General features: G+C 48.4%; 4 protein-coding genes, 2 long non-coding RNA genes and 1 pseudogene across 10 annotated transcripts; 4 read left to right on the top strand and 3 right to left on the bottom strand.

Annotated features, from left to right (window-relative positions):
• Positions 1-20,234: 20,234 nt before the first annotated feature.
• On the bottom strand, positions 20,235-22,427 carry LOC120641540 (BTB/POZ domain-containing protein At1g63850-like). The gene is made up of 2 exons (XM_039917711.1): positions 21,559-22,427; positions 20,235-21,467 (listed from the first exon to the last, which is right to left on the bottom strand). The coding sequence occupies exons 1-2, from the start codon at positions 22,390-22,392 to the stop codon at positions 20,469-20,471; spliced, it is 1,833 nt and encodes a 610-aa protein (XP_039773645.1). The 5' UTR covers positions 22,393-22,427; the 3' UTR covers positions 20,235-20,468.
• An 8,853-nt stretch (positions 22,428-31,280) lies between these two features.
• Positions 31,281-34,221, top strand: LOC120641539 (annotated as a pseudogene).
• Positions 34,222-43,788: 9,567 nt separating this feature from the next.
• Positions 43,789-44,972, top strand: LOC120641538 (brassinosteroid-responsive RING protein 1-like). Its single transcript, XM_039917710.1, has one exon. It carries the CDS (start codon positions 43,960-43,962, stop codon positions 44,602-44,604), a length of 645 nt encoding a protein of 214 aa, XP_039773644.1. The 5' UTR covers positions 43,789-43,959; the 3' UTR covers positions 44,605-44,972.
• A 3,385-nt stretch (positions 44,973-48,357) lies between these two features.
• Positions 48,358-50,945, top strand: LOC120641536. Of its 4 annotated transcripts, none has more exons than XR_005662297.1 (3): positions 48,358-48,718; positions 48,925-49,506; positions 49,938-50,945. It is a non-coding gene; the product is annotated as an uncharacterized LOC120641536 (long non-coding RNA). The 4 variants fall into 4 exon arrangements; XR_005662295.1 differs by having other exon boundaries at positions 48,358-48,722; XR_005662296.1 differs by having other exon boundaries at positions 48,358-49,062; positions 49,344-49,506.
• Positions 49,131-49,977, bottom strand: LOC120641537. The gene is made up of 2 exons (XR_005662298.1): positions 49,845-49,977; positions 49,131-49,559 (listed from the first exon to the last, which is right to left on the bottom strand). It is a non-coding gene; the product is annotated as an uncharacterized LOC120641537 (long non-coding RNA).
• Positions 50,946-55,432: 4,487 nt separating the features above from the next.
• On the top strand, positions 55,433-57,776 carry LOC120641535. Its single transcript, XM_039917709.1, has 2 exons — positions 55,433-57,180; positions 57,518-57,776. The coding sequence occupies exons 1-2, from the start codon at positions 55,744-55,746 to the stop codon at positions 57,641-57,643; spliced, it is 1,563 nt and encodes a 520-aa protein (XP_039773643.1). The 5' UTR covers positions 55,433-55,743; the 3' UTR covers positions 57,644-57,776.
• A 5,021-nt stretch (positions 57,777-62,797) lies between these two features.
• LOC120641534 (mechanosensitive ion channel protein 1, mitochondrial-like) lies at positions 62,798-69,392 on the bottom strand. 2 transcript variants are annotated; one of them, XM_039917708.1, is made up of 8 exons: positions 69,110-69,392; positions 67,267-68,126; positions 66,541-66,812; positions 65,972-66,072; positions 65,068-65,175; positions 64,112-64,330; positions 63,496-63,626; positions 62,798-63,192 (listed from the first exon to the last, which is right to left on the bottom strand). In XM_039917708.1, exons 2-7 carry the CDS (start codon positions 68,046-68,048, stop codon positions 63,522-63,524), a joined length of 1,587 nt encoding a protein of 528 aa, XP_039773642.1. In that variant the 5' UTR covers positions 68,049-68,126; positions 69,110-69,392; the 3' UTR covers positions 62,798-63,192; positions 63,496-63,521. The 2 variants fall into 2 exon arrangements, with proteins under 2 accessions (XP_039773642.1, XP_039773641.1); XM_039917707.1 differs by having other exon boundaries at positions 62,905-63,141; positions 69,110-69,337.
• Positions 69,393-70,439: the final 1,047 nt, after the last annotated feature.

Raw genomic sequence — 70,439 nt, 5'->3', positions numbered from 1 at the left:
TAGCAGCCGTTTGGAACCAAGACAGGGCCATATCACCTGCATTCTGTTGAGTACTGTAGTTACCTAGCTATCTAGCCAGCTTCGTGTCCAGAGATACGGACGGACACCAACCGAGCCGTTTCGGCCCAGACGCGCCCGGGTTCAGGAAAGCCATTGGGCGCGGACACACACACACACACAGCCGGGCTTCCCGAAGTGTTGACGCGCGCTTGCCGCCGCCGCCGAGCTAACAACTCCACGGAACCTCCGATCCCCTTCACACAGGAAAGATAAGCTTCTTTTCTCCTCGCTCGCAATCTGCCCATCGGAGCCGCTGGCGCGGCAGGTGGAGCCTCTGCTATTTGCGGAAACCACACACAAGCCACACGGATCCTGAAGCAGCGTGTACTAGTGTAACAATCCAAAAATTAGGGATTAAATGAAAATCAAACCTTACACGTGGACCCCACCTGTCATGCTCTCACCTCCCTTCTCCCTGTGCTGCACGTTCGCAGTAATGGCGCCGACGCCTCCCGAAGCCTCTCCATCGCTGTGTCGTTGCCGTCGTGGAAGCCGATCCCGGTTTCCCGGCCGTCGAGCGTCGCCAAGGGACCACGCCCCTCTCCCCGAGCTCGCCACCTGCCTCGCTCCCTCCTGCGCCTCGCGTTCCTCTCCTTCTCCTCCCTGAGTTCGCCATGGACGGCGTTTGAGCAAGCTCATCGTCTCCACCCGAATCCGCGAGCTCCGCTCCACGGATTTCAAATCCACCGCAACCAAAGCTCGACAACCTTCCTAGCTTCCTCCTCGACCCCTCCTTCGCGAGCCTCATCGACCAAATCGCCGGGAACCGAAGCTTTTCCGGCCGCCAGTCATTAAAGCCGCCCGAGCTCCACTCCGCCGTCGAACTCCTACCTCCGGTCCCCATTCTCTTCGCCCAGCAGCTCAAATCGACCTTAGGTGAGCCACTGGTGCTCATGCTCTCCACGTTCCTTCGCGTTCGCGAGGTTTCCACGCTCGTTCCGCGCCATGTCGCCGCCGGCCGCCGTGCTTGCCGCCGCCGCCCGCTGCGCGCCACGCTTGCGCCACCCCCCTGCCACCCTTGCACGCGCACCAGAGCCGCCTGGGTGCACTGATGCTCGAGCCGCCCCGCCCCACCGTCGCCTGGGCCCGCCGCCGCCGGCCCGAGCCGCGCCGCCGCCTCCTCTGCTTAGCGCCGCCGCTAGGGTTCGCCGGCGCCGACCGCCACGCCGCTTGGCTGCACGTGCGTGGGTCCCACGGCGCTGCTGCTGGTGCGCCGCCGCGCGGGTCGCCGCCGGCCGCCGCCGCCGAGGGCCCCTGGCCTGCGCCTAGCGCGCCGCCGCACGCCGCACCGTGCGTGGCCGAGCAGGGGAAGAACCCCCTCCCACTGACCAGTGGGGCCCGCTGGTCAGTGGGGTAGGGGGGATTTTATTTATTTTGTGTTTATTTCGGCTGTGAATTGTAAATTCCATATAAATTCAAGGAAAAATGCAAAAAATATGAAATAAATTTTGTTGGATTTGTTAGAGTAAGATCTATGGAGGAAAAATATCCACAGTGGCAAAATGACCTTTTTACCCCTGCAATAATTTAGATTGTGTTTAGTATTTCTTAATTAATTTCTATAGATCTGTTAATCTAAAAATTATGAAATTTTTGCAGTAGCTTATTTTAAACATGAGTGATCCACCATAAAATTTTCATACTCATAGGACCTAGTTTAGTATATGAATATGATATGTAACCAAACTTAAATATGTGTATAGGTATAATAATATTTATTTTACATGTAGATTTTTATACAAATTATAAGAGGCAAATAATAATGTCTTTGCTAGTCATATTTTATTTTATAGTAAATCATGCTCTAATTGATAATTTGGCCTCTAATTGTTCCTAGCACTTAGGGTTAAAGTTGTTTATCACCATACTTGCATCCTTTTATGTAAATTGTTAATTTGTTTAATGTTTATCATCTAATGGCAAAGTCATGTTGGCATTTACTCATTGTCTCATATGCATGACATTTACTCATTGTTTCATATGCATACATATAGAATCCGCGACCGAGGAAGTCGTATACGAGGTGATCGCGGAGCCGCAGGAGCAGACGGAGCCAGCCCAGCAGGAGTTTCGTGACGACCCGGCCCAAGGCCCAGTTGACACCAGCACTGAGCAGCAGCCCGCAGGCAAGCCTCGGAGCATAACCTATTATTTTAACTTATGAAATGTTATATATGTATTTACTTGCTTATGCATTAAGTTTCTAGGCTTGGATGAAACCCTAGTTGCATGATTCCTAGGTTCCATTGGTCGGAATACTAGTATGTATATGTCATTATCCTTGCCATGCTAAAATTAGGATTCGGTAGAAGTCGAGTAATGTCCTGTTACTCGCGAGCTATAGGATGTCTTTATGGTTTGATTATGGAATGTTGGAATATGGAGGAAAGGAAAAGAATTGGAGACCGGACGGGAACTGTCTAGCCCCGTCTGTGTCGGTTAAGGACCGTACCGTTGTCGGCCCTGCTGATCAGGTTTGATTTGTACTAACCTCATACCGGGAGTAGGAGGTAGTCGAAACCGGTAAGCCGAGTACTGCCTTGTTTCGAAAGTACAGAACTTCATCACCACCCGTTAGGGCGAGTCGGGTAGTCGCGGAGAATTGGGATGCATATGTTTACTTTTGGTGGTCTCTTGTTGAGCCCGGCTGACTATATGTAGGTGGGGCAGATCTGTAGTTCGAGGCGGGGAGGGAATGGTTGGTTTGTATTGTCCGACGGGGCAAATACGTGCCGTGTTGGTTAGGTCCACCTTGCAAGGTTAAATCGGATTGATTCGCCGTCAGTCGCTCGCGGACATGAGCACCTTGATCTCCGAGTCACATCGTAGTAAGGATATGGAAGAGAATGAGACGATCAGTATAGTTGTACCTAATCAATTGTTTTTCCACACTGATTGGCATAGAAATGCAAACCGTAGAAAATAGGTAACCATTCCTAATCTTGAGCTAAAATATTGAAAGTAAGGACTCACTCTTAATTGTTTTTCCGCAAAACAACCCACAGCCAGCGAGCCATGCATGTCTAGATAGTGGGCTATGTATACCCATGGTCGGGTAAGTCTTGCGGAGTATCAGTATACTCAGGGTTGTGGCTCAAACTATTTCAGGTCAAGATGGGATCAACTTCTGCCCTTGTTGTGCTAAGTTTATACAGCTTGGCGCGGATGGTTGGGAGGTGGCGGGACCAGATGCTTAGTCATTTATAGTTTCTAAATCACACACCCGTGGGCTGAGTGTGTGATTCGATACGGCGCTTCATGTATTATAGACGTCAGGTTTCTATATCGGACTTTGTTTTAAAATAAAGTTGCTCTTGTACATTATTTATGTAATTAAACCAGGTCTGTAGAACTTAATGTACTCTACTCGGTATTGTAATCGTATTTATATGTAGTCGTTATGTTTGTACTGCCTGCGCTCACCTTCGCGTGGGACTACTGGTGTTTGTTTCGATCAGAATGTCGGTTTCGAAAGGACTGTCAAATTAAACCGTTAAGCCAAATGTGCCTGATGTGTTCAAATGATGGCCATTTTGCTTAATTTGAGTTTTAATTTGGCGGTTCTGTCACAGCTGGTATCAGAGCCGAAATACACCAGGGGTGGTACGGATGTGACTATTTTCTAGACTTTCAAAATTAAAAACGAATTTCTGGGGTATAAGGAAAATCGTTTCAGTCGCGCTTTACGATTAAATCCGTATTAAGCCCTACATAGTACTTGGTTATTTATAAATTGGTGGCAATATTTATATTCACTGACTTCCAGCACAATTCTTTCTGTTAAACCTTAATTTCTTGCTCAACCCTTACTTAATATTGTAACGACGCACCTACGCTGAGGTAAGCAAGGTGAGCATTCTTGGTAGTCCTTAGAATAGCCCACGTGTTTCATACGTGCGCGGGTCCCGTATGATAAGCATACGAGGAGGTGATAAGGCTCCATTCAAATGAGCCTGTCGCTATCTGCCGCCTGATATGGAGCGCGGACTTCCCACCGTGTGATTGTGAGCACGGCCATCTCGTAAGGCAATGTTACGAGATGTAAATCTGTCATGCGATTGGTTATGACCGTGTACCTTGGGACACGTTTACCCTTGGGTGGCCCGTAAGGCGATTTGTACGGGAAGTGAATACGTTGCCTCGGTAACGTATGCAGCGCTGTCCATGCAGCGTTAAACGCATGGGCGCCATCTCTATAGTGGATGGTGATGTATGTGTGAATATGTGGGCAACTGTATATGTGTTACCCATGTGGCGTAGGACACATGGGGGCCGTTCGTGTGTGCTGGCACGAAGGGTTCAGTCGTGGATATATGCAGATATCTGTATATCATGTGTTTTCTGCAGGTACACTAACAAACGAATGCGTAAGTTAAGGCGTGTAGAAATCGATTATATAATTTAGAGCGTATGTTGCAACCGAAAGACCACGTATAATGCCCTATTATTGTCGGCAAATTTTGTTGGAAGGGTGACGTAGGACGATCATGCATAATACCATTCATTGCATTGTAAAAATGGGTTAGCGAGTTACTCGTGTTGTGAATTTTTGTTGGAAGTTTGAAATTAAAAGAATTTTGTTTTTCCAGAGTGCTGCAAATGTTAACCGGTTTATAAGTTATGAGTTCGTATTTTCTTTTGGGAATGTTCCTTACCGCTATCGGCGTTTTTCGCAGATGGCGGCCTTGTCGGACTTCCATTTTGACGAGGACGGGTGGGTGCGTTCCACTTGTCTTCACCGTGAGGGCCTTCCCGTGCTGCTATGGGAGGCGCTCCAGGAGTTTGGCCACACTGAGCCTCCCCAGTACTACGGTCGTGTGTCTTCCGAGGGGGGCATCTCTGGTTGGGAGGTCCGCCTGCGAGTTCCGGCACGCCTCGGTCTCTTTCCGTTAGACCCTTGGGAGGTGCACACTGAGGGTGCTGAGATTTTGAGCGTCTGGGATCGTGCAGCTGCGATGGCCATTACCCAGTTTTGTGAGCAGGAGCCCATCTTTGCGAGTTACTCTGCTTCGACGGTTGATTTTCCTGTCAGAGTGACTTCTGAGTACTCGAGGCAGCGGTTTTCTCTTCTGTTGGACCCTACTCTTCCAGGCCACATCCCAGCTTTGGCCAGGATTGCCCGCTACGCCGCCGGTATGTTGGGTGTGTGCGACCAGTTTAGGAGTGAGAACACACTCTATCGGCAGGGACTTCGGACAGCTCACGCCACAGCACAGAAGCAGACTCAGCAGATCTTAGGACAGAGCCAGCAGCTCGCAGAGCAGAGTCAGCAGGTAGTGGGGTTGGCACAGCAGTTCTGGGAGCAGGAGCAGAGGATAGTTGAGCAGGCTCAGCAGATTGCGGAGCAGTCACAGCAGCTAGAGGAGCAGTCACAGCAGCTAGCGGAGCAGACACAGCAGCTAGCGGAGCAGGCTCAGCAGATTGAGGAGTTGACTGAGTAGGTGGACGACCAGGAGGCTCTAGCTGACCACTTACAGGACGCGCTTCAGGTTGCACTAGGGAACGTGCACCAATTGCAGCTTCAGCAGCAGCAGGCCGCAGCCCCACCTGAGCCACCACCTCAAGTGTCAGGTTTTGAGTCAGGAGTTGGGCCTCAGGAGATGTCTGATGCAGCGAGTTCCGTCGGTCAGAACGACGTTCCACCTCAGGCAGGGTCCACAGCCATCTTAGTGAACGAGCAGAACGTGGGACGCCTGCAGGAGGAGTTACGCGCGCGTGGGATCGAGGTTGAGCGCGTCTTCGAGTACCAGCCGCCGCGTTGAGTAGTTAGACTTTGGATGCAGGAAGGGCTGACATAGTATTGTAGTTTGGTAAATGTCTTAGAGACAACTAGATCTTGTAGTATGACTAGAATAACTCTGATGTAAGATAGGAATGTGGTTTGTATATGTCTGAACTGAGCTTGTAGGTGTGTAACCCCATTGTAAAATATCATCTTAGTGTTCGACTTATGGTAATTATGCGGTGTGAAATCTGAAAATTTTCATAGCATCGAAGTTTAGTACGTAAAAATTTGTGAAGACGATCCATGCGGTGAATGCGAGTTATACGAAAGTTGTAGAGTATTTTGATAGCTACTCGCTTGCAAAAGTTATGAATTTTTGGACGTATAGTTTGGGAGATACTGCCAAATCTATACCGCGAAGATTTGTGATATTGAGATTTAGTTAGGGCCTATTTTGTATTCACTAGATGATGCAAAAATGATTGTGTCTCCCTCATGCATGATCCAGTTATTCTTGTTGCAATTATGGGGCATAAAAGTGGTGATACAATTATTGAGTTATATAATCAGTGTTCTAAATTCAGCATTTTTCATGAATTGAATATTAGTTGCTATCATGATTATTTAATTTAATCAGATATTGGGACTAATTGATTCATGATTAATTGCAGAATGCCGAACTCCGATAATGATTCCTCTGCGCCCAATGGTGCTAATGCGCTGCCACCGCCTCTCAATTTGGTTGAGGCAATCGCGGCCATGTTGACTCGATGAACAGACGGAACTGCTCCGTCAGCTCGTTCATCAGGGTGCTGCACTGCGGCATGGAAATCATAATCATTACCAGCCGCCTGTCCCTGGGTATCAGGAGTTCTTGGGTACTCAACCCCCGCTTTTCCATAAGGCGGATGAGCCACTGGAAGCTGACAGTTGGCTCCGGACCATTGAGTCCAAGTTCACTCTATATCAGTATGATGACAATGACAAGGCATCATTTGCACCTCAGCAACTTAGAGGTCCTGCACGTACGTGGTGGGATAATCACGTAGCTATGTTCCTTGCTGACACTCGGTTTTCTTGGAATGAGTTCAAGGAATCTTTTAGGGCACATCATATCCCTGAAGGGGTTATTCGAAGGAAGCTCAATGAGTTCTTGGCTCTGAAACAGGGCAATAATACTGTGATGCAATACGCTCAAGCTTTCAACACCTTGTCTCAGTATGCTGGATATCATGTGGAAACAGATGAAAAGAAACAAGCATGCTTCAGGCAGGGGCTTAGCAGCAAGCTCCAGGAGCGCTTGATTATGTTCAAATTCAACACTTTTAGTGAGCTGGTCAATGGGGCTATCACTCAAGAGGACGCCCGTATAGCTCACCAAGCAGAGAAAAAGAGGAAGGCACCAATGGGTGGATCTTCTAGTCAGGCTAATCAGAGGTTTCGTCTGATTCAGACCGGACCCCCTCGTGCACCTTATCAGCATCGGCCGGTGTACCGACCAGTACAGTATCAGACCACATATCGGTCTCCGCAACAGCGGTCAAGTTTTAGGCCAACACAGTACCAGTCGGGATATAGACCACCTCAATACCCACAGCCTCAAGGGGTAGCCAGATCTCCGGTGCCTCAGCAGAATGTGCAGAAGACGTGGGTGCAGCCGCAGGGTGTACGCCCTAATTTCCCTCCCTGTTACAACTGTGGTCAAGTTGGTCATTTTGCACGTGAATGCCCTATGCCACCTAAACAAGTTCAGGGTTCTAATCAGCACAATCAGAAGCCAAAAGTGGCTCATTTCAAGCCAGGATGCGTGCATTATACCACGCTAGAGGATGTTCCTGAGGGAGCTCAAGTGATGGCGGGTACGTTTTCAGTTCATAATCACCCTGTTACCATATTATTTGATTCGGGTGCATCACACACATTTATTAGTAAAGAGTGTGCTATGAGACTTGGGTTGGAAATAGAAAGCATGGCGATACCATACAATATTCATTCACCCGGGGGGCAATTAACAACGAATCAAACTGCTAAACAAGTACCTTTGAAGCTCCAAGAAAAAGTTTTTGCCACTCATTTGATCTTGTTGCCAGCTCAGAGAGTGGATATTATACTTGGCATGAATTGGATGAAAATACACGGAGTTCTCTTGGACACTCTTTCGCAAACTGTGCACATCAATTCTCCCACCCATGGTTCTATGGCCTTGCATCTCATGGACCATATATCTTTAACACCTACGGTGAATCAGGTTGAGGCCAAAAGTCTGACTGAAATACCAGTGGTGTGTGAATACCCGGATGTTTTTCCGGATGACTTACCAGGCATGCCACCTGACCGTAAGATAGAGTTTGCCATTGAATTGCAACCGGGAACGGCACCAATTGCCAGAAGACCTTATCGTATGCTATCCAATGAGTTAGCAGAACTAAAGAAGCAATTGCAGGAGTTGCTTGATAAGGGTTATATCCGTCCTAGCACTTCACCTTGGGGCTGTCCAGCACTCTTTGTTAAGAAGAAAGATCATAGCCTCAGGTTGTGTGTGGACTATCGGCCTTTGAATGCTGTCACTATCAAAAACAAATATCCACTCCCCCGAATTGATATTTTGTTTGATCAGTTAGTCGGGGCCAAGGTATTCTCCAAAATTGATCTTCGATCGGGCTATCATCAAATAAAAATTAGGCTCGAAGATATCCCAAAGACAGCTTTCTCCACACGATATGGGCTGTATGAATATCTCGTTATGTCATTTGGATTGACGAATGCCCCGGCTTATTTCATGTATCTCATGAACTCGGTGTTTATGCCCGAGTTAGATAAGTTTGTTATGGTTTTCATTGACGACATTCTTATATATTCCAAGAATGAAGAAGAACATGCTGAGCATCTTCGCATTGTTCTCCAGCGTCTTCAGGAACACAAGTTGTATGCCAAATTCACCAAGTGTGAGTTTTGGCTAAAGGAGGTTCCATTCCTGGGTCATGTCATATCAGAAGATGGAATTTCTGTTGACCCTAGTAAAATCCAAGATGTTTTGAATTGGGAAGCACCTACATCTGTTCCGGAAATTCGGAGTTTTCTTGGGCTAGCAGGATATTACCGGCGGTTTGTTCCGGATTTTTCAAAAATTGCTAAGCCCTTGACTGAGTTGCTCAAGAAAGGGGTGAAATTTAATTGGAATGATAAATGTGATCAGGCTTTTCTGACCCTGAGGAAACTTTTGACATCTGCCCCAGTTTTAGCCCAACCTGATATTACTCGACCCTTTGATGTATATTGTGATGCATCAGGTACGGGTTTAGGTTGTGTCCTCATGCAAGACCGTCGAGTGATTGCTTATGCTTCCAGAGCACTTCGGCAACATGAGGAAAATTATGCCACTCATGATTTAGAACTAGCAGCAGTAGTTCATGCTTTGAAGATCTGGCGTCATTATCTTCTGGGCAATCCTATTCATATATATACGGACCATAAAAGTCTCAAGTATATTTTCACCCAGAATGAACTAAATCTACGCCAAAGGCGATGGTTGGAATTGATTAAGGATTATGATTTGGAGATTCACTATCACCCGGGTAAGGCCAATGTGGTTGCAGATGCTTTAAGCCGCAAGGCTCAGTGCAACTGCCTGTCTATTGTGCCTTTCAATGAAACCCTTTGTTATGAACTGGAAAAATTAAACTTGGGGATCATCACACATGGCAGTCTTGATAATTTGGTCCTTTCACCTACTCTTCGAGATCGGATTATTTCTGCTCAAAAACATAATGTCGGGATGGAAAAGATTCGCCAAAGACTTGCGGAAAATGACCCGAGGGTGAAGTGTTTTCATTTAGATGAGGCTGGAATTCTTTGGTTCAAGGATCGTTTAGTGGTACCTAAAGATTTAGAGCTCCGAAAACAAATCTTTGATAAAGCTCATCTCTCTAGGTATTCTATCCACCCGGGCAGCAATAAAATGTATCAAGATTTGAAGCAACGATTCTGGTGGACAAGAATGAAGTGGGAGATTGCTAAATATGTGTCTGAATGTGACACTTGTAGAAGGGTCAAAGCGAGCCATTTGAAAGCAACAGGTCCTCTTCAGCCTTTGAGTATTCCATCTTGGAAGTGGGAGGACATCAGTATGGATTTCATTGTCGGCTTAACCAAAACTTCAAAAGGATACGACTCCATCTGGATTATTGTTGACCGTCTCACCAAGTCTGCACATTTTCATCCTGTGAAAACTATTTATACGGCCAAGCAATATGCTCAACTATATATGGACCGTATTGTGAGCCTTCATGGGATTCCAAAAACTATTATTTCAGATCGTGGTACACAATTTATTGCTCGGTTCTGGGAGCATTTCCACGCCGCCCTTGGTACACAACTGATCCGCAATCAGCTTATCATCCCCAGACCGATGGTCAAACCGAGAGAGTTAATCAAATTTTGGAAGATATGCTGCGGGCTTGTGTACTCTCGTATAGTAAAAAGTGGGATGAGTGTCTACCTTTAGCTGAATTCTCCTATAACAACAGCTATCAAGAAAGTATCAAAATGGCTCCTTTTGAGGCATTATATGGACGAAGGTGTAGAACTCCATTGAATTGGTCAGAAGCCGGTGAAAGAAATGTATTCGGCCCTGATATGGTCAGTGAGGCGGAAGAACAAGTCCGGGTTATACAGGAGAACTTGAAAATAGCACAATCCCGGCAGAAAAGCTATGCGGACAAGAAACGTCAAGCGATCTCGTTCCAAGTGGGAGATCATGTCTATTTACGGGTATCTCCAATGAGAGGAGTCCAACGGTTCGGTGTGAAGGGAAAACTCGCCCCTCGCTATGTTGGGCCTTTTCCTATCATTGAGCGATGCGGGCCGGTAGCATATCGCCTGGAACTTCCTGCCCAGTTATCCCTAGTTCATAATATATTCCATGTCTCTCAGCTCAGGAAATGCCTCCCTGTTCCAGACAAAATAATGGACATAGAGAAGTTACAAGTGGAGCCCGATCTTGTCTATCCAGAGCATCCAGTGAAAATTATTGATCACAAGACTCGGGTCACTCGAAATCAAACCAGCAATTTCTATAAGGTACAATGGAGTAATCACTCAGAGCGAGAAGCTACTTGGGAAACGGAGGAATTTGTTCATTCCAAATGTCCTGAGTTGCTCCAATTATACCGAGGTATATAATTTTCCAACTTCCTTTCAATTCGGCACTTTTCTCCTAAATCTCGGGACGAGATTTCTTTTAGGGGGAAGGATTGTAACAATCCAAAAATTAGGGATTAAATGAAAATCAAACCTTACATGTGGACCCCACCTGTCATGCTCTCACCTCCCTTCTCCCTGTGCTGCACGTTCGCAGTAATGGCGCCGACGCCTCCCGAAGCCTCCCCATCGCTGTGTCGTTGCCGTCGTGGAAGCCGATCCCAGTTTCCCGGCCGTCGAGCGTTGCCAAGTCGACCACGCCCCTCTCCCCGAGCTCACCACCAGCCTCGCTCCCTCCTGCGCCTCGCGTTCCTCTCCTTCTCCTCCCTGAGTTCGCCATGGACGGCGTTTGAGCAAGCTCATCGTCTCCACCCGAATCCGCGAGCTCCGCTCCACGGATTTCAAATCCACCGCAACCAAAGCTCGACAACCTTCCTAGCTTCCTCCTCGACCCCTCCTTCACGAGCCTCATCGACCAAATCGCCGGGAACCGAAGCTTTTCCGGCCACCAGCCATTAAAGCCGCCCGAGCTCCACTCCGCCGTCGAACTCCTACCTCCGGTCCCCGTTCTCTCCGCCCAGCAGCTCAAATCGACCTTAGGTGAGCCACTGGTGCTCATGCTCTCCACATTCCTTCGTGTTCGTGAGGTTTCCATGCTCGTTCTGCGCTATGTCGCCGCCGGCCGCCGTGCTTGCCGCCGCCGCCCGCTGCGCGCCACGCTTGCGCCACCCCCCTGCCACCCTTGCACGCGCACCAGAGCCGCCTGGGTGCACTGATGCTCGAGCCGCCCCGCCCCACCGTCGCCTGGGCCCGCCGCCGCCGGCCCGAGCCGCGCCGCCGCCTCCTCTGCTTAGCGCCGCCGCTAGGGTTCGCCGGCGCCGACCGCCACGCCGCTTGGCTGCACGTGCGTGGGTCCCACGGCGCTGCTGCTGGTGCGCCGCCGCGCGGGACGCCGCCGGCCGCCGCCGCCGAGGGCCCCTGGCCTGCGCCTAGCGCGCCACCGCACGCCGCACCGTGCGTGGCCGAGCAGGGGAAGAACCCCCTCCCACTGACCAGTGGGGCCCGCTGGTCAGTGGGGTAAGGGGGGATTTTATTTATTTTGTGTTTATTTCGGCTGTGAATTGTAAATTCCATATAAATTCAAGGAAAAATGTGAAAAATATGAAATAAATTTTGTTGGATTTGCTAGAGTAGGATCTATGGAGGAAAAATATCCACAGTGGCAAAATGATCTTTTTACCCCTGCAATAATTTAGATTGTGTTTAGTCTTGCTTAATTAATTTCTATAGATCTGTTAATCTAAAAATTATGAAATTTTTGCAGTAGCTTACTTTAAACATGAGTGATCCACCATAAAATTTTCATACTCATAGGACCTAGTTTAGTATATGAATATGATATGTAACCAAATTTAAATATGTGTATAGGTATAATAATATTTATTTTACATGTAGATTTTTATACAAATTATAAGAGGCAAATAATAATGTCTTTGCTAGTCATATTTTATTTTATAGTAAATCATGCTCTAATTGATAATTTGGCCTCTAATTGTTCCTAGCACTTAGGGTTAAAGTTGTTTATCACCATACTTGCATCCTTTTATGTAAATTGTAAATTTGTTTAATGTTTATCATCTAATGGCAAAGTCATATTGGCATTTACTCATTGTCTCATATGCATGACATTTACTCATTGTTTCATATGCATACATATAGAATCCGCGACCGAGGAAGTCGTATACGAGGTGATCGCGGAGCCGCAGGAGCAGACGGAGCCAGCCCAGCAGGAGTTTCGTGACGACCCGGCCCAAGGCCCAGTTGACACCAGCACTGAGCAGCAGCCCGCAGGCAAGCCCCGGAGCATAACCTATTATTTTAACTTATGAAATGTTATATATGTATTTACTTGCTTATGTATTAAGTTTCTAGGCTTGGATGAAACCCTAGTTGCATGATTCCTAGGTTCCATTGGTCGGAATACTAGTATGTATATGTCGTTATCCTTGCCATGCTAAAATTAGGATTCGGTAGAAGTCGAGTAATGTCCTGTTACTCGCGAGCTATAGGATGTCTTTATGGTTTGATTATGGAATGTTAGAATATGGAGGAAAGGAAAAGAATTGGAGACCGGACGGGAACTGTCTAGCCCCGTCTGTGTCGGTTAAGGACCGTACCGTTGTCGGCCCTGCTGATCAGGTTTGATTTGTACTAACCGCATACCGGGAGTAGGAGGTAGTCGAAACCGGTAAGCCGAGTACTGCCTTGTTTCGAAAGTACAGAACTTCATCACCACCCCTTAGGGCGAGTCGGGTAGTCGCGGAGAATTGGGATGCATATGTTTACTTTTGGTGGTCTCTTGTTGAGCCCGGCTGACTATATGTAGGTGGGGCAGTTCTGTAGTTCGAGGCGGGGAGGGGAATGGTTGGTTTGTATTGTCCGACGGGGCAAATACGTGCCGTGTTGGTTAGGTCCACCTTGCAAGGTTAAATCGGATTGATTCGCCGTCAGTCGCTCGCGGACATGAGCACCTTGATCTCCGAGTCACATCGTAGTAAGGATATGGAAGAGAATGAGACGATCAGTATAGTTGTACCTAATCAATTGTTTTTCCACACTGATTGGCATAGAAATGCAAACCGTAGAAAATAGGTAATCATTCCTAATCTTGAGCTAAAATATTGAAAGTAAGGACTCACTCTTAATTGTTTTTCCGCAAAACAACCCACAGCCAGCGAGCCATGCATGTCTAGATAGTGGGCTACGTATACCCATGGTCGGGTAAGTCTTGCGGAGTATTAGTATACTCAGGGTTGTAGCTCAAACTATTTCAGGTCAGGATGGGATCAACTTCTGCCCTTGTTGTGCTAAGTTTATACAGCTTGGCGCGGATGGTTGGGAGGTGGCCGGACCAGATGCTTAGTCATTGCTAGTTTCTAAATCACACACCCGTGGGCTGAGTGTGTGATTCGATACGGCGCTTCATGTATTATAGACGTCAGGTTTCTATATTGGACTTTGTTTTAAAATAAAGTTGCTCTTGTACATTATTTATGTAATTAAACCAGGTCTGTAGAACTTAATGTACTCTACTCGGTATTGTAATCGTATTTATATGTACTCGTTATGTTTGTACTGCCTGCGCTCACCTTCGCGTGGGACTACTGGTGTTTGTTTCGATCGGAATGTCGGTTTCGAAAGGACTGTCAAATTAAACCGTTAAGCCAAATGTGCCTGATGTGTTCAAATGATAGCCATTTAGCTTAATTTGAGTTTTAATTTGGCGGTTCTGTCACAACTAGCCTAGTTTAATTGCTCCTTGATATTTTCCTTTTTACGAGAGCATCACACAGGTATGATATCTTCCGGGTTTAGCTAACAGCGTTCACTGGTGTGCCAACGATCAGCTAATGTGAAAACAGGCGACGCGACCGGGGAAATTTATTGATAGCACGGGACTGGCACAACGTCGACCGGAGCCGACGACGACGCGGGCGAAGGAAGGAGTGAGGACTCGTCGTTCACGGTACCGGCACCTTTCTCCTGCGTTCTCACGTAGTATACACGTACGCCGCGGTGATGATGGCACGAGCCGGCGACTACTTAACTCCAGGCCTCTAGCTAGACTGTCGCCGTCGTCGGGTTCAGACGCATGTACGTATAGTGTACACCGTCGAGCCCCGGCCGTTAGTCCTGACGGCTTTGTCAAACGCCACTAGTCTCTAGCTAGGCTCGAGGAGGCCGGGCGAGCGCACGTCCTCGCCGTGTACCTGTCCCATGCATGTCGCGTGCCGGGAACCGGGAGACGGCGATCTCGTCGGTCCGTCCGCAAATCTCCCCCTCGCTCGCCGTGGCAATTACTCGGCCCGCCCCCGCCGGCCTAGCGATCGAATCCAGAAAGAGATCGCTTGTGGAAGGCGTGTGGGGTGGTGTCGCCGTTGCGAGGGCGAGACACGTCCGGGAGAAAAAAAAGGAGTGCCACGGCGAGCTCCACGTTACGGTCTCAGCCGGGTTGCACGGCCGGGCGCCCACGTTTCCGCCCCCGTCCCCGTACCGTGCGCCGCTGGATCAACGAGCTAGCTCGACACCGTTGACAGTACGGGAGAACGAACGGGACGCCGCGCCAACTCCCGACCGACGCCACCCAGAGGAGCCGCGCGCCGCGAACACCGACGCGCGTTCGTGGCGAGGGGGCCGCGGGCGGGGCGCGACGTCGCCGCCGCCGAGGGCGAACGCGCGTGGTGCCCGTGGGAGCAGGCGCGGCTGGCTGCTGGCACAGCGTTGCGTGCGCTGTAGCCTGTAGCGTGGGGTGACACCGTGGCGAGGCGGCGGCCGGGCATGGACGCCTTGGGCGGCGTCGTGGCGCCGGTCACCCACGTCGCGCGGGCAGTAATGCGGCGGTGTGGCAGCGGCAGCCTTTTGTTCCGCGCCCCCGCGGCGGCGACGTCACCGCGACGGGACGAATAGGACTGACACCACCTGGCCTCGGCTCTGCTGGCCCAGCCGACGTAGAGTATCGTTGACCGCATGACTCGTGGTGCGTCAGCGTGGGCGCTCGGGTGAGTAAACCAACCTTCCGCTCGCAGGTAAAAAGCCGCGCGGGGTCATCTTCTACCTGCACGCCGTAACGTTCTGAATTTCTGATCCATTCGGCATGTTGCGTCGAAACAACATTTTCCCCCACTTTGCTTGTCGGCTACTGCAAAATATTGTTTCGGGGCCTTTCTGCCAAGTCGGAGATTCTGGTTAGGTCGTGCACATGGGCTAATAATCAAAGGAGACGACATGCCGAGGCTGAGGGCGACAGGATCAGAGTAAGGTGAGTGTAACCCGCAAGGGAGGGTTCAGCCAGGGGAGGTGAAATGCAACTAAACAAAGCTACAAAAATACCAATATTAAGATAAGCTGCAGCCTGCACGCATCAAACTGCATACATGCACGTAGACACGATGCGAGCTGCCGAGCTGGTAAATCGTCTTGGCAGGTAAGGATCTTGTCAAGGGAATGGTACTGTAGTTTCTTCAGGCAAACGGTGCGCGCTGTGGCTGCTTGACCGCCAATAAGCAACCGGAAAAGATTGGGCAAGGAAGTTTCAGGATGCACGTAACCATGAGCCAACAAACAACCATGATAAGCTATGGACAGCTTAATTTCTATGCACTCGAGCTTTGTATGTACACTGATCATGAATTATACACGCATCAGTCAAAGACGGAATTTTAGCATCGACTAAGGGAGGAAATAGACCAAAAGAAATGGGAGAGTGAAAACACAGGAGCTTTGGGGCGGCACTAAGAGGTCAAGAAGTACCCTCTCTGTTTTTATTTACATGTCGTATTAGGTGTTAGGATCTTGGGCTTGATCACCAGCAAAGAAACGAGGGCGAAGGTTTGAAATGGTGGAGAACACAACAGAACTGAATGCACAATTGTAATTGCACTATAATTCTCGAAATGTTCAACCCTCGTACAATATTTAGGTATGGGGCTATTTATACCCCCTCCCTTATTACAACATTCTAGGAATGCCCCTCCGGTTTTCCCGGAGGTCAAGAGATTACAATAGAGGTGTTTGGTAATTTTACTAGGTAAGACAGTTTGACTTGTATACTCTTACTCGAGTCACATGCTTCATGCCGTTTGACAACCTTCGGCAGGAACGTTCGGTGTATCGTGTGGAGCTCCGTCTCGTTGCTTTCCGCTTTATCTGAAGGTTCGCAACATCACCTTTGGGAATGCGGCCTCGATCAGTCACCTGAACCTTCGGTGGCTTGAGTTCTTGAGTGTCCCTGTTTTTTTGTAAAAGACAGAAAAGAACGGCTCTGCTTGTTAGTGGGTACCGCAACTTTCGGAACACCTTCCGGTCTTGCCACCTTCACGAGGGGCGATCCCCAACATTAGATTTATCTTAAGCCGAATTTATCAAACTTTAACTAAACTTATAGAAAAAAATAATAGCATTTCAATACCTAATTTATTTCATTAAATCAACCATGAAATATAAGTTGATAATGCATACGTTGAATAGTATAGTTATTGCTATATTTTTCTATAGACTTGACCAAAATTAGTCAAATTTGACCTAAGATAAAACTATTACTACATGTAAATAAAAATAGAGGGAGTATATGCGGAGGATATAAAATATAGAGAGACCAATAGTAAACACAGACACTACATACGAGACAACCAACCTTTTTCTTTAGGCTATCTGCACTTGTCATACTCTAAATCCATCACCTAAAAGGAATATTCCGTTCTGGTCAGCGAGATTCTCTACTCTACGTTCATTTTCTCCGCACTCGTCATACTCTATATCTCATACATTATACCAAGTACCAGTAGCAGGGCCCACTTGTCAGATATTTTTCTCTTTTTCCACTCACTCACCTGGCGCCCTCGCTCCCCATTCTCTATCACCTCCCCTGCTCGTCCTCTCCGACGCTTGCCCCCAAGCGGCTCTTCGGCGGGCGTGCGGGTGCGCACGGCCGTCGACAGCGAGCTCTGCGGCGCATGGCTGTGGCGGCGGGGGACGAGGCGCGGCGAGGCAAGCCGCGGGGCCACGGCACCGGGAAGCCCCTCCCCTGCAGCAGCGGTCACGGCGCAGCAGCACGCGTGTGTGCAGCGGCTCGCCTGCGTTGTGCTCGAGGCCTCCCTCCCAAGCTTCGGCGAGCGCACGTCACTGCGGCGCTCGAGCTCGGCCAGCGGTCCCTCCCTCTGCGGCGGCGACTCCTCACGGCGGCCCGTTCCTCCTGGCGCGAAGCTGTTGGGCGGCGCGGGCCCGGCGCCACGGTGGCGGCATAGCGTGAGGCCGTTACGAGCGCTTGATTTGGCGAGTCACTCGTCGTCCGCAACGATTCCGGACGCGATAGCATCCCCGCTATAGCAGTTTCGTACGCTAAAGTGTACTAAAAGCGGGATAGCGTTTGTTTTAACGTTGCGGCTGCGGACAGCCTTATATAACAAGATAGGCAGCCTTTGATGCTCCTCCACCTATGAAACACGCATATTTCACAAAACTCACGTACTAGTATCGGATACGCCCCGATATGTATCCGCGACGTATCGGAGAAATACCCGTATTTTAAATAATAAAAGAAATCCGGATACTCATTGGATACTTCCCGACACCCGTGGGATACCTCCAAGCCGCATCCAGGAACAAGCAGGGAGAGGGGACTTCCATGGCTGCTGTGCTGGACCTGAGCAAGACGAGAAGAGGCTGCAGGACCTGAGGGGGGCGCGATGGCCGCATGCCTCGGTGGAGGCCCCTGCGCGGCTGCACCTGCCTCCGCAGAGCTGCCGCGCCACGTCCTCGCGGAGCCGTCGCACTGCTTCCCACGCGCTCGCCCCGACAAAGGCCGCCGCACCCACACCTCCTTGCCTTGCACGCGCGTCGGGTAGGGGTGTAGGGCCGCGATAGAGGGACGGGCTGGCAGCGGCGGCGGGCTGCTGCTGCCTTCCTGGTGGTGGACGGTGGGGTTAATGGGGAAGGGATAAGGTTAGGGTTGGAGTGTGTTTATATGGGCTTGGGCTATATTTGTTCGTGGGCCTTTTTTGACATATGGGTAACATTTTGTATTAGGTCTTGTTTCATGCTTTTTTATGTAAAATTGAATAATTATCTTATTATTTATTTTTATTTTTTATATATATTGACGTGTCGCCGTATTCTTATTTTTTTTGAAAAATAATATATCGGAGTATCGCCGTATCGCGTACCGGTATCTGTCCTCCACTAGCCCAAACGATTGAAAAGCCCAGCCTGGAACGGACACCTCAATTAAAGCCCATATAACTTGTCTGATAAATCTATGGCGAATTTCAGACAAACTTGTCTGCACAGAAGTTTCATGTCAGCCAATTAAAACTGCACAAATACTTTATTGCATAGCTTCTGTCACATATTAGAAACAAACACAAACCGCACAGGGAGTGGAATAATACTGATTTTTGAAATAAAAATACATAACTAGTATCCATTTAAATTTAGTTTTTCCGATAAATAACAATTAGCTAAGCTGTAATGGATACATTTCGAATCATAGATAAATCAACGTAGTAAACCTTAACTCAAACATGGTAAACAAAATAATTGAAACTTCATCAAATCCTACTTTGTTAGCCTGTTAGGTGAAGAAAAAATGTCCTATCGACAAATTCCAAACAGAGGAAAGAGAATCGACAAATTCCAAACAGAGGGGCATCTCCAACGATGTTTGCAGGCAGAAACATATGAAGCCAGCATCCCGAAATTCAGATTAGCACATCAGGTGAGTATGTCCAGTAAAGTACTTCACAAAGCAAACCTACCTGCAGCTTTAGGCTGCTGAAGACCTGAAGCCATTTAACTCCTGCAGAAAAAAACCGGCAGAGCTGTACCTGTATAGCTGGTGGTACGACATCAAGTGATTAAGCCGGTCCAGGGAATGCATCTCAACCAAAAGCTACAGAGTACGGAGTAGAGTAGTTGGCAACAACTTCAGGTACGTATTAGGAGCTTAGGCTTAACTTCCTGATGTCCTTTTTCCTCCTTAAAACTAACTGGGATAATGGTTGTAGGATTGTATTTGTCCGTTCAATTCTAGTGGGGAAAGGTGACCCAAATCCTAAGAATACTCAAGTACTCAACAATGGACATACAACGCACAGAACCAAGACACTTACTTGATTGCTAACCACTTCGACAGGAAAAGTTTATAAAACAGGTGCAACCAATGCTGTGGCTGAAAGGTATTAGAGTAAGCTCAAGGGCACCTACAGGGCCATAAACAATTAACAAGATCATCTGCTTCTTTCATGCCCACGCAGAAAGGCGTAGCGGCTCAACCATCGGTCCACCACCAATTTGATAAGTACAACAAAATCAAGCTAATTGGGACAGAATATACTGTAACAATGTGGCGAAGCAAACATCCATCAAATCCTGTTTGGTAAAGCAACATTCTCACATGCATGCCAGCTTGGTTAGTGATCAGATAAGGAGAGGGAAAAGGAATGCGTCAAACATGGCCTCTTGACTTATAAATTGCACAAACATTGTAAGGTGAAGGCCAAATTATGCAAACAAGTTAGTCTGAAAGAAACTGGCCACATGTAAACAATTAGATGAGCCAGGGAGCAGACCACATCCTTCCGGAGATGAAAATTTAAAACAAAAAGGCTTAATAGGCCTGGAAAACTATCTTTGACTGTTGTTCTTTTCCGGGACAATAATTTCTACTGTGTTTGAACCCTTCAGTTGTTGGTTATGATAGATAGGAAATGATTACTCTACTTCACTTCAATTCAAAATAGATACATCATAGTGGTACATTGGATCTGGTATACATTGCACTTGCAAGAGATCAAACATAACATGTGTAATTGGCTAATTGCCTAAAATTAAACATAGCAAAGAACCCAGTGAAACAGTTAGATCACACAAAATCAACCATTGTATCACAACATCCACCACCTTTCATGTCAAATTTGAATCAATGTCATCAAGAATTCTCACAGATTGCAGTGATCCTCAAACGGGGTGTCTGCTCTGGTTCAGAATTCCTTTTCCAGAAAGCACGCCGCCACCACACCTCGAACCCTCTCTGAATGTTTGGGCAATCCTCCCCAGAGTTGAGGAAGCGATTGAACCATGCCAGAAGAATCTCCTGCTGAGTCGCAAGAGGCAGTGTCAGGATGGTGTTTGCCAGCCCATCCTCTATCAAATGCCGGTCCAGCCCCTTGCATGCTCGCCGCATCCATCCAAAGTCCTCATAGAAGGGCTCTAACCAGGTGCTCAAGAGCTGGCCACGGGCCTCCTTGGACACCAGGATTTGCCCCTTGCCAACCCCGACAAAGAGTCTTGCCGTCACTCGGCTCACTTCATAGCGGTGTATTGCTGGCACTTTACGATGCATCTCTGCTAGCTCAGTCTGCATTGCCCATGTCCTCAAGAACTCCTCGGCAATCTGGCGCTCAACAAGGATGTCAAGCATCCAATGCAGGTTATCAGCCTGCCTGGCAATCTGCAACACCTCCGATTGATCACCCCCTGCAGTCCTAACAAACTGCTCGCGCAGCAAGGACAAGCACCCATTGCACGCCGAATAGAGTGAATCCTTGCGGAGGTCACCACCAATTGCTCCACCACGGGATGTGCTGTTCTCCCTGAGCATTTTGGACACCAGCCCCTTCATCTCCCTCCTCGCCTTTTCATCCTTCCCTTCCAGGACAACCTGCAGGAGCCTCATCAACACCTCCTCGCCGCCGCCAGCATGGCCACCGCCACTGCAACTCCCTCCTACCTCTGCCTCTTCAACCACTGCCGAAGGGGCCAATTCCAGGGACACTCTTTTGAGCACCTCTCCAGCCCCCGAGTTCTCGAGATGCAGTTGCGTCAACAATGCCGCCACCTTCTCATCATCGTCCTCAGCCCACGGCGCGGCCTCCAAATACTCCAAGCAAGATAGCACCCCGGCATCGAACACAATGGCTGCGGACACCTGCAAAAGAGAAGGCACAAATAAATCAGTGAGCGAAAACGGCACGGGAATCGAATTGAGAGACAGGAGAACCCAGAGAAGGTGGCGGTACCTTTAGAATGCCAAGGACCTTGTTGGCATCCTCCCGCATGAGCCTCCGGCGCAGATCCTTGCAGTACATGAGGCGCAGCGTCTCGGCGTAGACCTCGACGTCGTCGCAGTCGGAGATCTCGACGATGTGCGGCAGCGTCCGCTGCTGCTTGGACCAGCGGTCGGAGAGCTTGGCGGCGAAGAACCTGCTGTGCGCGACGAGTATGTGGCGGTGGACGCAGAGCGTGACGGAGAGGCCGTCCTTGGAGGTGAGGGTGAGGCGGACGTCGGAGGAGTCGGCGTCGTTGAACTGGTTCCCGGGGCTGCAGCTGCCGATGAGGTCGGCGATGCGGTCCTGGAGCAGCATCTGGCGGTCCATGGAGCGCGCGGGCTGGAGCTGGTGCGGCTGGGGCGGGGCCGGGATGGAGTGGACGCCGGCGGCGGTGCGGGGGTGGTAGTCCTGCTCGTTGGCCATCATGTCGAAGAGCGTGGGGCTGGAGCGCGTCTTGTCGAGCGGCAGCGGCGGCGGGGACATGGGGTTGAGCAGCCCGGCGTTGAGCGCGGAGTTGAACTTGGTGTAGCTGGAGGGGTTGGACGGCGCGTACGAGGGCGGCGGGGGCGGAGTGGCGTAGGCGGAGGCCGAGGCGGAGGAGGAGGACCCGGCGGGTGGGGGATCCATGGGGTCGGCGGCGGCTGCGGCTGCGGCGCGGGCGGGGGAGGAGGGGTGGGAGTGGGCGTGGGCGTGGCCGCCGAGACCGTGGGGCGTGCAGCACCAGGAGGTGGAGAGGTGGTCGAGGGGGACGAGGTGGGAGGGGGAGAGCTTGGGGAGCGGCCTGGATCTGGACGAGGAGGCCATATGGGCCGGGGGGCGTGTGGGGATTCTCGCCGCGCGGGGGGCACCAGGGCACGGGAAGCGGTTGTCGTCTTTTGAGGCCGGGCCGGGAGTAGTGGCGGGGACCACCTGCGGCGGGCTGTCGTCGGAACCGGCGGGCGGACGGTGGAGGCGCGCGATCAATGCAATGCCCGTGGTGGGTACAGTGCGGGCGCCGTCCTCGCCGGCATTGTTGTTGTTGAAATGGTGCACGAGAGGAAGATACCCCATACCCGCGGTATTTAATTTGAGCTGAGAGTGATGTGGGGCTACTGCAATTGGATCCGTTCTTCTTTTGCTTCGTTGGAAAGGGGAAAAAAATATGGTTACTGCTATGTTTACTCTAACCACTTGAATTTACTACATCTAACTTCCAAATTCCTGCGCTACCCACATTTCGGTGTTCGGAACACATGTTTTTACCAAACCTTCCGTATTTTTCCAATCCTCTATTTTATACCGAGTAAGGTCCCCTTCATATTCTGCGTTTTCTTACCATTCCACTATTTTGCATTTCTTTATTCCAAACGGATCCTAAGAGTAACTCATTATTTTGCATATTTGAGAGTGATTGTACTGTCTCTTTGCTAAAAGCTAGCTAAAGGTAGTTTTGTCTGACTTTGCTTAGTTCAGTTCTGAGATAATCGACGCAAATAGATAAGGACAGAGGTAATACTCTATATGCTTTTCATCCCCATTTTTTCTTTTTCCAATTTGCATACCACCTCCACATGTGTTTGAGTTAGATTTAGTTGAAATTTTAACTTAAGCTATGTACTCCCAAAATAAGTATCCATTTAAAAAATTTAAGACACATTACTAGTAATAAGAAATGACTTTATGTTATTAATTAGTATACAAATTGTGATTGAAAATCATTCTATCTACTTGGTTCTCTTGAAAATTAGCATATGCTAAGCATTTGATTGATTGCATACCATTGTCTATATAATATTTTCGTAATATTTGACATTACCAGTGCACTTTACTAAAAGTTAAAGTGAACACTTTTGTAGGATAAAATTTAAATGTTAAATGAACATTTATTTTGAAATTTGACATGAATGAATATGGTCATTATTGCTTCCAACATATATGTGTGTAACCAGGCCCGCCAGGCTGCTGGGCTGACTGATTTCGAAGAGATCACCGGACGGATACGGCCCATAAGTTGGATGGACACGCTGCCTGCTGCATAAAAATAACGTTGTCGACCTGCTCGGGCTCGGCCTATGCAGTGGCGGGACTGGCGGCGCCTGCTCGGCCTCTTCTCTCCTCGCTTTTTCTCTAGTCGCTCCCACCTCGCGCACTCGCCGGATTACTCAGCGGTCGAGCTTGAAACCGGTCGGTTTTCGGCTAATCACGGGATGAAAATTCCAGCCCGATCCAGAGATCTCTGTATCGGCTAGTCCCCGTCGGAGTCAAACTTTTCCCTCCTCGACAACAACTCGGCATAGGCCGGGATCTATAAATTTACTCCGAGGGGTCCTGGTTTTCGCTGAAGCGATTCATGCATCGAATTGATTTGCTGGGTGTCTCTAGGAATCGAGAGAACCAAGGGTAAACAACTAAACAAGTAAACGAAGGCACAAGATCAGGCGAAGGATGGCGAGCTCCTCGGGGTTCTGTTCAGATGAGGAGTTCCAGAAGGCTATGACTGATTTACACGAGCTCATCTCGCGGAACCCTATCCTCGACGAGTTCAAGTCTCTCGGCGGCGACAAGGAGCCAACGAAAAAGCAAAAGGAGAAGAAGAAGCTGTACAGGATGCACCCGGAAGAGGTAGACATGCTCCTAAGCTTCGATTGCGAGAGCCAGCTCCAGCGATTCCCCAAGAATGCGATCAACAAGCTAGCCGAAGAAGACCCGGAGAACCATAGCGACAAAAAAAACTTCGGTCGAGATTTCACAAGTGTTTGGGAGGCATTACCTGGACGGCATACGCGCTGCCCAGGAGCGGATGAGGTACGAGCTCCTGACCAAAGGTTACGTTACGTTCGAAGCCACCGACGATGAGGAGGAAGAGGCTGTGGCGCCGGCAGCACCTCAGGGAATCGAGGCAGAGGAGGCCGGAGCAGGCGCCGCCCTGGCGTCACCAAGCGTGCCGGAGGAGGGGCAGGGTTCACCTTACCGTTTGCACGGTAGATTTTACCGTTTTTACTGTAGTGGTAACTGTTTTTTGACTTTTGTATTTTTAAATTTTGAATCGGAAAACACCGGTTGCCGCTACCGGTAAGTGTTGCCGCCAAGTAGCGGTAACGGTAAAAATCACCGGTAACCGGTGATTTACCGCCGGTAAGATGAACACTGAGGAGGGGTCGAGAAGCTGAACTAGGCTTCTAAATCTACGAACCTATCCAAGTGATGGACGTTTTTTTAATTGTCAAACTTGGATGTGGAGGACTGGATTGCGTATTTGCGTTAGTAAAATATGAGGAAGTTGGGCATTGTACTGCTGATGCAAAACATGTTTGGCATTTATCTTGAAAGTAATAAAAATCTTGGTATCTTTGCAAATCCTGTTCCTATGCTCAAACAACTAACCGGTTTTTGAGGGAGTTTTTTTTATAAAAAAACATCATCTGGTTTCTCAGAGGTTTCAACACACAAGGATGATAGGCCTGTGTATGGTATGCCTGTATCAGTGTGTCCTGCTCCGCTTGAGCCTGTCCATGCAGTGTAGCTGGCAGGGATCGCCACCCTATCATAATCCTCTGCTTGAACCTATCCGTGCTAATGTACATTTGCAGTCGTAATCCAGTATTTTGTGAGTCGTAGCTGCATTTTCAAACTCAGTCTCCATCGCCATGTCCTCAAGAACTGCTCGGCAATCTGGCGCTCGACAAGGATATCAAGCTGGCTCAGGGGCGAAGTTAAAGTTGAATCGAGGGGTGCACTGTCCATATATAGCTTTGCAGGGGAGTTTCAGAGTCTATGCAGGACGTGCGACCGCACAGGGCCCCCAAATTTGAAGCCCCAAAATATGAAGTATGCTTTATATATAGTAATATAGGAGACTTCAATTTTGTTAATTTGCATGCCAATTCATAGCAAAATGAGCCTAAATTGCACCCAGAAGTCACATCGTATTCTCGATTGTCGATCCTCTGACTCCCCCAGAGCCTTTCGCTTGGGGGTCGCGGTGGCGCTCGACTCGATCACTGACACCGAAGACAAGACCGACGCCACTTCCTCTCCTATATTGCACTGGCACTCGTGCCTCAACCTCGCGGAGGCAGAGCGGACTCGCGCCTGGCGGTTGCGGTGACATGATGACGCCAGTCATCGGCCACTCCCACTCCCAAACGGCCACGGGAGCCTAGACGCCGAATATCGTGTTATTTTTTTCTCATTTAATTATGTTGTCAGACCACTAGAGCCCATCTTAATATTTCGCTTTGGACCCAGGTTTGGCTGGGACGCCCCCTAGCTTTGCTGCTAGCCCTCTAATTTATGAGATGGAAACTTGATGATTAACACTCAACTTTTGGCACATGCACCCACTGGAGCCTACTCCCTCTGTTCCATGAAGAGTGCATAGAATTCAATACCCTGTCTGATGGTGCTGTTTCCAGTGTGGTTGACTGTTCGAGCACAATATGAGCATATGACTTTGCTGTCTACTATCTCTGTTTCAAATTATAGTTCGTTTGATTTTTTTAATCTTAAATTTGACTATTTATCTTATTTTAAAAAAAATGTACTGTACTGCCTGGGTGGTAACTCGCAACTGGCAAGCAGTTAACCCTTTTTTAAGGGGACGTGCAGTGACCGTTTAGTAGGCTTTGTGGGCTTCGGCCTGGTTCAGGAAGCCTACTTTTCGCCCTAACTCACCACGGCCTGTCAAGTCAAGAAGCTGTGATGATGGTGGCAGCCCAGAAGGCTTCGGCCTAAAATGGGGTAGGTGGACTTCTTTAGGACACCGAGGGGGTCCTTCTAATTAGCGCGCGCTAGGACTGGTAGCAGCAAACGATTTCGGACAGTCCTTCCTTTCCTTTTCTTGGTTTCCGCGTCTGACACGTCCTTTTCCTTTTTTGGCTTCCGACTCCAATCTTTCTCCCCCGCAGTTTCCTTTGCACGCTGTTTCAGACCTCCTTTGCCACCATTTCTTCCATGATCACATAACTAATGTACATAATTTTTATAAAAAAAAATTCGGACCACTTAAAAGAACAATTACATAGCACAAACTTCACGATCACATAACTTATGCATACAACTTTTATATATAACTTTTGTGAGACAAGTTATAAGAGTATAAATTTGAAGTGCCACTCCTGTGATGCACATAGTTTGCACGCATAACTTAGCTTCTTCTAGTCAATTTATATGCATAAACTTTTTATATTTGAAAAAGTTGTAACTTATACACACAATTTATACTTCTCTTTCTGATAATTTCTTTATTCGATAATTTTGTGCCATCACTTTCATGGTATGAACAACTTATAGGTTATAACTTTTATCTTCTATGAATGTTGTTTGGAGAATTTTATGTATAACTTGTCCATAATGTACACACATACAAAATGATATAACACAAAAATTATTGAATGAAAAAACAAAATGAAAAAGCAAGAAAAAAAGCCCGTGGCGCCGCAATCTTGGGGCTGCCCAGCAGACCGGCACCCGCACGTGGTTATGGGCCCGCCCGTTAGAGCGGAGTACGCCAGATGAATCGCGCGCCAGCAGCGCTTCTGGCAAGCGCTTGTCAAATTAGATTTGCGCTCAGGATGCCAGGGCTCGTCACGTAAGTTTGTTGCTGCCGCACAACACAGCAGCACTGTCACGTGAAAAAATAAAAGCTATTTTGGGAGCCACGTACATGTACAAGAGCTTAGAGCTCGAGCCACCGCGGTAGGAAATCGTGCGCTCGTACGCTTGCTAGCGCACGCGTGTGGAGTTGGATTTCCGCACCGAGGGCCCAGTTAGGCGCGGGAGAAGTCCTACTCCTGCCTGCAGTGTCCGAACGCACTTCAGTTTCTTCACGAGCGCCCCACGGTGAATCGCCCGCCAGCACACGAAAGTACACTTGCACGTGATCGAGTTGAGTTCGAAACGCTGCCACGTTGGAGAACCTGTCAAGCAAGAACCTGCTCCTGGTGATCATCACCCGCTAGGCCGAGCAAACCAAACTGCACACTGTCACCCCAGGACATGTGCCGCCGTATGCATGCACGTTCCAAATGGCAGCAGGGAGGTGGCAATGATCTGGGAGTCTTTTCCCGGGCGATAAGGATGTTCTGGCAAGCTCTTCTCCGCACGGCAATCCGACTGTTTGTTTAGGATGCTCGGCAGGCGGCCGGCCCGCCCACGCACCCGTGGCAAGTGCGTCGACGCTTGAAGGCGTCCGGGAGCGCCAGCTTTCTCCGATGAAGATGCGTCGTAATCCAATGTACTAAATTCTCGAATCTCACGTGCATGAAGTACTAAATGAAGTCTATTTGCAAAATATTTTCAGGAATGAGTGTAATTTTTCACGACGAATCTAATAATGATAATTAATTCATAATTGGTTACAGTGATGTTACAGTAACTATCCTCTAATCACCCGATCAAAGGCCTCATTAGATTCTCTCGTGAAGTAGCACAAAAATTATGGAGTTAATTTTGCAAACTGTCTTTATTTAATACCAATAATTAGTAGTTAAAGTTTTCTAGTACAACTAGGGGACAAAGGGCCTAGGTGTCGGCCGTACACGGCGGGGGAAGTGATCCAAACTGAAGGAGAACAATGGAACATGCACGCCGACGGGGTCACGCAGCGATCCGTAACGGCAATTAACCTGGTATTTATTAGTCGAAGCTAGCAGGCTTTCTAAATCTTTTTTCTTTTGAAAGCACCCAGGAGCACTAGAGTATTATGTAAGAACTCAATTGGACACTCACGCTGACCGTGCGCTCAACGCAAATAGACTGCCGAGAAGTCCGAGGACTAGTCTGCCGGAGTTTACACGACGCACCTGTACACACGCAGGCTTTCTGAATCATCGGCGGAACTCGGAAGCAGACGAAACGAGATGGGCCAGGACCAGGACAGGCCGAACTGCAGCACGCAGAGGTGCAAGACGCACACCGACAGAGTCGCATTCGCAAGCAGATGCAGATCGGCCGACTGGGAGCATCTATTTTCAGTAGCACTTGGAGCATCTATCTTACGCGCATCCCGATCTCGGCGCCACGGGATCTTCCGGCTAAAATAGGACGCAGACGCGCCGTTCCGAGTGAGATCAGTCACGACGGCAATAACGTACGGCTAACAGCTCGGATACGTTGGGATCACATGCGTCCTCCACGGCCGCCGTCCTGTGTGCTCCGCTCCGCGCAGACTCGCCTCCCCTGTCCACGCACTTGGCACGCACCGACCGGCGAGAACTAGACGACGCTGCCGGGGCCGGGCCGCCGGGGCATGACGCCATCCCTTTCTCCGCGGTGCATGAACCTGGCGGTTTGGCCTTGGCCCCGGGCCGGCGCCGTGATGCACCGTGGCGTCTCGAGCGTCCGCCGACGGCGACGGGAGGTGATCTAGGGGGCGAGACCGTGGGTGGGGACACACGTGGGTGGGTGGCGCGAGCGCCCGGGGCCCGGGGCCTCGCTCGCCCGGGCGGCGGCGGTTGCTGTCGATCCCCGCGCGCGCGGCCGCGGCCGCCTGGCGGCTCGGGCGCCAGATTCCACGGGCAACGGCAAGTGCATGGAGAGGAGTGGCCCCCGATATGTGATGAGCTTGGTACTAGGGCAGCTGCGATTTGTTCGGGGCCCACCCTCTGGGTGAGTGCCTGTCGTCACATGCCCAGATAGAAGTGTGTCGCGTTGCAGTTGCGGCGGCCGTGGTACCATCCACGGGAGCAGGCAGCAGGGGAGGAGGGTGCGGGTGGCGTCGTGGCGCTCCCCGTGGTGCCTGCGTGGCTGTCCACGCATGTGCGCGTATCTCGGCGGACGATCTGCCGGCGTCCTGTGGTCGAAGGCGCGTGAGCTGTTCAGATCGGAGCTGCGACGATTAGGCAAAGTCGCGACACAACGTTTCTGTGCAGTAGAGGCATGGACTTCCAAATATTGTTGCCAACCCCAACTACCCAAGCCCCAGCAGCAAGCCACACCCTCTGGTCTCCAAAGTTTTTTTTTTAAAAAAAAACAGACTCTGGTCTCCAAAGTTGAAGTTCAGTAGGGCTGTGTTTAGTTCCAAAATTTTTCTATCCAAACTTCACTATTCACCTATCACATCAATTTTTTTCCTCATACACTGAGCATTAAATGTAGGTAAATAAAAAAATTAATTACATAGTTTTGATGTACACGACGAGACAAATCTTTTGAGCCTAGTTAGGTCATGGTAGGACAACAATTAACACAAATAAACGAAAAGTGTTACAGTATACTATAGTATCCGATGTGACTCTTTTTACCACCATTTTACAGACCGTATTTTAGACTTCCTAGTCCTACACTCCTACAGACATGCATGAACCGTTCCTCTGTTGCGCAGTGCGGACAACAGAATCCGTCACCGTCGCAAAGTCACATCCTGCATGGCTGCCTGCCTCATCGCCGGCCGAGAGCGGGTGCACGAAAGGGAAAGCACGCACGGGCGCCACTATTAAACAATCAATCACGCGCGTCGGTTTGCTTGACAGCTTCGGTTGAAACGTCTTGCCGAATCACTGTGGATAAGGAATTGAACCGGTCATTTGATTTGAAAGAAATAAAGCCACGAGATTTGATTTTGAGACGCCGTCGTTAATCAACTCGAACTTAATTATAGATAACGCAGGGAGATTTTTTTTAATTCAACTACACCGATTCCGTCTTTGCGTGATGAGTCGCGACAAGCCGGTTGTTGTTCTGCATAGAATTATCAAGGGCCGAAAAGGAAAATAAACTAAAATAAAATCTGCAGGCTGGAGGAACTGAAGATTTGATGCTCCGCGTTATCTGAAGATTATACGAGTACATCACCGAAAGCGGACAAGTGTACTACCGGATGAGTTAAGAATGTGTCTACTGTTTCTTGAAAAGTTTATATGTACACTCTACCTTGGAAATTATGTTCACACCTGTGACACTTTTCCTTTAGTTATTCAAACACGATCACTCTATGCAGGCGCCGAACAAGAATGAGTCCTGGGCATGTTCGTTAGGGGGAAAAAAAGAATGCAAATATATCGTGAAGCTTATCCCATGGGGACAATGGTGACGCCCTTTGGATCCCCGAAACCTTATGGAATCAAAGGTACTATAATAGAGAGGCATATAATTGTAGTTGGTGAGGTGGTTGATTTTTATTATCTAATCTACATTATGCGAGAAGATCTCCGTAATCCGGTTTCATGTGCTCTTGGAACAATTTTTTTCGTCCTGTTGCACGTAAAGGATCTAGGAGAATCCGGATCGCTAAATTCCACAGGCCTTGGGATCCGTTCATCCGGGGCCTATCATGCTAAAAGCCTAAAACGACCGCCAGATCAATCATGTACCGCGATGCTGAGTTTACAGTTGACCGTAAACTCAACAACTCACGGTCGATTTCCATTTCCTTTCTGTGCCCCGCAGCCTTCTCCTTCCCCATTCCCACTCACGCATTTCCTTCCCTTTCCTCTCGACAGATCCGACCGGCAGCGCCCTTTTCCTCTCGATAGATCCAGGCGAGATCCAGACCGGCGCGCCACCGCCGCCGCGCGCCGCCTCCCCTTCCTCCCTCAAGCCGCGCTCCCCTTCCCTCCTTGAGCCGGCTCCTTCCCTTCCCTGAAGCCGCCACGCCTCTCCCGCCGCCGCGCGCGGATCCGCCTCCCTGGGCCGCGCCCGCGCGCGCGGATCAGCCTCCCTGGGCCGCCGCGCGCCGCCTCCCCTTCCTCCCACAAGCCGCGCCCCCCTTCCCTCCTTGAGCCGACTCCTTCCCCTCCCTGAAGCCGCCACGCCTCCCTCGCCGCCGCCGAACCGCCGCGGGCTCTCCCGCCGCCGCGCGCCGCGGATCCGCCTCCCTGGGCCGCCGCGCGCTCCCCCGCCGGCGTCCCCGGGAGATCTGCCTCGCTGGGCCGCCGCCGCTCCTCTCCTTCCCCTCCCTCATCCGCTTTGTTCCCGCACTCTCTATGTCACTGCACCACTGCTCCGCCGCCACCACCACCACGCCCGCCATGGCCGCCGCCTCGGGCAGCGCCGGCCTCTCGTCCGCACCCCCATTCTGCCTCCTCGCCTCCGGCCCGGCCCAGCTCCGACTCCCTCATGCTGCCGCCTGCCGTCGTCGTTCGCTACTCCGCTGCGCCGCCTTAGGTCGCGGCTCCGGGTCTGACCCGGCCCTTGAGGAGCAGAGGCGGCATCAGGTAGAGCTGGCCGCGTGCATTGCGTCCGGCGAGTTCACCGTCCAAGGCCCAGGGTTAGCGCCCCCTGTTCCTGTTCTGTTCCTCCTCCATCACTTTTCGCTCGTTTATTTCTTCTTCTCCACGAGTAATATAATTTGGTCTGAAATTTTTGGGGTTTCAGATGGATCGCTCCTCTCGTGGGGAGGCTGTCCAAGCTGGGCCTGCCGGGAGAGCTCGTTGCCGCGCTGCTCACGAGGCTGGCCGGCGCTGGTGCCGCGCGCGGCGGCCCGGAGATTCCGCAGGCGGTGGGATCGATCAACGCGGTCGTGGGCTAGGCCTTCTTCGTTCCCCTGTACGACCTCTTCCTCACCTACAGCGGCATTTCCGCCTCAACTTTGGGCCTAAGGTGACGCGCAATTTACTAGAATTTGCTTCCGAAACCCAGTTTGGGGCGTTTCCGCGTTGCTGATGATTTCAGTCTTGTGTACTTCCAGTCATTTCTTATAGTCTCTGATCCGGCAATAGCTAAGCACATCCTTAGAGACAACTCCAAAACATATTCCAAGGTTTGGTTATCAATCGATCTGGATGCATACAGCTCGACTGTGGCTATCAAAACTTCTTTCCATCAGTTGGGAAGATGTTCTGTTGATTCCCTGAGTTGACCATGCTATTTGATTGTGGCCGATGCAGGGAATTCTTGCAGAAATATTGGAGTTTGTGATGGGTACAAGTTTGATCCCAGCTGATGGGGAGATTTGGCGTGTTCGGAGGCGTGCTATTGTTCCTGCATTGCATCAGAAGGTACTAGCTATCTAGCTATTACTAGTGTTTAGTGTATCAACTTCTTTGTTACTCACCTGAATTTTTCTCTGCAGTATGTCACTGCAATGATAGGTGTCTTTGGAGAAGCTTCGGATCGGCTCTGCCAGAAATTGGACAAGGCCGCATCCAATGGGGAGGATGTGGAGATGGAATCTTTGTTCTCTCGACTAACGTTGGATGTCATTGGGAAGGCAGTATTCAATTATGACTTTGACTCACTATCTTACGGCAATGGATTGTCGAGGTTATTATTTGGATTTTGCTCTATTTTAATTTCCATTTCCCTATGCTTCTTCTTCTCTGAAGCATTTACCCTTTTTCTTTATTGTGGGATGGTGATCAGACAGTGTATGTAACACTAAGGGAAGCGGAAATGCATAGCACTTCTCCTATACCAACCTGGGAAATACCCATATGGAAGGACATCTCCCCACGGCAGAAGAAGGTCAATGAAGCTCTCAAGTTGATAAATACTACTCTCGTTGAACTAATTGCCGTATGCAAGGTACATCGTTTTAGTACTTGGATCTTACTGTCTTACATATTTGGATTTTATAAAAAATCATGACTTCATGACAGCAATATTGCCTATTGTTGCTAATGCAGAGACTGGTAGAGCAAGAAGATCTTCAGTTTCATGAGGAATACATGAATGATCAGATTTCATGTGATACTTGGTTGGACGTTGCTAGTTAGTGTGTGGGGCATTGACGCCATTAAAACAATGGCCCCCTGTTACGTTGTTTTCTGTATTGAACAATGTTATACTTGGTTGGACGTTGTTTTCTTGATTGATCAGATTTCATGTTTTTTGAAACTTGAAGCCATGAATTCAGTTAAACAAGAATGACTAGTTCTTAGCAATGTAGAATTTCTTTTACCAGAGAATTTATACATGTTAAGCACTGAACATTTCCTACCTAGGTTACATGTCAGTGTCATACATGGTTTTTGATGCTCATGCTGGATGCAATACTATTCATATACTCTGATGATGTTCCTAATCAGTCTTACTGAGTGACATGAGTTTAGTTGCTTGCTGATTAGATCCTGTAATACCTTACTTAACCTTGTTGTCTTGCCAGTTGTTTAATACAAAGAGGCCATTGTTTTACTGCTGTAGAATTTTATATGTGTGGAAATAGACACAAGGTGCTTGCCAATTTTAATAATAGTGCATTTTGTTTTTCTGCAATGCTTTCAGATAATTTGGCCCCTATAGTATTGATTACTTTACTTTCCTTTGTTTTCTTACAGTTCAAAGTTGATATACTAGAGTCTATAAATCTGTGTGGTACATTTAGCACCGAGTTCGCAATGGTAATATACTTTATCCACATTTTTTATATGATTTCTTATTTAAGCAAGCCCCCCTACTAAACAACTATATTTTTTGCTTGTTGTAGAACTGTTGGATGTTTGGTCAAGCAGAAGGAAATATGAGGATGACAGTGATTCATTTGATGAGTCCTTAGGGGGGGGATGATCAAGGTGAGCTAGATGTGTGTACTGCACAACTCCCTACTATCTCATTTTTGTCAGTTATGAATTTTTGACAGATTATCAGATTATCAGCTAGATTATCATGTGTGGAATTTTTGTTTTTGCGCTTATACCTTTGCCCAGCATATGAACCATCTGATCTCATTTTCACCAACTGGTCACACTTAATTTATTAATTAATTGGATTGCATAAGGAAGCTTCTACAGTTTCATTCTTGCGATGCCAGCTTCTGAATGGGTTACTCACGTAGTACTGCCATTCTCGTCCTAACTGGTTATGGTCAGTCACATAATACTGTCATTCTCGTCGTAACTGGTTAGGGTCAATCACGTCATACTGCTATTCTCGTCCTAACTGGTTAGGGCCAGTCACGTAATACTTCCATTCTTATGCTAACTGGTTAGGGTCAGTATAAGTTTCCAAATTTTATGCATTCATTAATTTTTACGGACACACTTTTTTTTCAAAAGTTTTTTTCCATTCAATTTTTATCATTCTTTTCCATAAAAAAGTATACAATATTCTTCACCTTACCTCTTGAAAAAAATTTCTTTTTCCAAATTTTCTATGTATCTTATATTTTTAATAAAATTATTCTTTGATAATTTTCTCCCTCTAATTTTTTCTGCAAAATCATCAAATCAAAATTTTTAGTTGAATTATAGTTTTTACCTCAAAAGTTTTCTAATCATCTCTTTTTTCCCTATACGAAATGTTTATTTGTTGATAATATATGCTTGTTCAAAAAATGTTTACTTTCAAAAAAAATTTCATAGGAAATTTTCTACTAAAAAAATTTATCCTCAACTCTTTTTTGCCCTTCTCTTTTTTTTGGACAATATGCTTCTTTAAAGTTTACTTTAAAAAGTTTCCTTATACAATTTTTTTCATCTTACCTCTTGAAATTTTTTCTATCCAAATTTTCTATCTTTGAAAAATTTTCAATCCCTAATTTTTCCTGCAAAATCATAAAATAAAAAAATAACATTAATTATATTTTTTACCTCAAAAGTTTTGTCTTCATCTTTTTTTTTCCGTACGAAATGTTTTTTGTTGAGAATATATGATTGTTCAAAAAATATTTACTTTCAAATTTTTTCCTAAGTAAAAGTTTTTAGTATAAAGTTTTTTTCTCAATTTTTTTGTACTGCTCTTTTTTTTGTTGACAATATGCTTCTTCAAAAAAATTATTTTAAAAAATTCCATCATTATAATTTTCTAGAGCAAAATTTTTATATATCTTTTTTGCCCAGCCTTTTTTATTTGTTTCTCATCTTTTTTTTTCAACCAATATTTTTTCTATTTATTTTTTAGAAAAATATCTTTTCCAAATTGTTTCATTTTTCTTAAAATGTTTCCTGGAAAAGTTTTGTCTTAATATTTTCTGTTAATTATATTTTATACCCAAATGTTTTGTCATCACCTTTTTTTGCTATCAAAAAGTTTACTTTAAATTATTTTTCTTATCATTAAATTTTTTTGCCCAATCAATTTTATCCAACAGTACAATATTTTTGTCAACATTTTTTTGTTTTGTCTTTCTTCGTACTTCACTAAGACCATATACTTCACGTCATACTATCATACTCGACCCAACGAGTTAGATTCGACTCCATGACCATTTACTTTTTTAAAAATGGCTTTTTACTATATACTATGGATGACATGCTTTCCTTTTAGGGTTACTCACGTAGTACTGCCATTCTTGTCCTAACTGGTTATGGCCAGACACATAATACTGCCATTCTCGTTCTAACTGGTTAGGGTCAATCACGTCATACTGCTATTCTCGTCCTAACTGGTTAGGGTCAGTCACGTAATACTTCCATTCTTGTGCTAACTGGTTAGGGTCAGTCACGTCGTACTATCATACTACGACCCAACTGATTAGGGCCAATCATTTTTACACTAGCCATAATCACCCCAACTGATTAGGCCCCACCTCGTTAACTTGCCATACTCGGCCCAACTGATTAGCACTAGCAGCTAATCAGAAATTTATCTCTATCGCTGTCATTTTAGTTGTATATTATAGCAGAAGTGTCCACCAGAACCACCATATGTTTTTTTTCTTTTCATCATGCAGACTGTCAGTGATTTGATTACCTCATACACTAATATTATACACCTAAATTCTTAACTACTCCATTAGAATATACAATTTATTGACCATATTTTTTAATTGATTACCAATCAGCGGGGGTAAGCATGCAACTGTACTGAATTCTACAGAAACCAAGGCCCTATACATGCATGCCCCGTCTGAACAAGGCCATATACTGAATTCTACTCGAATCCAAACTTTTCAAATATTCAGAAGGGTCAGGACCATTAAATTAGCTACTTTTTCGGAGCATCGACCTAATTAACTGCTAACTGTACTAGTGGAGCATTGACCTAGATAATTAGCAGCAAAATCTCGTACTGCTAATATTACACTTTGAATGTTACCTCATACTGCTTCTATTTTTTTTAGGGAATCAAGTTGGACAACTACACAGCAAGGATGAAAAGGCAAGCATAAAAAATTGGGATAAGTCTATTTTACAACCTCGAACTAGTCAAGAAGTCTGTTTTTCAACCTCCTACTACGAAACCGGGTAACCTAGGCCCTCGAACTGGCAAAACCGTCCGAATCACCCCCTCGAGCACTGTAGCAAACTGTTTTGAGGGCGGTTTTTCTACAGTAACATTTTCGAATTTCTGGAATTTCACATCTCTCTCAATTAAATAAGAAAGAAAGCATAGTTAATATTATCTAAAAATCATGATATTTTTTTGGGAGGTAGATAAAAAGACAAGGAATTTATTTTGGCTAGATGTGATACATTAAACATAATGAAATTTGAATTATAAAATTTTAAAAATGGGTAGAATTCAAAATTTCTTGAATTTTTGGGTTAGCTAAACCTTTGATAAAAATAAAATAAAAATATGATTATTCATAATTTTTTATTTAGTTTAATAAGGTATTTTTTATTGGCCCAAGTTTTTATGAAAGTTTTTGAATTCCTTCGCAATGCTCAAATTTGAATCAAATTTGATTCCTCAAATTTTAATTTATGAATTTTCTATAGAACTTGGGCCAATAAAAAGTACATAACTAAACTAAATAAAAAATTATGAATTATCATATTTTTAATGCATTTTTATCATAGGTTTAGCTGACCTAAAAATTCAAGGAATTTTGAATTCTATCTATTTTTAAAATTTTATAATTCAAATTCCTTTATGTCTATTGTAGTACATCTAGCCAAAATAGATTTCTTGTCTTTTGATCTACCTCCCAAAAAAATATCATGATTTTTAGACAATATTAACTATGCTTTCTTTATTATTTAATTGAGAGAGGTGCGAAATTCCAGAAATTCGGAAATTTTACTGTAGCAAACCGCCTTTGACTGACCCAGGGTTGTTTTTCAAACGGTTTCATTAGTTGGAGGTGTAGGATGTCCGGTTTCGTAGTTCAATGGCCAAAATCGGACTATCGTGATAGTTCAGGGTTGAAAAACAAACTTTTCCCTAAAAAATTATGCTACTTTTTCTTCATTTTTTATCCATTCCTTTTTATTTCATGACAAATTTTATATATCCTGTCACTCACAGGTACAGCAAAAAGTGATTTTGTCATCAGCTAACATTGGAAGAAGATGTTATATTTTATATTTTTTTCTCTCAAAAAACATCGTGCTTTGTTGATGACTGTATTTATTTTTGGTCTCACACAGAGAGGTTACATGAATGAATGGTCTTTTGTTTCATGTACTATTTTTTTTACCATCAGCTTATTTTTTGGACGTATAAATAAAAATATCTTGTTTTAATATTTTTTTCTGATTGAAACTAACTTTTATGTTACACCCCCTACCCAAATCAATACCCATTTTCCCATGGTCCCGAAAAAGTTTAGCTTCATAAAAGAAAATTTCATATTGCTAAAAGGAAACAGAAATTCTATTTGACGGGCTGGCCGCTCGCAGCTGCTAAAAGAAAAGGGGAATTTCAAATTTTCTGGCCACTCCAGCCGCTTAAACAAAAGGTGAATCTTAATATTCCCGCCAGGGCGGGTGGTGGGAGGAATCGGTATGTTTTCCAAATATGGAAAGAAAATGATGGTCGGAGAATCGACCGTGCGATCCAACTTTTTACGGTTGCCCGCAAACTAGCGAGTCCCATCATGTACGTACCAAACTTATAAAGGTCCCAGCTTCTAGCTGAAAATTACTCGATCGTCCTTTCAGCGTGAACCCTAGCTAACCATGAGCAGGATGGACGACAGCGCATTCACGGCTGAACAGAACACATCACGAGACCAAACAGTGGATTACTATTTGCTTTGCTTTTAATCTACTTTGCAGCGTGCAGTTAGGACTAGCTGACAATTCGGACGGGCCCCAAAATGGCCAAATGACCGGTCTCTTTCTCGTTCCAAAGCCAAAGCTGGTGATACATCTACAGCCAAAGCTGGTGATACATCTACAGCCAAAGCCAAAGATGGCCCTAGCTATCTAGCTAGCTAGCTGATGCTAGCAGGCAGCGCTGTGCATTTCTTGGATGACTATTTCAGATTTGAGACCACATAATCGCCCTAACTAGAAACACAGATCATATCGATGGTGCATCGTGGACCTCGTGCATCATTTTCTCGTTTTGATCTCAGGTGGTGGTGATCGATGCATGCACCCACTCAATCTCGGATCCCCACTTCCACGAGACCAAACTTTTTTTTATAGCCCTGGTGCCTGCACATCGCAACGCATCCCCATCCCAGACAGCGAGAGGACGATTTCGTGTCCCGGATCATGTTCGCCCGGCGAGCTACACAATAAAACATCTTTCGCTTTCATGAGATTTATTTCATTTATTTGTTGGCAAGTTAGATTTCGCCTCGTCCCTACTACTGCGCCACTCTACCGGCGTCTAGCGTCTTGTCTGGGTGACGCGGACACAGCTGGGAGAGGAAGCACACAGCCCGTGATCCGAATGAGAGCGCTTGCGCTTTGAATCTAAACTAAGGCTGTGTTTAGTTGCCCTGAAAAACACTGTAGCGCTGGGGAAAAATACTGTAGCACACTGTATCACTTTCGTTTGTTTGTGGTTACCATGACCTAACTAGGCTCGAAAGATTCGTCTCGCAACGTACATCAAAACTATGCAATTAATTTTTTTATTTACCTACATTTAGTATTTCATGCATGAGTCATTTGCTATATTTAATGTTTCGATGTGATGGAGATGTGATGGAAAGTTTGGAAAGTTGGTGTGAACTGAACACAGCCTAAGACCGTGAGCCCGCACCCACTGAAGAATACGCAGAGCGATTATGCATCCGATTCAATCCATCACCGGCTATAAAGCTGTCTCTTTCCAGGGCCTGTGGACTAAACAGATACTAGTCCTAGTACTGACAGTGAACACAGCAGGTCAGCAGCGCACGTACGGGTCAGAGCCGGCGGCTGGACCATGGTTTCTCGATCAAGCGTCGATGCATATCCAGGGCACGCTAAGCTAGCTCCACGGCGTCCTAGCGTTTTAAAGTACAATCGGCTCCGGCTGGCCCAATGAATCAATGATACAGCTTAGCAGCTGAGCCCCCCGGCCGGGATAAGAGGGAACCCTCTTTCTCTTTCTTTGGCTGCAAGCCCTACTCCTACGTGGAAAGGCGTACGTGCTGCGTGCAACTGTTTCTCGGATCACCTGCCTCCTCTCGGCTGCCGGCCCAGGGCAGATCCAAAGCTCAACTTATTAGAAGGTTTTATTTCTTCTTCTTCCTCCTCCTCGTTCATCTCTTTTTCTTCTTCTCCCTTCTCTTCTTCTTCCCTTTTTCATCCATTACTGAAAATTGTTGGATATTTAGGAAAAATTTCATGATAGTATATCACTACATCTCACTGGTGGTCGCCAGTTGTTTTAATCCGTTTTCCGTTCAGCCGCCAGCTCTGCACGCAGCTTGCAGCTACTCTCTACCAGCTCATATTCTCGCTCTCTGAAAGAGAGTACACGGTAGCTAGAAAGCAGTTGCGAACTTTGAAAGTCCAAGTCGGACTGGCTGACTGCGAAGAGACCGGCCGAGGACGTCTCTTTCGGTTTCGGTCCGTGCATGGCACCCGAAATTCGAACCCTCCCGGGGCCCGGGTCCTGCCTAGTACTTTCTACTACTGCAAATTTTTCATGCCACGCATTTCTTTTACTCTGGATTAATGATGTGCTGCCGGACCTTTTCTCATTTTCCTTCCCTAACCAAAAGGGAAGTACAGTGTGCTGATGATGCTTGACCGCGACCTGGCCGCTGTGCTCACTGACCACTGACGACTAATGCAATATGCTAGTAGCACACGTTATTATGACCCAGCTTTCGCGCCAAACCTAAGGCTGGACTAATTAAACACGGTGCCTAACGGAATTAGCTGTCCTGATCACTCACCCATCGAGCAATCAAGTGCCAAGATCGAAGGCTGTCAGCTCACACTAAAAGCGCGCCCTCAAGAACTTGAAGATTACTAGTATTGTATGGGCACACGCACACGAGCTGCGGCCGAGGCAAATCTTCTCAAGATCCAGCCAGTTACATCAGGGGCGCGCGATTCCTTTCCTTCTTTAAGGCCAGTCGAGGTGGCGATAAAGATGGCCGGCCTGCCTTTTGAACGGGGGTTAGTATTGAGTGATCGCTAGGACACGCTACCCCCGCCAATTGTTTAGTGGTACTCCTATCTGAAAGGATCTAGCCAGTCTCTCTGACCATTTCGAACGAACTATTCACCTGTTTATCTTGATCGCCTTTAGACCTTGCAACACTGTTGGCCAGTACTGAGAGTGGCAATTAACTATGCGCAACCGACTGGCGCTTTTGCGATAGTTGTGTGGAAAAAAAATTGCACCGACGGGCCGGGATTAAAGAAACATTAACCGAGCTTCACATCACATCACTTTGGATTAGCGCGTCCGCACTGCAGTCTGCAGGTGGTTGGAGTTGGACCGCACGAGCACTTTGGGTAGGGCCCTTGTCCGTAATCCATGCATAAGTGCTTTGATTAGATTAGTTATTTAGTTATATAGTAAGTAATTAATGTGCTACTCCAGCTTTGTAGAAAAAACGCAGCTGACGATGAGGTTAACTACCTGTCATGACCTCAGGTGCCCGTGTAAGCTAACCCGCCAGCCGGAGTTGCTGCAGTGGTACTGGTAACCCCACCCCCCACCAACAAAAAAAACCTTGGTTTCTATGGCTAGATAATTTATGGTGTATTTAGTTCTTTTGGCATAATTTTTTTGAAGTATACATACACACATTCGAAGTATTAAATGCAGACTAATAACAAAACAAATTGCAGATTCCATATGTAAACTGCGAGACAAAATCATTAAGCCTAATTAATCCATTATTAGCAATTATTTATTGTAGCACAGCATTATCAAATTATGACGCAATTAGGCTCAAAAATTCGTCTCGCACGCGAACTGTGCAATTAGTTTTTTATATATATATTTAATACTCCATGCATGTGTCCAAACATTCGATGTGATATTTTTGGTTAATTTTTTTTAATCTAAACAAGGACGCTTCCTTCACCAATCCGTTGGTGCTAAGCAGAGACAGCGACATTGGCGACCTTGTCTTGTACTACTTTTTTTTTTTGAAATGTCTTCTGCTACTATAGTGATTCTTTTCAGGAGAGAGAGATCGGGTGGGTGAAATGAGTTGGAAGGAATTCCAGACCGAGAACGCAAAGCAGAAACCGACGTGCCGGCCTTTTTGACCTGGAATGCATAAATTTTTTAAGAACCAACCCGCACGGCCGCACGTACGCAGAGGATTGAGCGTGATGCAAGGCGAAGTGACCTGAAAAAACTGGCGTCGTAAAATATCAGGCGCAGCGGACCCGGCCAAACGAAATGGTAAACCCGCGGCATGATGAGCAGCGGAGCAGACGGCGGCAAGCGGGGCAGCAGCAGCAGCATCAGGCCACCGCACCAGCAGCGCACGCGAGCTCCGTTTCCTAGGCCTTGTTTGGCTGCGCTAGAATTCTAGCGCGCACGCATTCCGAAAAAAAATCTCGTATGCATGAAGCACTAAATAAAGTCTATTTGCAAAATCTTTTTAGGGACGGGTATAACTTTTCGCGGCGAATCTAATGACGGTATTTAATCGATAATTTGCTACAGTGATGCTACGGTAATCATTCTCTAATCGCGCGGTCATAGGCCTCGTTAGATTCTTCAGGGTCACTAGCGCGGGGGTTCTGAAGTTGGTTTTGTAAACTGACTTTGTTTGACACCGTATTTAGTGATCAAAGTTGTTACTATTCATTAGCGCTACACAACCAAACAAGGCCCTTCCCCGCGACGAGACAAAGCGCTCGACCCGAGCCACCCAGCGAGCAAGTTGCCTCCTTTGTCCTCCTCCCTTACGCTATCTCCAACCATTCCCCACATCCAACTCCCCCCAAAAGTATTATTTACTATATTTTAATATTTTCTTTCAAAAAATTCCTCCTCTATAACTCCTTCTCTCCAATCATTCCCCCATATCTATTCCCTCTATATACGATCACTCATTAACTAACTATTTATTTATCGTTTTTGAATTTTCAAAAAAATCATACAGTATTTGTACTGTCATAATACACATTATCATCATGTTACGAGACTCAAACATGATTAATATCGCAAAGAAACGGTGTGATTAGATATATAGGAGGAGTTGGAACTCACCCTATACATGGGGAGAGTTTCAACTCCCCCCATATATAGAGAGAACTTTGGAGGAAACCGTTGGATCGGATTTCTTCCCAAAACTCCCTTACGTGGGGTGGGGGCGCTTTACAGGCTCCGTTGGAGCAACCCTTACGGTCCCTTTCGTCTCATGGTCGAAAAGCAAAAGAATCCAAAACCTTCGTGCGGCCATCCCCTCTCTCTCTCTTTTTTTTTTCCTATGCGGCCAGGCCAACTTGTGACTAGTGAGCTCCCCCACCCAGTCCCCCTCGTCGTCGGTCCAAAAGGAAGGGATCAGTAGTGAGGAAGAACGAGAAAGAGAGCTCCCAGTCCACGGAGCAGGCTAATTTTTTTTTTGAAAAGAAGAGCAGGCTAATTTTTGAATAGCTGGATCGGAGATCAGGCGATCAGCTCGCTCCACACAAATACAGAAGACGGACACGGCGTCGCTGGCCTGAACGCATAGGCTGCTGAGAATTTTTGACCCCTTCCGGCCTGGTAGGCAGACAGGCAGTAATGGACCGTTACAGCTCGCGTACAGCGGACCGCGGGCGCTGCGTATTTTCACGTCAACGAGAACGGCCGCGGGTACGTGTGCGGAGGAGGTGCGCGCACCCGTACACGAAAGGCAACTGGCGCTTGTGTTGTGTGCCCCCGTCTGTAGCGAACCGTGCGCTGCCCCGACCCGGCAGGGCGGCAGGCCGTGTGTGTGGGTACGGCGGAAGCGGGCGGGCGGACCACCGGGCGCGCCACGCGCCGCGGTGGCACCGGCACCCGGCTCAACGCCGTTGCGGTGGGGCCGTGGGGGCCGGCGCGTCGGTCGGGGGCTCGGCTCGGCTCGGCTCGGCTCGGCTCGGCAGCCTCGGCTCACATGAGGGAGGCGCGGCGCGGCGGACGGCATCCAGGTGGGGAGGAGCCCACCGCACGACGCGATCCCACGGCGCTGCGCGACGCGGCCCCACGGGCCCCTCCTCCAACCTTTCCGCGTCACCTCCCCTCTCCGCCCCGCGCTTTATATAGCAACCGCGCGCCCGCCTCCCCTGCCTCTCCCCGTCCCCGCATCGCCACCGCGCCATATCGGCAAATCTCTGAAGCGGAGCGGGCACATCGCCTCGAGGCTTGCTTGCCCCCACCTTCCCCCCTTCCACCACCACCACCGAGAGCCGGGAGACAGACACGCCAGCAAATCCGGACGAGCGACCCCGTCCCGGCCGCGGCATGGGCTTCCCGGTGGGCTACTCGGAGCTGGTCCTCCCGAAGCAGCTGCTCCACCTCCTCCTCCTGCTGGGGTACATCCGGCGCTTCCTCCTCTCGGCGTTCCACGCTGTGGGCCTCGGCGACCTGCTGGATCTCGGGGACGACCACCAGGCGCTGCTGCAGGACCACCACCACGGCGGCGCCCGCGGGCCGCAGCTGGGGCGGGACCACGGCGCGCCGGCGCAGGCGCTGGTGCTGCAGCACCGCCGGCCGGAGTTCCGCGCGGTGCCGGCGATGGTCATCGAGGAGGTGCTCCCCGCGGTGCGCTTCGACGAGCTGGCGGCCTGCGTCGGCGGCGACTGCGCGGTCTGCCTCAGCGGCATCGGCGGCGGCGACGAGGTGCGCCGGCTCAGCAACTGCCGCCACGCCTTCCACCGGGGATGCCTCGACCGCTGGATGGAGCACGACCAGCGCACCTGCCCGCTCTGCCGCGCGCCGCTCATCCCCGACGAGATGGCCGGCGCGCTCTGGGCCGCCGCCGCCGGCGTGCCCGACGCCTCCGACTTCGACCTGTCCTACTTCGGCGCGCCGCTCACGCCGGTGCCCTCCCCGACGCTGCTGCGGCCGCACGAGCTGCTGCTCAGCGGCCTCGGCGGCTACCAGTGAACTCTCCGCGCCCGCCCGGAAGCGACCGGCCCTGCGGAATGCGCGGCCGCGGACCGGCTGAATCGGTCGCCGCCGCCTTCCGCGGGAGGAACAAGGGAGAAGCGCAGCTGCAGCAGCGGAGGCACAGCAGAAGCGGAGGGGCGCCCTTGGCTCGAATTGTACATAGGCAAAATGAGTAAAGCGATCTTTTCAAAAAAAAAAAAAAAGTAAAGCGACCACCCCCCAAAAAATGGCTAGGAGATTAGATTCCTCTTGTGCATAGGTAGATTCCGTCTTCCAAGTTTGTGGAGTTGTGAATCTTTCCGCGGATTAATTTTGTTGAGCTAGGCGGCGTTCCGATCCAAGATCTGGGCCCCTTTCCTCCTTCATTTCCGCTCTGCTTCAGCCGCTCAGGTTCTCTTCTTCTTCTTCTTCTTCAACCAGTACCTGCGTGGACGGCTCCGTTCCCTTTCCCTCCTCCCTTTTTGAAAAGGACGCTATTTGGACCAAGCACGCGATGCGTTTTCACCTGTACCCGGAATTCTTTTGCTTCGACGCGAAAGCACAAGAGCTGCGGATCTGGAGCTGCTGCCACGGCGCTTCCATCATGTGTGACACGGATTCAGGGACAGGAATTTATGCAACCCAGGTGTTCTCGAGCAGAAAAAATGGCTAGCGGTCTCTCTCTGATGCGGAGAAGCTCAGCTCGCAGCTCGGGGCTACCAAGCAGCAACAGTAGAGGATTACAAGCAGTAGGGCCAAACGCGAATCAAGACAGCCTGGGACGCAAGCAAATCTGCCGACTTAATTCATGATTTACAACAGTAATGCTACAGTAATTATTCACTATTTATTGATTAATTATGAATTAATTAGCATCATTAGATTCGTCTCGCGATTTACAATTCATCTGTGCAAAAAAAATTATAAATAGACTTCATTTAATACTTCAAATTAGTAAGATTTCAACGCAAAAAATTTTTGCGCTTGAAATAAACACGACCAAGTCGTATGTTCCAGTGTTCCTTTCCGCCAGAGTCCAATCCAATCATCCGTTTCGCCACACCCCTGACGCGAAGGGGCGAGTGCGTCTCGGCCGCCGCCAGCGCCAGGCTGCCAACGCCCCCCGTCCGGCCTGCCAGGTGCCCCAGGTACGTGCGCGGCAGAGGAAGTTTCAAATCCGAGAACCACCAGCACCTCCAATCTTCCGCCGAAACGGGAAGGAGAAGACTGATGCGTACGCAAGCGGCCTGCCAGCCGCCTAGCGCGCTACCGCTCAGGTCCCCGGCGGCGACCAAACGCCCGCCCAGGCAGATTGGTAGAGCGTGCAACTGCACCCCATGATTCGTACTGGTAGCATAATCTGCCGAAAGGAAGAGGAAATTATGGGGTCTCGCTCTGAAAGCAGAGCCCTGACAGGTGTTGGTAGCCTCGGCCAGGGGATAGATACACACTCCCACTCCGTTCGTTGAGCCGCGGCGGTTCCTGATTAGGAGCGCACTATTGGCAGCTTAAAGCCTTAAACCACATACTCCTGCACTGGCATTTTGTACTGCTGTGCCTGTGATGCGAATCTAACCTAGTTTTGCTTGCAAGTTAACACAAGCCAACAAGAATGATAAAGTAATGCTAGGAGTTTAGGACAAGGAAAGTGAAAAGAGCGAACAAGAATGATAAAGTAATGCTAGGAGTTTAGGACAAGGAAAGTGAAAAGAGCGCCGGGGCCGTTCAGCGTTCAAAAACACACGCTGAATGGAACCAAAACCGAACTCGGAGCTCACAATAATAGGCGTGTAGTAGGGGGAATAATGACACATCAAACCCCCGGCCCCGCTGGGTCACGCTCATTATCGTACTCGATGGGCCCAACCAGCTTTCGACGTGCCCTCGTCGTATGACGGCTGGGCCGCCGCTGGCCGTCCCTCCCTCTCCGTGTCTGCTGCCTCCGGAGGGAATCGAATCAAAGGCGGCCCCCCATCCCGCCGTACGAGTACGATCCTGTTCTGAAGAAGCAACAGGGCGCGGCCATCATCGCCGATCCAGCCACGGACGGGCTCGCCTGTCCGCTTGCGTCTCGGGTCCAATTCCGAAACGCCGAGCCGCGCACAGCAGCGGCGGCCAACAGTGGCTCGATGGGCGTGCTCCGGCCGATCGTTGCCTGTCATTCTCGCAACGGAAAAGCAGGGGGGGGGGGGGGGGGGGGGGAATCGAAGAAATGGGGTCCCCGCGCATCAGTGAGCGATACGGTACGCAGCCTAGCACTCTAGCAGCAGGCCCGCTTCGTACCAGTACCAGTAGCTTCTCCAGACGATCCATCGTTTTCACACCCACCCCCCGGCACACCGCGATGTCCCCGCGAAGGCAGAAGCCGCTGCATGGCCATCGCGTCCACGCTACAGCGGATAAGAATGAATTGAAGCGCCGCGCCGGCCGCGGCGGGCGTCGACGCCACCGTCCGTCTCGGCTTTCCTAGCTCGGCCGCGGCCCGTCCAGGTCGCGCCCGGCGAGGTCGGGGTCGACGGGTCTCCATCCTCACCGGATCGCGGTGCGTTGCTGCGACGGCCTCGCGTCTCGCGGCGTGGGTGTTCCGCATCAACGCCTCCGCCCGTGGTCCAGGCCCGCAGCGCTCCAGCAAGCGTCGCTTGCAGTTGCAGCGGTAGTTCCAAGCCAGCACAAGGAGAGAGTGCAGCGCGTCTCCCCGTCCGTGGGTTGCGTTGCGCGTGTGAAAAAATCTCCGCAACGCGCGTCCGCACACGCATCTGTGGCCTGAAATTTATCCGTTTAGAAGAGTGCAGCTGCCTGCCAGTATCTCTACGACCCGTTCTGAACTGTTTAGGATCGGAGGAGGATGAGCAACGTCCTGCTCTAAGCTCAGCGGTCGTGCCACTTTACCGTTCAGACGTCCTGGATCTGAGACGCAACATCAGCGAGGAGCATTGCAGGTTCTTCAGGGAATTGGAATTGAATATCAGAAGAAGTTGGCACCCGTTCCGTTCCGTTTAAGCAAAGTCGTAATCCACAATCGATTTGACACTTGTGCTGTCCCGTCAAGATTTACGAGATTTGCTTCGGATTTCAGCAGGCACTGTCTCGCGCAGGTCGCAGGTCCACTGCTTTGCTTCGGCGGATCTCGGGAAATATTTCCGCGATAATGGCCTGACGGAAGATCTTGCCGGGCCCTCACTATCCACCGGACGGACGGCAGCAGGTTGCCGGACCGGGACCTGATGGTGTGTTGCGGTCCCGGAGCGGGCTGGCCGCCTGGCCCTGGCCTGCACGAGATAGGCGTTTCCCCTGGGCGCGAGCAACGTCGTGAATGGACCTGTAGCGTCGCGCACCCATCACCGGTCTTATGGATATGTCAGATGGCAACTGCATCGACAGCTACAGATCGGGTGTAGCCGTGACACCCAGGACCAGATCAATTGTTCTGTCAGAACATGGTGAATGGAACGGTATTTGCAACCGCTTGGGGTATTTGTGTACTCGACCCTCTTGGTTGCCCAAGGTTTAGGAATGCGATCACACTGTTTTGCAGGTGTTTTTACAGGAAGTGTGTCAGGAACCTGCTAAGCTGGGCCGGCCAAGTAGGACGTGGGAAATCGGCTGGACCTGGACCGACGGAAGGCAAAGCCTGGGCTGCTCAGCAGGCCGACGGCGGCCAACGATGGCGGGCCACGGGCCGCGGGCTGCGGCTAGAATTCTATCTCCTTGTCTCCAAACACGAAAGCGCGTCCCTACTCGGCCGATTCTCTGGCTCCTAGTTGTGCCAACCGCGCCCTCCGCCAGCTGCAGCTCCGCAGGAGGCGGCTTCCCCCTCCCCGTGTCACGTGGTGACCTGCTCCGCGCCATGGCCGCGAACATTTGACCAGGGACACCGTCGCGCGAAGCTAGAACAGAACTATACTCGGCCCTGCCGGCGACGGTGTGGCTAGCAACGGATTCTGGGTTGATATTTGCGGCAACGGCGGTGGGCGCGGAAAGGGAAAGGCGGGGGAGGGGGAGTGCTGCATGCCAGAGCCCGAGATGGCAAGGCGGAGGAGGGCACTGACCAACCTGATCCACGCCGGCAACCAGCAGCTGCTGCTCCTCCTCCTGCAGAGCACGGCCCTCCACTAGGAAAGCCATCGGCTCCGTATGTACGATGCCTTCACCTTAGTTTGAGTACATGGATCTTGGAGATTACCAATTACCGTAGATTTTTTTTCATCTACACTAAGCTCATCTTCCTCTACGGTATCAACAACAGAAGTTTAATTTATATTAGTAGTCCAATATCTATCCATATCATTCTTATTTACTTAATACATTACACACCTGATTATATACTGCTTCTAGCAGCAAGCAGACATTATCAAATTCATGAGTTGGAGAATCCAGGTCAGTTACGTTAAAAAAAAAAAGAATCCAGGTCAGAGGCCATACAAAAGCCTTCAGCATGCAATTCGAGATTACCCAATATGTGCAGATTTATGAGAGGTCGGTACTTTTTCCCCTCTCCATAGGTTTTCTGTTGTCAAATTTTCTTTGCTCCAAGTTATGCATAGTTTATTGTTACCTCAATACCCAGAGTCTCAGAATATAAATAGATTGGTTTATGAAGTGAGATCAGATTTACAATCTGCAATCACATTTTACCAACAAGCAAGATTTGCTTTAGGCATACTATCAAATTCCAATTCAGAAAACATAAATGATTTACTGAAAAACATAAATGATTTACTGAAGTTACAATGAACCTTGACCGGTCACTATGCAAGGTACCAAGCAGCTAACACCATGGTGTTTTGATGACACTTCAAAATGCCGATCAGGCGGATATATATGCTTTTCTGTTGTCCATAAGAACTCTGACGATTGCATTAGTGCAGGCTGGTCTTGCAACTGATGCGGTCTGAGAGTATGGAACGCTGAGAACTCAAGGTATTGTTTTTATTTGTCCGAAGAATTCCATTCCCTTACCCCACCTGGGTTGTCTAGGTAACTGAAACATTGTATAATAATCAGACATGCAACAGCCGGACTAGAGAAGCAGACAACATCATCAGTTCTTGATATTATATATACTACCATTCACCAATCTCTCATCCATTAATTCCGCTAATGTGAAAATTTTAGAACATAATCATGAGCTTACATATTTGAGTCCAAAAACCTAAACAACTAATTCGCATAACTGAGATCTTAACATTCTAGATATATTTAGAAAAGATAATTCCAATTAGTCATTTATGTTGCAATCAATGAGCTTGAAGCATAACCTTTGGAACTTGAAACTTTGTCTTGCAACTCAGCAATTGCCTTAGATCTCATTTGGATTCAACTGCTATACACTGGTACATTGCTTTTTGCAGGCGATGCAGGTATTGCAGGGAGACTTCCATTTTCATCCCTGTAAGTTTTAATAAGCATGGCTAATAAATTTCCTGTCATTTGCTACACCAATTCACTTACTTTAGTGTGTGCACTATTTTAAACTGCGACAATCAGGGGTAAAGTTTGTGTAAAGGAGTAAGGACATATTAGATTGTTCTCCTAGCTGAACTTGAATGCTCTATTTGTAGATAAACAAGTCTGAGCAGTGCGAAAATTTCACTCGGCACCTGGCAATTTAACCTCACCCTTTACCTGTATATATATCAAATGTTCCTTACATGTAAACCATAGTTTGCATAATGGAGCTGCTATCTCTGTCCGCTTGGGTGCTTTCTTTGATTTTGGTGTTTCTAGGAGTTGAGACCATGTGTTACAATGTGCAATCATGAGGTAAATTCTATCAAGATACTGCTCAGTCTAAGCATGCTTGCCACTTACACCGTTCAAGAGTATGGTGATGTCTCACTAATCATTTAGAATTATAGAAATGAGATATATAGTCATCTTTATGCGTGCATCCAATTTTAGAAATGAGGGTGATGAGAAACAATTGACTTCGTCAGTTTACTGCATACTTTGAGAAGTGTTGCCCTGCAGCTGCTCCCCGACAAGCTTGGTAATATTATGACGCGCAATGAGTTACTCAAGTCCTTTATCAATATTCTCCGTCTCACTAACTACTTTTCTCACAGGGAACCTCGAGCAATAGGATTTCATATTCATCGTATTGAATTCATACAGTGACGACCAATGTTGTAGTGAAATTTGCAGGTTTCCAGTTTGTTCTGAGGGTGATAAAATCTTAAGCTACTAGCTACTCCCTCACTCAAAATCAACAGAGAAAGCACTAGCTGTTCAAAGACAAGCTGAATGTTATAGTGAAAGGCTGTGTTTAGTTCATGAAAAGTTTGAATTTTGGTATTGTAGCACATTTTATTGTTATTTGACAATTTGTTCAATCATGGACTAATTAGGCTTAAAAAATTCATCTCGTCCTAATCAGTTATTCTATGTAATTAGTTATTTATTTCAACTGTATTTAATACTTTATGTATGTGTCTAAATATTTGATGTGACGGATACTGTAGAATATTTTTTTTGGAACTAAACGGGGCCAAGTTCAATCACAATTGGCAGGCCTTGCGCGGCGATGCCGCGCGCCTTTTCTAGTCAAACTCTAGAATTCGATTAGTTGGATTCCAACGGTTTTTTTTCGATTAGTTGGATTACAAAGTGCATTTGCATTTCTTGCCAGTTTGGCACTTCGGCTACCGGCCCAGAGTTTGATTCTGTTTCGCTTTGCAAGCCCATAGTTTGTCGGAGGCGTATTGTTGTTATTTTTGGGCTGCGTATATTTGTCTTCCCGGAACCTATGAGGCCCACCGGGAAGCGTCTCGGCCGCAAACAGGAAAAACTCCGACATGCCCCCACCCACCACCCACACACGGCCCGTCATACTATTTGCCAGCAATGGAAGCCGAAATGTTGGGGCACAAATCGTACAACGCGTCAAAGCCTGCAGATTCTGTTTTGTCTCATGGAGCTTGCAATCAACAATGGGCATCCGGATCAGTGAAAGAGTAATAACAGAGATGGGCGATTTGTATCTTCAGAGAGACAGCATGAAGGAGTAAATTTCTGTCAGGTTGAACAAACGGAACCGAAGGGGACGCCAGCTGATTTCTCATTGTGACTGCTCAAGCATCATGATTACTGTTCAAGAATTTAGAATTGCTACTATTCGAAAAAAAAAACTCAATCATGTCAAGACTACATTTCAGTCAGTACGATAGCTGGATTCATTGCCGTGGAAGCTTCATCTCAGTGCAGCACTGATCTTGCTATCTTCAAATAATTGATCGCTTAATTGTTGATTGAGATTGACTGGCCTCTAATTGATCTTACATCGAACTTCCAAAGTAGAAGCAACCAATCCACCATGCCAGCAAAAAAAACTGTTCAGTTAAGCAGAAAATCTGAAGGTCCTAGATTGATTGTCAACGCATGCGGCGAGAGATACACGGTCCTAGAGATGGCAGGCGGGGGCGACCGGAATCCGACGGTTCTCCGGCGAGCCACAGCGTCACGAGGTGCCACCGCCGCGGGAGCAGCTAGGGGTATGTATTAAGCTCCCACGGCCGGGCATGGCAGCTTGGCCAACAGAAGACACCCCGCCTTAGGAGACGACAGCAATCGCTCGAATGGCGAGACAACGTGTGAAGCCGAAGGCGACAGCGATCGATCGACAGGAATGCTAGCTAGCGTCGCCGATGGGCGACGGCCCGGTTCCGTGCACGCGCGACCGCGCAGCTCGCGTGCGCGACAAAGAGGGTGACATGGGAGACGAAGACGAGTGACGAGCCGGGTGGGACGCGCGTGCGTCTGGAATGGCTTTTTTTTTTCGGGGGTGGAGTGGAAGCCACATCTCCAACCCGATCCCGTGCCGTTCCGTTTCACCTACGACGGCCGCCGCCTCCCTCAGCGAGTCAGCGTATGAACTCACTCACGCTCATGACTCATCTTGCCGGGATCAGCAGGCGCAGTGTCGTGCCGTCCTTCGATCTTCTCCAGCTCGTCGACGTCGAGTGATTTGGGAGGCAGTCAACAAGCAGGCTATGGATTTGACCATTTCCCAACTCGCAGCTACGGTTTTCGGTTATACAATATCACTAGCAAACAATAAGTTTGACTTGAGAGGTCAAAAAGCTCATAGAGTGAGGACCCTTCTATAGTCTATACGGCGACAAATAAAAGCGCACTGGCCTCCGAGCCAATGAAATGAACGAGGAAAGGGACGGGGGCAGCACGCCCTCTCGGGGAGGGGGATATGGGCTACGCTACGCACCAACATTCCCCCTGCTGCGCCTTGAGTTTTTGACCACAAGAATGAGAGCCGCACGAAATGGTAGGCCGCCGAAGGCGACGCGGCACCGAGCTGTGCCAAGGCAGCCGACCCCTTTCTGGTTCTCGAAATGATTAGGGACCCGCCTTTGTTTTTGCAAGAAAATATTTTCTAGTACAATTTCGACTAGGGCTGTGTTTAGATGAGGTGAAAAGAGGAGAAAAAGTCACATCAGTCACTGTAGCACACTGTAGTACTTTTTGTTTGTTTGTGGTAAATATTGTCCTACCATGACCTAACTAGGCTCAAAAGATTCGTCTCGCAACGTACATCAAAACTATGCAATTAGTTTTTTTATTTAACTACATTTAGTACTCCATGCATAAGTTATTTGTTATATTTAATGTATCGATGTGATAGAAGATGTGATGGATGTGATGGAAAGTTTGGAAATTTGGTGGGAACTAAACACACCCTAGGTGGCTTTTCCGCTAGTGCTTCCGAGCCCGGTCATCCTCAAGCACTCGAGCGATCATTCCCCGCGCCCTAACAAATACTTTCTGTGAATCTTTTTTTTAAAACTTTCTGTGAACAGTATCTCAGGCGGCGGCGGGCTTATTTCCCCAAGATCTCAGGCTCCGTGCTCATCGAGTCGATCTGGTGAGCTTTATCGTGTCAAAAGTACATGCACAGCGGCACCGGCGACCTCACTCTTGAGCAGTTTTTGCAGGTTGTATTCATGGAACATGTCATCTCGGGTACTATGTTAGCACGATCGATCATGGAGGCAGTGGCACTTATCCTGAAGAGCAGGGCATTGAAGTGCTCGGTAGTAGGAGCCTAGGAGGGGAGGGAGCATCAAGTGCGCCCCGTCCCTTTCAGAGTCCTTTCTTTTGCTCTCGTGCTGTGCTGCCGTATTGCCATAACCACGGGCATGTGCACACTTTTTTTTTTACCGGCATGTGCACACTTCTTAGCTTGTCGTAGACAAGAGAATATCTCTTACATACACGTTATTATACTAGCAAGTAACCTATAAGCGCACTAGTTTGGGTGATCACTAAAGACAAAACCAGGGAGTGACGTGTGTCCCAGTATGGACTATTATATTATTGATTGATGCACATCGTTGAAACAGCAAAGAAACACACACCAGAAGCCGTATTTGAGCAGCATCATGTGAGCTTGTTTTTTCGTCGAACATCGATCACGTCACGTGGGCTTTGCATGCAAGAAGAAGCGCGTCGCCACCAAAGTATGGTAACCGCTCCCCTTTTTCCAAAATTTTAAAACAGTTTCGGAGCCGCTTAACACTAACAGGTTTACTCACCCCTTTCTCCTTTTTACTACTCCGTGGACCCAGTGTACTAACCGACGCCCACCTCAGTCTTTTTTTTCCGGTAATCGGCACGAGAAAGAAACAAAAGTGTCGGTCCATTGTCGTCGTATTCCCCCGTCTTTCTTCCAGTAAAAAAGATGAATAATGTTACGACGCCAAACTGGGCAAGCGCTTATAACATTTTAAATCCTAATAGAGACGCAAATGGCTTAGCCTCTAATACCAATTATACTCATTTCAACCAAACCGTTTCATATCACTATATAGTGAATGCTTCTTACTATGCTCCAAGCTCATGTAATATGTACGCAGCTCCACTAAACTTGATTCGAGGACTTGACAAGTCCACCACGTTATTGGTTCCCCTCCAAACTATGTAACCTGGGTGCTTCATCATGATCTCACTGATCCAGTGGCTAATTAACGGAGAATATTGTGTATTTTGGAAAAAAAAAGTGTGATCCTACTAAAAAGTCATAAACCATAGTAATACATAATCACTGCGTTCGGCAGGCTGGAGCTGGAATGGTGTGAGAGAAAAAATACTATTGAGCTGTCTGGAGCTAGAGCTAGTGGCTGGAGTGGTGTGAGAGGAAAATACTGTTGGGCTGGAGCTGGAGCTTGCCGCCCAACCGAGTGAATAAAGTAACATGTACAATGAACCAAATCATTTTCTGGTTCTGGATTCGTTACTGCCACCCATACCACTGACGCAGTTGGTGATTATTCATGCAGATGAGTATGCGATGACGACGAGCCAGCACAGTGGGCTCCAGAAATCACTCGCCGGGGCCTGGCAACAAAAACGGCATGTACGTAAAACGAAAAGTACAGCTGTTTTATGCTAGAAGGGCTCAGAGCCGCGTAGTACATTCCAAACGAGCCCAACTACAAGTCTACTACCAAATCTCATCAGCAATCTTGTTTTTGGAAATTCTAATCGTCGCGCGAGCCCCCACAAACCCGATTCGCAACGTGCAGGCACCATTCAGATCCAATGACAAATTGTTCGAGGAAAGATCCAGTGACAAAATCTCCAGAGCCCTAAGATCACGCGACCGGGTACACCCTGTCTCTCATTCTCATACTCTCAGCCTCTCTCAGGCGGCCCGCAAATCTCCATCTCCCGGGCCGCGCCCCAATAAATACTCGGCATTAGCGGCAGCGCCTAGGCAAGGCATGCAGCAGCAGCAGCAGGCCAGCGGCACGGACGGGGAAAAAGGTGGGCAAAAGCGGGCACGAAACCGAAGCGCTCGCATCGCCGACCCACCCACCGAACCGATCCCCCCCCCCGCCCCACCCCCACCACACTCCCCGCCCCGGCGGCCTCGGACAGTCGGACCCGAGCGGAGGAGAGAGAGAGAGGGAGAAGAAGGGGGGCAGGAGGAGGAGGTGGCGGCGCGGAGGGGCACGCGGAGAGGAATGCGCGACCCGGTGTGAGCCTCTCTCGCCCCCCCCCCCCCCCCGCGAAATCCCATTGATTTTGATTCCGATTCCGCCGGCGGCGAAATCGGGCCGGCCAGCGAGCGGACGAGTCGCGGCGGTGTTGTCGGGGAGGGGGTGAGACGGTGAGGGTTGAGGAGCGGCGGCCACGGCGACCGGGATGAAGGGAGGGGGCGGGAAGGAGACGGTCACCGCCACCTTCCTCCGCTTGCTCCTCCTGCTCCTGCTCCCCCTCACCGCCCTCTACTTCTTCTACACGCTCCACCTCCTCCTCGCCTCCGCGTCGTCGGCCGCCTCCAACTGCCCGCCTGACTCCTCCGCAATCGCCTCCTCCGCCTCGGTCTCCCGGGCGTCCGCCAACCTCACGGCCGCGGCGGAGGAGAAGCGCCCCGGTTCCGCCGCCGCGGCGCCCGCGGCGACGACGCTGCGGCACCTGGTGTTCGGCATCGCGGCGTCGTCGCGGCTCTGGGACAAGCGCAAGGAGTACATCAAGGTGTGGTGGCGCCCGCGCGGCGCCATGCGGGGCTACGTGTGGCTCGACCGCGCCGTGCGCGAGTCCAACATGTCCACTGCGCGGACGGGGCTCCCGGCCATCAGGATCTCCTCCGACACCTCCGCCTTCCCCTACACGCACCGCCGGGGCCACCGCTCCGCCATCCGCATCTCCCGCATCGTCTCCGAGACGTCCCGGCTCGGCCTCCCCGGGGTGCGCTGGTTCGTCATGGGCGACGACGACACCGTCTTCTTCCCCGACAACCTCCTCACCGTGCTCAACAAGTTCGACCACCGCCAGCCCTACTACATCGGCTCCCTCTCCGAGAGCCACCTGCAGAACATCTACTTCTCCTACGGCATGGCGTACGGCGGCGGCGGCTTCGCCATCAGCCGCCCGCTGGCCGAGGCGCTCGCGCGGATGCAGGACGGCTGCCTCCACCGCTACCCGGCGCTCTACGGCAGCGATGACCGGATCCAGGCGTGCATGGCGGAGCTGGGCGTGCCGCTCACCAAGCACCCGGGGTTCCACCAGTACGACGTGTACGGCGACCTGCTGGGCCTCCTCGCCGCCCACCCGGTGGCGCCGCTCGTGACGCTGCACCACCTCGACGTCGTCAAGCCCCTGTTCCCGGACGCGAGGTCGCGCCCCGCGGCGGTGCGGCGGCTGTTCGACGGGCCGGTGAAGCTGGACACGGCGGGGCTGATGCAGCAGTCCATCTGCTACGACGGCGACAACCGGTGGACGGTGTCCGTGGCGTGGGGGTTCGCTGTGCTGGTGGCGAGGGGCGTAATGTCGCCGCGGGAGATGGAGATGCCGGTGCGCACGTTCCTCAACTGGTACCCGCGCGCCGATTACACGGCGTACGCGTTCAACACGAGGCCCCTGGCGCGTAGCCCGTGCCAGAAGCCCGCGGTGTACTACCTGTCGTCGGCGCGGCGCGCGGCCGACCGCGGCGGCGGGGAGACCACGGTCACGCGGTACGAGCGGTGGCGCCACCCGAACGAGACGCGGCCGGCGTGCCGGTGGGACATCGCCGACCCGGACGCGCATCTCGATCACATCGTCGTGTTCAAGAGGCCTGACCCCGGGCTCTGGGACAGGGTAACCTTCCAGACAAAACCATTCCTTTTCCTTCTATTCAATCGACACATGATGTGCATCCCCATATGGAGAGGGCCAACTGGCATTGGCATTGGCATCAGTTTGGCATTGTTTGTCACGTACAGCTACTTTTATCACGCAATCAACCCCTTCCTAGAGGCAACCTAGAGCTAAAAAAGAGAAGGATAATCGCAATGCCAACACAACTTTCCCTAATGCCAAGATAGAACATTCACTAATTGCAAATGCTCCATAAAAAACTGGAACTAGACCCATCCCACCTGTGATATTTTTCATTACTAAATGTGTTACTGATGCGCTACACATGGATTTGCAGTCTCCCAGGCGAAATTGCTGCAGAGTGGTTTCGTCGCCCATGGAGGGGAAGAGCGGGGATAAGAAGATGACCATCGATGTAGGCGTATGCAGAGAAGGCGAGTTCAGCCAGGTAGCAGCGGTATAAGCTTCATTAGATACTGATGAAGATAGGGGGATTCGGATTTTTTTTTTCTTTGTCTTCTTTGCTTGTACGAATCTATTCTTCTCGGAGGGAGGGTATCAGAGAGTTTTCGTTTCAGCATCAGCATCTCTTTCTACCGCGAGTTTGCCGAAACTCACGGGATGTATAACTCCAAGTTTTGGCCGGGCGTCCTGCCACTGCCATACGTACTGCCGCGTCACTGACGCGTGGACCCAGATCAGGCACGGGGTCAGCGGGCACACCGCGCCTGCGTCGCAACAGTCGCCATCGCGGGACGATGGCCGCCGCAGGGTGTGGGGTGGGCGCTTGTGTTTGACAGTACTGTACTGTTGAAATCATCCCTGCGGTCCCAGCTCCAGCGGAGAAATCTCGTCTCGGTACGGCCTGCCTCGGATTGCAGCCGTGGCGAAAGACCACGGCACCGTGCTCGGTGGCTTTAATGCCTTTTCCGGCGACATGGACGACCGAATTTATCGCCTCCTTGCTCACTTCAGTATCAGGGTTCAAGCTATTTGTACTTGTCATTCTCTATTTTCATCTCTTAAAACAATATTTTTGTCAGCTTATCAAGATTCTCTCATCTATATTCAGTTTTTATGCACCCATCAACCTCTATATCTTATCTGTAGTCTATATCAACTACCATCAGCGATCCCACTTGTCAGTTTCTTTTTATATATGTACTCTATACCAACTACCCTCAGCGATCCCACTTGTCAGTTTCTTTTTTACTTTTTTTAACCCCCACGCCCCCTCCCACAGCCCTCCCTCTCTTCACCTCGACGGCCACTCCCTCCCACGCCGGCGCCACCCTTCCCCGGCGGCACCTCCCTCCCCTTCCCTCGCCGAGCTCGGCCAGCACAAGCGGGACGGCCCCCTGCCGGCGGCGCGTCCTCCTTGCTCCTCCTCGGCCCTCCCCGGTGCGGACGGGGAGCTACGCCGCCGCAGGCGTGGGAGCTCCCCTCTCGCACCCCATTCGCCTCTTCTCCGGCGGTCGGCTGGGACGGGCCGCGACGGGGCGGTCCGCGCGCCGCGCCGAGCTGGCCCGCACCTCGCCCTCCTCTACTCGCCCGCCGGCCTCGCCCTCCTCCCTCGCTGGCGCAGGGGCGGATCTGCGGGCGGAAGGACCGGCGGCAGCGCCTCGCTCCCCCTTCTCCCAGATCCTCGGCAGGGCGGAGGCCATGGCGCGGCGACCCGTGGCACGAAGGTGCCCCGCTGTCGGTCGGATCCGCTGCCCTGCCCCCACCCTGCTCCCATCCTCGAGCCCCGCACCCGGCTCCCTCCCTCCGGTGAGCCGTCCCTCCCGCTGGCGCAGGACGGCGACACGGAGGGCGCGTGAGACTGTGGCACGACGGCGGGGGCGCGGCACGACAGCGGGCCCGCGGGATGGCGGTGAGCGCGAGGCGTGACGGCGGGACGGCTGCGCGCGGCGAAGGAACAGGAAGGAGCAGGGGGCCGCCACCGACGGCGGGCCTTGCGGCGGCGCAGAGGCCATGGCCACGGGCCGTCCCCTGGTCACGAGCTCGGGCCATGACGGCGGCGGCGGCCCGATCCGCGCGGAGCTAGGGCGGTGGTGCTGGAGACCTGTGGCGGCAGCCTTGAGGGTGGGGCACCGGCGGACGACGGAGGCCCGGCGGGCGGCGCGAGGTAGTTGGAGATGGCACGGGGCCCGCACCACGCGTGATGGTGGCGTGGCTCCTCCATTCCACTTGGGCTGTGTTTAGTTCTCAAAAACTTCCCCCCAAACTCCAAACTTTCCATCACATCAAAACATTAAATATAGCAAATGACTCATGCATGGAGTACTAAATATAGTTAAATAAAAAAACTAATTACATAGTTTTGATGTACGTTGCGAGACGAATTTTTTGAGCCTAGTTAGGTCATGTTAGGACAATATTTGTCACAAATAAACGAAATGTGCTACAGTGCGCTACAGTGACTGATGTGACTTTTCGTATCCACTTTTTACACTCTTTTTACGGAACTAAACACACCCTTGGTATGACGGACGGGCTGCTCGTCCGCAACAGTTGCGGATGGGATAGAGTACCCCGCTGCAGCTATTTTTACGCTAAACGCGTACTGCAGTGCGGGATACAGTCCCCCGCTGCGGACCGCCTCAGTGTGTGCGCGCTAACGTTCATTGATTGCTCCGAACCATCGGAAGCACGGCTATAAATGATCGGTGATGGTTGCCTCAACAGGTGGCAGCGTTCACAACACGCGACGGGACGATCCGTCCGCCGCATGCTGTAGTAATATTAAAGCTGAATCCAGCAAGCACATGGGCAGGAAAATTGATGTTTCCATGCCGACGCCCTAACTCGTATCCTAAGGCAGTCCCAACCCAAACTCTACTATTAGAGTTTAAGGCTCAAACACTCCATCATAAAAAACTATACTTCCCAATGCAAAGTGTATTATTTTGGTTTATATGACCCACTTATCTCTCTCACATTCATTCTTGATTTGCGTGAAAACTTGGAGTCTAAATAAGACTTGGAGTCTTGATTTCTCTCCCTCTCTTTTCTATAAATATACTGCCACATCAGCAAAACATAATAAATAGGAGACTTAGACTCCATAGTAGAGTCTGGGTTGGGACTGACCTAAACAAATAAAAAAAAGTTAATCAACCGAGTATTTTATGCTGCCAGGACGTGTGTCAATCTCAGTGGGCCCTCACATGCGAGCTGGATCAGAGATCCCCCATGCAGTAAGACGTTGATATCACCTCGATTTGAGGTCCTGTTTGGATGAAAATAGCACAAGTAGCACAAAAATTTTGACCAATAATTAGAGGTACTAAATAAAGGTAATTTACAAAACTAACTTCACAGCGCTGTACTACTTCGCGAGACGAACCTAATGAGGCTTTTGACCGCACGATTCGAGGATGGTTACTGTAGCATCACTGTAGCCAATCATCGATTAATTACTATCATTAGATTCGTCGTGAAAAGTTACACCCATCCGTGAAAAGGTTTTGCAAATAAACTTCGTTTAGTACTCCATGCATTGAAGATTCTTTTTTCGGGAATTGTGTGCTAGTAGTACTAGAGCTAAACCAAACAGGGCCTGAACCACACACTTTGTTCACTACTCGAAACGCTCCGAATGGAAACAGACAGCTGCACAAATTATAAAGCGTACCAGTTCCCTCCCTTAAATTTCGTGTGAACTGGCCCTCTATTTCCCAATCTGTGGCTAACTTCCGGATATAGCCGTGCTTACTCCCCTGTTAAACTACTAGTTTCTTGGTTCGAATGATTCGAATCCTCGCCTCTGTTTAGTTCAAAAAAATTTCTACAGTACCTGTCTGTCATATCGAATGTTCGGACACATGCATTAAGCACTAAATGTAGTTAAAAAAAATAACTAATTATACAGTCTAATTGATTAGCACGAGATGAATTTTTTAAGCCTAATTAGCCCATGATTGGACATTATTCGTCAAGTAACAACGAAATATGCTACAGTGTCGAAACCCAAACTTTTTCTCCAACTAAACACACCCTTAGTTGGTGAAAATTTTTGGATTTTAGTACTATAACACATTTCATTGTTATTTGATAAATAATATCCAATCATGAACTAATTAGAGTTAAAAAATTCATCTCATGCTAATCGGTTAGACTGTGTAATTAGTTATTTTTTAACTGCATTTAATGCTCCATGCATGTGTCCAAACATCCGCTGTAACGGGTACTGTAGAATTTTTTTTGAAACTGTCGGTACCCCAGGACTGGGGTTACCCCCTCTTGCTGTGTCTAGGCAAGAGTCTCGTAGTTATTCTTAACTACGCCCTGACGGCCGAGCAGCCGGACCCCTGTGGTCCGGAGCCCTGCTCTCCCGGCAAACGGCCCCAGACCCGCTTCCCGCTTGGGGAGGGTCCGGTGACGCCACATGTCCCGGAGGAGGTAGCCCTCAGCCAAAATAGGGGGGGGCGGACCTCCCAAGGAGTTCCGGACCCCCGCCGGGTTCCGGACCCCCATATACTATCCGGACCCCTAAGCAGGGAGGAACCGACACCCCGCCTGGGGCAGGTCCGGAGCCGCCACGTGTCCGTAGGTGCGGGCACGCGCGCGGGGCCGCGTGGCTTCCACTGGAAGACTCGCCTACCTACCACATTCAATACGGTAGGCGGAAGAACGCTCTGCCACAGCAGAGCCCGATGCGGCTTTTGCCAGGTTGCACTGTTGGTCGCGTATTATCAAGGCGCACAGTGCAGTCGCTGGCGCCGCCCACGCCGCATATGTCAGTCTACTATGCCAGTTGGACACAACGGCTCGGTTTCGCCCATTATGACGACTGCACGGTAGCCTTGACAGACTACGCCGCAAGCTACATTGCCCCAACGGGCGCCTCGCCGATGGGACAAATAAAGACCCCCCTCGGTCATAGAGTCTACAGGGCAATGAAGCGTATCCGAGAAGAGATTCTCAACCGCTGTAGCACCATTGAAGCATTCTGCGCAATATATTATACATCCATGTTAGACCCACCTGTCGGGGTCGGAAGTATATTATACATCCACGTTAGACCCACCTGTCGAGGTCGGAACGAGTGTGTACGCGTCCCTCTTGGTCTATAAAAGGGAGACGCTCGCTAGAGGAAACAGTCAAGCCCCAGCAGGGCAGATGATAGACTCATTCATACTAAGAGCAATACATCTCACAGTGGATGTAGGATATTACGCTCCGGCGGCCCGAACCACTCTAAACCCGAGTGCTCTTGCATTCTTGCCCCCAAACTAGATCAGCCTAATTCCTTAGCACTTTCCCGAGTACTCCCCCTCTGGGATTAGACGGGTACGTTCCGCCACCCGGCTGTGGGTCCCCTAAAAAGCCCACAACAAAAACTAAACAGGACCTTAGTTAATTATATCTGGAAGAATAATCTAATCACATTGTCTACTTTTTTTTAGTACATTGTTTACTAGTATACAAGCCTTCTCCATTGACGCGTGTCCTGCAATGTCTACGACACACAGACTTTGAGAGGACTGCGACCATACCACAATATTTTATTTGTTCAAGACGATTCTGGCACACATGCTGATGCATGGCACTAGTAGTTCCGAGGATTAAAGAAAAAGTGAACGTTAAAGTTCACTAGAAAAATGCTGATGCATGTCACAAATGGACAATGTCGAACGCTACTCATTTCGAGATGATTGTCAGGTTAGAGCTTGACAAACCCGTACGTATCGAGGTTAAAACCGGACATTTTAGCCAAAATGGAGCAACAATCCGCTCACCCACACGGCCAGTGGACAGTGAGGGGTCAATTACCATACCTAGCTTCCAAAGGCAATGACAGTAACAAATATCTATCGGTGATAGATGGGTCCAAAATATCTATCAATGACATAGCACACGGACGTTCTTGCCAACGCCCCCAAAGCAAAACACCAGGCGCCACCGCCACGTAGGTCAGGATGCAGTTCCACAGTTCTGTAGGCTAACGGAATATACCAGCCAATGGATGCAATTCCCTCATCAAAAAGATTGCGAAAGTGAAGTTATCTGAAAAATTGCTACTGATAAATCAACAATGTTCTCTTCGAACAAAATTGGCTGAAATGCGTGTAAGCCTTTAGCATGCAGGTACAATAACCAACTTGGAAAACTGCCAAACAGCGGTTGAAGCAGTTTGTGGGAAGTTGAAAAACTGTGGTTTTTCATGGTGGCACAGAAGAACAAAACCGAGGGATCACAGAAGAAATGTTACACATAACTTGGCGGCACTTAAGGCTTATGGCTTTTTAACATAACAGCTATGGATAGTATTAACAATCTACAGGTTAAAAGAGCCAAATATGTACTTACCCAACTTAAAGTCCCAGAGTTGTGAATTAACAACACTGCATAGTGCTTCCAAGTTCAATGCCATGCAACTTAATAATCCTAGCAGCTCCCAAAAGAATATCTTGTTCGGCAGATAGCCACTCATCTTTTCTCTGCAAGACATAAAATATTTGTGTTAGGATTGAAGAGGAAAGGACCGTTCCAAATATGCACTAGGATAATAGTGAGTACCAAACTAGCATGGTGCCTATGCCCATGGCTATCACCCGTTTCATGAGGATAGACAAAAGTGTTTTTAGCCTCAAAGGGAGTGCTAAAGGATCCTATCGTATTTCTTGTATTACCAGAAATTTGGGGTATATTTTTGGGAAAAAAAAAGAAACTCCACCCGTAACTGAACAAACTTTATACTCCCTCCGTCGCAAAATAAGTATATGATCTTGGATAAATTTAGTAAACTATTTTAACTTCAACCATAATTATCTTTACTAAACATATATGAGTGATGTTAATATACTTTTTCTATCAATACTTTCCAATATAATTTACTAAGCTTCGACACTTGTGCTTGAGGAGGGAAGAGGACATAACACCTGTACAGCAGCATAAATATAGAAGTAGAACAGATCAAACATACCATGTTTTTTAGGTTGCATCCAATGGTGAGCTCTCCATATGAACTTTCCAATCTTGAGAGATAGCAATAAGGAACATCACTATTGGACACATTTGGATTCGACCTTAACATAACCCTTATCTCCTCTGATACAGAAGGAACCTTCTCAATATCCTCAATTCGTATTGGAATCTTTGTCACACTAGCTCGCCAATCGGCTCGTGATCTATTTACTATCATCTGTAAATTATTTAGAATATCGTGTCAAGACAATACAAGATTGGCCCCACCAAACTTACCAAGAACAACAAGAGGCAATGAGGAAGAAATCCTTACAGCAGTCATAGAAGTACAGCATAACTGAATGCTTTCTAGCAAATTTCTAATTAACTAACCAACAGAAGCATTTGACACAATATTTATTCCAAACTTCCTATAGAAAAGAAATATTTCCAAAGGTTTCATAGGATATAATATATTATCCGAAATTTCTATGCTATCATGACTTCCAGCTAGGGCTGGAAGTCTGAAGTTTGTTTGTAAAAAAAAGAAATTTTAAATTTTAAATTTAAGAGTCGGTTTTAGAAGCTACCAGAGCACAGGCCAAATAACAATTCATCAACCATGGTTGGTAGAGCTAGAGCAAATCATTAACAATGCTCTGAAGTAAAAGTGTGCACATTTGTGTCTCATTTATGGTCATTTAACTAAAGAAATCCAGGCTGCTAATATCCCAAGTAAGAAAGTTCACTGCGCTATCATAAAAGCTAACGCATCCAGCTAAATTAGGATAGGAAAACACATACATGTAAAAAGAGTGTCAAAATATAATTGTGTTTTCTACTCAATAAACAGCCATGTAGGTATAGATGACTAATTTGTATGTCACTATGTCAGCATGCACACTGATGAACAATAGGATCCACACGCGTGTTTTAAATCTAAGAAACATCCAGCAATAGAAATAGCTATAATACCTGACTGGAGAACAGAGAGTTGGGTACTATGACAGGGAGCTTTTCTGGATTGATCAATGAAGTAGAAGTGAGTCCTATTTCGACCACCTTGCCTTCTATTGGCCCCGCCTATAATGTAAATTTCTATTAGTTACTGTGAGCCAGCAATTATATAATATTAAGAGCATCTAAAAGCAATAAAAGAGTAAGTATGTCCAGTCCAAATTGGCCATTTATCATTGTCGGCAAACACAAGAGAAAAGAGGGTTCATTTTTTCCATCTTAGCTACTGAAAACGAACAAGAGACTTGGAGCTGACAAATGTTTGAATAGTTCCCAACACCTGTCCATATTTTTTCGTTAAAGCTCTTAAATAACCGTCAGTTAGCATCTGTTAATTCAAGGCATCTTTTTGAATTTTGGATGATTCACTAACTGTGCTTCAGCTATGAAAGAACCAATTACCCTTTTACATCACCTTGCTCCAAGAAAAATATGTTTGTTTAAGACAAATATTAGAACCAAGTCATGGCTTATAAAGTTATGATGAACGCAAAATAGCATTCCTTCTACCAGTAATACTGCTTTTCCCACCCTTTACAATACATCATTTTTACTCCACAATAGCACATGTATCTTAAAAACCCCCTAATACTTGCAAGTTAAGACACAAATCATTCTTTTATTATTATCAACATCTATCATGAAATAGCAGCTGAATATTTTTTATCCATAGTTCCATACCGTCCTCAAGTCAAATGAAATTTAAAACTTAATAGTATGTATAATACCATTATGAATCTATGGTTTCAGCAGACAAGTGTATAGACAAAAGCGATCAGATAAATGAGAAGGATACAAAAAAATTGCAAGTTTCAGCTGACAAGTTTGGTATGTATTATACAATTATTTCTACTAGAAATACCTTTATGTAGTCGTTAACGGAGAATGGCTTAGAAAATTGCAAGGAGAACCCACTGAGAATATTACCAAGGACATCTCTAGCAGCAAAAGCAGTAGCAACACCTAAAGTATACAAAACAGAAGAAAATTTCAGTACTGTTAAATGTATGATTTAGTCGCAGGCTGCTGAGCAAAAACTTCCAAACCACTATTTTTTGCATTTTGCCGATGTAATCATGTAGGAGTAATAAAAAGAATCATAGTATCCTAATATATATGCTACTGTTTCCTTTGCGGGAACTAATTCCAATAGGGAAGAAACAAAGGACCATTTGCTTAAAGATGTATCTTAGTAGGAGATTCTTTTGAATGAAAAAAAAGGGGAAGGCAACACAAGTATTTCCCCGTGCATACCGCTAACTTATTGAGTTCTTTCATTTCATGTGCTCAAAGGTGAAGAACTAGGACAAACTATACTGTAATTATTTAGTGCAACAAAATCTTGATTTACAAATGTGGACAGCTGGATAGACTTTTGGAAGGAAGACTAGGAATCTAGAAATAAGGAATTTACTTACGAAAGTACATTACCTCCCACACCACCAACAGTTAATATTGACTGAACAGCTACACCACAAGCTTCAGCAAGACCCATTACTCCTAGTCCAATCAGTCCCAATGAAGAAACCTTATCAAACGCTGATATTCTGTCGCGGTCCACACTAGGGGTATCTGGGTTGGTCATGGCTTTAGCAATGAAGTTGGTTTTCCACCTCTGAAGGAACCATACAAAAGACAGCACAAACGCAGCCCTCCATGCCTGTGGAAGATAAGTTGATATGCTTGGTGCAATAAGTGTGGCCCTATGGAAGTGAAACCACCATACATATGAGTATCTCTGAACACAACATTATATCATAAGAAAATATCACTTTTTAACCAGACCATAATTATTAAGACAATGTCAGAGAAAAATGCATTTTGCATTTCTGCATTAATAAATAACGAACCAGCAAGGTAAAAAAGGCAATGTATATTGTGATGAAACTTTGGTGACACTGAAGAAACATATGGAATGCCTAAGTAGTAGTTGCATATCTCTAGGTTCTTCAGAAAATACAAAATGGCTGCAGCAATACTGAAACCACTATAGGTTTTCCCAAAATAAGACATAAACTTGACAATCAATTAGATATAAAAGATTAAGATGCAAAAGGTGCAAAACTATGAAGAAAATAGGCTTTAACAAAGAATACTCCCATCAGGAGGACAGAAAAAAAGATAGATTATTTTTCAGAAAGCTAAATAGAAACTTACATCTCTGAAAATGCCATAAATGTGATAAGATATTTAGCAGGATCCTCTAAAGCACACCAGAGACTAGTTTGGTATAAAACATCATTCTTGGTTGAGTTCCCCAAAAGTGCTGCTATAGGACTTTGTGACGTGTACTTGTGAAGCCTCCTTAGAATGATAGGCATGACCAACCATGCCATCATTGTACCACACAGCGTTCCGCCAAGTGGAACAACTACCTTTTCAAGATTTGGATATGTATCAAATAGCTGTTGGACATGAGGTGTAACTGCATCAGTCAGTTCCTTAACTTTCTTGCCTGCATCAGTGATAGCATCTACTGTAGACTTGCGAGCATTATGCAAGATCTCAATCCAAGAACCCTCACCACCACCTGCAGTGCCAACCTCAGAGCTTTCTGTAGAAGGAACATTAGAGACAGCACTCCGAGAAGCTTCTGGCTTGATTCCAGTATCTGAGGAGTATCCACGATGGAAGCTTGAAATGCCTAAGAAACCTGGCAATGCACCATGTCTGGACTTTGGCGCAATCAACCAATTAGTGTCCATATGACTTGAAAAGGGCAATCTTCTGGTCCTCGCCACATCATTAACTGCAGAATACCGACCCACCACCTTGATCTGGTCAACAACTGTAATATCAGGTTTTCTTGAGCGCTTAGCACAGCTACTGAACCACCTCAAAGCACCAGAAGGCACAGATGGGCCAACAAATGTCTCCATTACACTCTGACTAGCAGATGATTGAATTGTCCGACGCCAAGTTGCTGCAATCCCTGACATTTGGAGCTACTTTTAATACCAGCTTGATATCCACAGAAAGGTTTCTGAAAGACAAAGATGCCCGGAGAATTTCTTGTCCTGAAACATGAAATAATTTAATATGCAAGTTTCATAGACCCACATAATCAAAGCCATAAGACAGTTCAAACATTTTTCTTTTTGTACAAATACAAATGAAATAATTCCAGCAACTGATAATCCAGAATTGTGCTAGCAAAAATGGCAAACAAAGGATGAACCATATTTCCGTATGACTTTCACTATCCTTATGAGCTTATGCACTGAAGCACAGATACCAAGGTGTAATATCACAGCTTGCAGCCAATTAAAACCTATAGAAGCATACATATGAAATTCCTGTATTAGAAATTAAAGTTCCACAGAGTCAAAGACGCGTAGCTGATAAATCTGAAAACTCTGGCTACACAAACTTCATATCAAATGTTACAACATCTGCTTCAGGAAATAACCCGAGTGTCGAGTATCCCAACATAACAACAGATTCCATGATTGGCATCCTAAAATTGGATTTGAACTTCTATAGAGCTAACACCAAACTCAACATTACAGATCAAACACACGAGTGATCTAGCAAGGCAACTAGCACAACAAGTGCCTAGAAACAAAAGGGCAGCCACCTCTATTCCATTCAATTGCAAAACTGGATCAGCAAACAGCATCCTCATCATGCCCAGACATTCAGAAAAATCCACCGCTTCACGCTGCTGAGCACTAACGTTATCCACCAAGCGCGAACCCCCAAAATTCACGAATCACGACAACTATGTATCATTCTCGCAACCAAAATTAGGGTAAGCAACTAGGAGCATTGCGTATTCAAGGAAAATAAACTGCAACCGCGCCGTTGTTGGGCACCTATGGGGGCACCCAACCTCGACGACCCCAAACTGGAGGGTGGGTTCGACTAGTAAAGCGCGTCACAACACATAAACCCCAACCAACTGAATGGAGCGCGCGGCGGGGGTATTCGGTTTGATCGAGAAACCAAACCCACTCGCAGAAGGGATTCCATTCAAGGCAAGCCAGAAATGATTACTTACCAGCAAACGAAGAAACCGCAGCCAACTCCTGATGGATCTCCACTCCACTGGACCGAGAGAGGAGCGGCAGTGTGGCGGGACCGGTGGACTTGGGGGGCGGCGGGTGGAGGAGCCGGCGGGGAGAGGAAGCGACCGCCGCGGCGGATGGTCTCGGCCACCTCAGCACGCCACCGCTGCAGCCTGCAGCGCTGCCCCCTCCTACAAGAGGCCCCAAAGCGTGGGGGGTGATGCGTCTCCGTCTCCCGTGCGTGATGCGCCGCAAAATGAGCACACACGCTTGGTGGCGGCCAGAGAGAAGCCCAGGCCTTTGAGGGATGCACTTTTGGATGGGCCGGATACGAGGCCCATATAAATGGTCACCAAAATTGACAAGAATATATAAATGAGATTATTCAAGTGGACGAGGTTCGCAACAGCCAGCCCGCGAGGAATACCATCAGCAACAGCCAGACTTCTGTAACACCCAGGAAACTGCGGACGGTCCGCTAGGGAGTGGTGGACGGTCCGCCAAAGTAACGCCCAGAATATTTATCTGGTTGTGGGCCCGGTCGTCATCTCCTCCTTCCTCCTTTCCCCATCGATAAGAGACGAGCGGAGCTCGTTCGCTAGCTCCGCCGCCGCCCTCTTCCTTCGATCTCCCTCCTCCGGCCACCATACCTCTATTCTTTGCGCGAGCATCTTCCCCAGCACCTCCTCCACCTTCCCCAACCCATAGCCCAGCTCCTCCCGACCGGAATCGCCCCCGCCACCGCCGGTCACCATTGGAGCCCGGTTGAAGCTTTGCTCCACCGTCGATCCGCTCGAACCGATCGCGAGAATGGATTCATGGTGAGTTACTTGTGCTCCCTGGCCTTTTTCCCCCTCCTGTTGTGCGCCGCCGGTGAACGGCCGCCGCCGCACCTGCTTCCGCCTGTCGCATGGTGTCAAAGAGGCGAACCACGGACGGTCCGCCCAGGGGGGCCGAACAGTCCGCCAGTAAGATTAGGGTGGGTCCAGAGACGTCGTTGGCTCTAGCGGGTCTGCAAAAGTGAACTGCGGACGGTCCGCCAAGGAGGGCCGGACAGTCCGCAAGTTAGGTTAGAGTTTGTCCAGAAACGTTGTGTTTCGGGTGGTCTCGCGTAAATGAACCGCGGACGGTCCGCCAAGGAGGGCCGAACGGTCCGCCGGTAAGATTAGAAGTTTGTCCAGAGATGTTGTTGTCTCTGGCGAATTGGCAGAGTGAACTGCGGACGGTCCGCTAATGGAGAGCGGACAGTCCGCCATAGAGCTTGAATTTCGTCCAGAGACGTTGTAGGTTCTGGCGAGTTGGCAGAGGTGTACTGCGGACAGT

This window comes from Panicum virgatum, chromosome 7K (assembly GCF_016808335.1).
Source record: "Panicum virgatum strain AP13 chromosome 7K, P.virgatum_v5, whole genome shotgun sequence".
Lineage (NCBI taxonomy): Eukaryota > Viridiplantae > Streptophyta > Magnoliopsida > Poales > Poaceae > Panicum > Panicum virgatum.
Note: the sequence above shows the minus strand (reverse complement) of the source record. Positions and strands in the feature narration are given on the sequence as shown.

Excerpts from the sequence above, each read along its gene's own strand:
- LOC120641540 (XM_039917711.1), bottom strand. The coding sequence starts at position 22,392 with ATGGCCTCCTCGTCCAGATCCAGGCCGCTCCCCAAGCTCTCCCCCTCC. Across the intron at positions 21,468-21,558 it reads AGGTCCTTGGCATTCTAAAG|GTGTCCGCAGCCATTGTGTT; the intron begins GTACCGCCACCT and ends TCTCTTTTGCAG.
- LOC120641538 (XM_039917710.1), top strand. The coding sequence starts at position 43,960 with ATGGGCTTCCCGGTGGGCTACTCGGAGCTGGTCCTCCCGAAGCAGCTG.
- LOC120641535 (XM_039917709.1), top strand. The coding sequence starts at position 55,744 with ATGAAGGGAGGGGGCGGGAAGGAGACGGTCACCGCCACCTTCCTCCGC. Across the intron at positions 57,181-57,517 it reads ACCCCGGGCTCTGGGACAGG|TCTCCCAGGCGAAATTGCTG; the intron begins GTAACCTTCCAG and ends ATGGATTTGCAG.
- LOC120641534 (XM_039917708.1), bottom strand. The coding sequence starts at position 68,048 with ATGTCAGGGATTGCAGCAACTTGGCGTCGGACAATTCAATCATCTGCT. Across the intron at positions 66,813-67,266 it reads TTTATGGCATTTTCAGAGAT|GGCCACACTTATTGCACCAA; the intron begins GTAAGTTTCTAT and ends TCACTTCCATAG. Across the intron at positions 64,331-65,067 it reads ACTCTCTGTTCTCCAGTCAG|ATGATAGTAAATAGATCACG; the intron begins GTATTATAGCTA and ends AATAATTTACAG.